At 43.8% G+C, this 72,089-nt stretch overlaps 2 protein-coding genes across 2 annotated transcripts; both read left to right on the forward strand.

Annotated features, from left to right (window-relative positions):
* Positions 1–27,315: 27,315 nt before the first annotated feature.
* APCS (amyloid P component, serum) lies at positions 27,316–28,348 on the forward strand. The gene is made up of 2 exons (XM_027612247.2): positions 27,316–27,484; positions 27,585–28,348. Exons 1-2 carry the CDS (start codon positions 27,421–27,423, stop codon positions 28,193–28,195), a joined length of 675 nt encoding a protein of 224 aa, XP_027468048.1. The 5' UTR covers positions 27,316–27,420; the 3' UTR covers positions 28,196–28,348.
* A 13,665-nt stretch (positions 28,349–42,013) lies between these two features.
* On the forward strand, positions 42,014–43,107 carry LOC113932658 (putative olfactory receptor 10J6). Its single transcript, XM_035722021.1, is given in 3 exon segments — positions 42,014–42,381; positions 42,383–42,803; positions 42,805–43,107. Coding segments are annotated over 3 exon segments (1,092 nt in total).
* The last annotated feature ends 28,982 nt before the right edge of the window (positions 43,108–72,089 follow it).

Raw genomic sequence — 72,089 nt, forward strand, 5'->3', positions numbered from 1 at the left:
AATAAATGTAGAATAAAATATTTTTCTGGCTTTTTAACATAACTTTCTTCAATATAATAGTAACCATGCATTGGGTGACCACAGCTTATGGATGGGAGAAATGAATGGCAGCAATGTTACAAGGGACTTGAGGAAGGAACCGAGAATACAGTTATAAAAGTACCTGCACCATCCATGAAGTAGTAAGGCATTATTTGAAAGTGGATTTAAGGGCCCAGGTGGCTCAGTCGGTTAAGCATCTGATTTTGGCTTGGGTCATGATCTCCTGGGGTTGGTCCCGGGATTGAGCCCCACATTGGGCTCCCTGCTCAGCAGGGAATCTGCTTCTCCCTCTTCCCCTGTCCCTCCCCCTGCTCATGCTTTGTCTCTCAAATAAAAATCTTAAAAAGGAAGTGGACTTAGATTATTTGTAAAGAGATATTACACACTGTAGTATAACCACTAAAAAAAAAAAAAAAACACGAAAAGAAAAAGAAAACCTTTTTATAAGTACAACTAATATGCTAAGAGAACAGAAATGTCATCATATAAAATGCTCAATCAAAACCAGTAGGGGATGGTTACCAGAGAGAGGGTGTAGAGAGATGGGTGAACTAAGTGAAGGAGATTAAGAGTACACTTATGATGAACACCAGGTATTGTATGGAAGTGCTGAATCACCAAATTGTATACCTGAAACTAATACCACACTGTATGCTAACTGGAATTTAAATAAAAACTTCAAACAAAAAAATTTGAGAAAGAGGAAAATTTAAAAAGAATGCAATGAACAAAAAATAGCTACCAGTATGGTAGACGTTAATCCAGCTAGATCAATAACCACTTTAAACATGAATGGTCTGTATACACCAATTAAAGAGACACTCAGAGTGAATGAAAAAAATAAGATCAACCATAAGTTGTCTACCAGAAACCAACTATACATAGTATAGTAAAGGGATGGAGAAAGATATACCAGGTTAACGATAATCAAAAGAAAGGTAGAATAGCTTCATTAACTTGAGATATGCAGACTCCAAAGCAAGGAAAATTAAGTAGGATGAAGAGAGGCATTACATAATGATAAAGGGGCAGATTCTCCAAGAAGATATAACAACCCTTAATGTGTATATGCCTAAACAACAGAGCACCAAAATAAGTGAGGCAAAACCTGTTACAACTGAAGGGGTAAAAAGACAAATAGAGTATTAAGCCCCCTCCATTTGTAACCCATAGATCCAGCAGGCAGAAAATCAGTAAGGACATAGTTGAACTGAATAGCACCATCAATCAATGAGATCTAACGGACATTTATAGACTACTTCATCCAAGAGCAGAATATAGTCTTTTCAAACTCACATGGAACATCCACCAAGAAAGAATACATGTTGGGCCATAAAAAACAAAATTAGAACACATAGTTGGCCATAAAAAGCAAAATTTAAAATACAAATCATACATAGTATGCTCTCAGACCACAACAGAATTAAACTAGAAATCAGTAAGATAGCTGAAAAATCCACAAATATGCACTTCTAAAAAAAAAAAAAAGTCAAAGAACTCTCAAAGAGAATTTTTTAAATGATGAAAATTCAACTTACCAAATTTGTAGGACAGAGTAAAAGCAGTACTTCAAGGGAAATTTGTAGCATTGAATGCATAGATTAGAAAAGATGATCCAGAATCTGTAATCCAAGCTTCCACCTTAGGAAACTAGAGTAAGAAGAGCAATATAAACCTATAGCAAATAGAATAAAATTTACAGCAGAGATCAATAAAATTGCCAACAGTGAAATAGAGAAAGTCCGTGAAACCCAAAACTGATTCTTTGAAAAGATCAATTAAATTGATAAAATTCTATCCAGGCTAACAAAAAAGTCAAAAATTACTGATAGAAATCAAAGAGGTAATGTCACTACTGATTTCATGAACACAAAGAGGATAAAAAAAATCATAAACAACTCTGTACCACCAATAGTCACTTCGAAGAAATAGACAAATTCCTTGAAAAACACCATCTTCCAAAACTGACACAAGAAGAAATAGATCTAAATAGGCCTATACCTTTTTTGGTTCCAGTTCAAGATGGCAGGGTAGAAGGACTCTGAACTCACAATCCACAGAATACACCAAGTTGTACCTATTAACAAAACAACTCCTCCGGAAGATCTGCGGGCTGACTGAACAGCTACTGAACTGAAGACAGAAGGATAAGAGAAGAACAAGAGAGGAAGACATGGTAACAAGGTGAACCTCCACCCCCACACTGCGAACGGTAGTGGGAAGGACAGTACTGAGGGCCCAGGGGAAAAGCCATGGTTTAAAAGAACAGCTAGCAAATAAAAGAGACAATTCTAGAACTCTGCCAAGCAGCAAAGGAGCTGCGGGAATGCTCTCCAGGTCTGAGGGACTGGAGAACAACATGGCTTATGTTCCCACTACACCTTGGAAACCCAGACCAGAGCAGGGTCTGGACACCTAATGGGTGGGTCCAGTTTGCACTTCAGTGGCCCCAGGATCCACAGGCCCACACCAGGCCTAGATGCACTAGAACACAGGGGGGAAAGCCACTGTTTAAAAGGGGTGAGGAACTATAGGAACATGCTGTTCCCCCTACCACCTCAAAAACCCAGACTGGAACAGAATCTGGCCACCATAACCAGCGGGTCAGACTTTCACAATGAGCTTGTGACCTCAGCATGCCCAGGGTCCACAAGTCCACACCAGCCACTCTGTGGTGCTGGAGGCATGAAAATAAGCCAGTTTTGTTGGTTTTTACTTTTTACGGTTTTATTTTTTTTTAAGATTTGTCTCGTTTTTATTTTCTTTTCCTTTTATTTATTCTCTCTGTAAAAAGTCGAAGTTTAAAAGAGTAGCGTATACAGCTACAGCTCCAGCCACCAAGCGCACAGTCTGCAGAGGGGTCACCATGCACAAGACCACTCCCTTCAACTTAAGAAGTAGCCATTTTCCCTAATCCATGGAAACAAACACAGAAAGTCACAATGGGAGACAGAGAAATAGGCTTCAAAGAATAAGAAAAAAAACCTCAGTGAAAGAATTAAATGAAACAGATATTATACCTGATAAAGAATTTAAAGTGATGATTATAAAGATACTCACTGGGCTAGAGAGAAGAGTGGGAGAACTCCGTGAGACCTTCAATAAAGAGAAAATATTAAAAAGAACCAATCAGAGCTGAAGAATAAGATAACAAAAAACACACTACAGGGAACCAACAGTAGCTGAGAGAATGCAAAAGGACATATCAGTGATCTGGAAGACAGGGTAACAGAAAACACAAGCTGAACAGCAAAAAGAAAAGAATTTTTAAAACTGATCAATTAAGAGATCTCCCGGACAACATCAAGCAAACAAACATTTGCACTATAGGGGTCCCAGCAGAAGAGAAAGGTGTAGAAAATTTATTTGAAGAAATAACTGAAAACTTCCCTAACCTAAGGAGCTAAATACACATCCAAATCCAAGAAACACAGAGTTCTAAACAAGATAAACCCAAGGAGGTCCACACCATGGCACAGAGTTAAAATGTGAAAGGTTAAAGAGAATCCTAAAATTGGCAAAAGAAACAAAAAGTTACCCTCAAGGAAGAACCTAGAAGACCATCAGCTGATTTTTAGCAGAAACTTCGCAGACCAGAAGAGAGTGGCATGATACATTCAAAGTGCTGAAAGGAAAAAAAACCTACAGCCAAGAATACTCAGCCCAGCAACATTATTCAGATTTGAAGGAGAGACAGAGTTTCCCAAAGACGTTTATCACCACTAAACCGGCCTTAAAAGAAACATTAAAGGGACTTCTTTAAGCGGAAAGAAATGGCTGTTAGACATAAGAATAATACAAATAAAAATGTACAATATGACAATGTATACATAAAATGTGGAGAAGGGAAAAGGGGAAAGATTTTTTTTGTTTTTTCTTTAGAATGTGTTTGAAATTAAATGACAAATCTGATTAATATGGACTTCTATTTAGGATGTTAAATATGAACCTCATGATAACCACAAACCCAAAACCTAAGATACACAAAAAATAGAGAGAACTCCAAACAAAACATTATAGATACTTATCCCAAAGAAAGACAACAAAAGGAGGAATTACTAAAACAACCAGAAAACAAATTTTTGAAGTGGCAATAAGTACATACCTATCACTTTAAATGTAAATAGCCAAAATGCCCCAAAAGACAGAGTGGCAGAATGGATTAAAAAACAAGACCCATCTATATGCTGCCTACAAGAGACTCCTCTCAGACCCCAAGAATATGTACATAGACTGAAAGTGAAGGGAAAGAAAAACATTCACCATGCAAATGGAAGTAGAAAAAAGCTAGGGTAGCAATGCTTTTATCAAACAAAATGGACTTTAAAACAGACTGTAACAAGAGACAAAGAAAGGCATTACATAATGATAAAGGAATCAATCCAACAAGAGGATACTACAATTGTACATATCTACACACCCAACACTGGAGCAACTAAATACGTAAAGCAAAGACAGATATTGATGGTAATGCAGTAATAGTAGGGCACTTTAACACTCCACTTACATCAATGGATTGATCATCCAGGCAGAAAATCACTAAGGAAACAATGTCCTTAAATGACATATTGACCAGATAGACCTAAAAGAGGACATTCCACCCAAAAACAGAATACACATTCTTTACGTGTGCATGGAACATTCTCCAGAATAGATCACATATTAGACCATAGAATAAGCCTCAGTGAATTTAAGACTGAAACCATACTGTGCATCTATTCTGACTACAACAGTATGAAGCTAGATATAAATCACAAGAAAAAAATGGAAAAAACAACACATGGAGACTAAACAGGATACTAACCAATAGGTCAATGAAGCAATCGAAGAATAAAAATACAATGACAAATGAAAATGAAAACAGTCCAAAATCGCTGTTATGCAACGAAAGCAGTTCTAAGAGGTATATAGCAATGTAGATAGGTATATAGACCTATCTCAAGAAACAAACTCAAACAAGAACCTAACCTTACAGCTGAAAGGAACTAGAAAAAGAACACCCAAAATGAGAAGGAAATGGAGACCCCCCAAAAAAGGAGAGAAAAAAGGACCAATGAAGCCAAGAGCTGCCTCTTTGAAAAGAAAAACAACAAACTCCAAGCCAGACTCATCAAGAAAAAGAATGACCCAAATAAATCAGAAATGAGAGAAGTAACACCCGATACCACAGAAATACAAAGGATTTAATACTATTTCAATAACTGAAAAATTATATGCCAACAAACTGGACAACCTTTGGATACCATGGCACATAGTTAAAACGTGAAAGGTTAAAGAGAATCCTAAAATTGGCAAAAGAAACAAAAAGGTTCTTTTTGTTAAATAAACTCCTAGAAACATACAATCTTCCAAAACTGAACTAGGAAGAAATAGAAAATCTTAATAGACCAATTACAAGTAATTAAACTGAATCAGTAATCAAACTACCAAAAAATAGAAGTTCAGAACCAATGGATTCACAAATGAATTTTACCAGACCTTTGAAGGATACTTATTTTCCTCCAACTATTCAAAAAGAAATAGAAAAGGAAGGTTCCAAATACATTCCAAGAGGCCTCAACAAAATATTAGCAAACCACATGTAACAATACATTAAAAAAATCCTTCACCACAATCAGGTGGGATTTATACCTGTGATGCAAGGATGGTTCAATATTTGCAAATCACTGTCATACACCCTATCAATAAAAGATAAAAATCATCAACAGATGCAGAAAAGGCATTTGACGAGATTCAACAACCATTCATAATTAAAAAAAAAAAAAAAAAACACCTCTTAGCAAAATGGGGTTAGAGGAGGCATACCTCAACATAAAGGCTGTATATGAAAAACCCACAGCTATCATCATCCTCAGTGGTGAAAAACAGCTTTCCCTCTAAGGTCAGGATCAAGACAAGGATGTCTACCCTCACCACTTTCATTCAACCTAGTACTAGAAGTTCTAGCCACAGCAATCAGACAATAATAAGAGGCACCCATATTGCTAAAAAAAAGTTAAACTGTCCCTATTTGCAGATGATACAATACTACACATAGAAAGCCCTAATGATTTCCACCAAAAAAAAATTACAAGAATAAACGAATTCAGTAAAGTGGCAAGATACAAAATTAACATGCAGAATACTATTTCTATAACCTAACAACAAAGTTAGAAAGAAATTAAACATTTACGCTTGCACCAAAAAGAGTAAAATACCTAGGAATAAATTTAAACAAAGAGGTAAAAGACCTGTATCCTGAGAGCTATAAAAAACTGATTAAAGAAATTGAACATAACACAATTGGAAGATAGTCCATGCTCAGGGATTGGAAGAATATTGTCAAAATGTCCCTATTACCCAAAGCAATCTAGAAATTCAATGTAATCCCTATCAAAACACCAACAGCATTTTTTGCAAAACTAAAATTTGTATGGAGCCACCGAACACCCCAAATAGCCAAAGCACTCTTGAAAAACAAAGCTGGAGGTATCACCATTTCAGATTTCAAGATATACTACAAAGCTGTGGTGCAGGAACCAGCATGGTATTGACACAAAAATAGACATGTAGATCAATAGAACAGGATAGAGACCCCAGAAATAAACATGCATTTATAAGGTCAATTAATCTAGGACAAAGGAAGCAAGAATATACAGTGGAGAAAAAACTTTTTTAAAAAGATGCTGGGAAATTGCACTACTGGGAATTTACCCCAAAGATACAAATGTAGTGATCTGAAGGGGCATGTGCACCTCAGTGTTTATAGTAGCAATGTCCACAATAGCCAAACTATGGAAAGAGCCTAGATGTCCATCAACAGATGAATGGATAAAGATGTGGTGTGTGTGTGTGTACACACACACACACACACACAAATGGAATGTTATGCAGCCATCAAAAAATGAAATCTTGCCATTTGCAATGACATGGATGGAATTAGAGGGTATTATGCTGAGTGAAATAAGTCAGTCAGAGAAAGACAAGTATCATATGATCTCACTGATATGAGGAATTTGAGAAACAAGACAGAGGATCATAGGGGAAGGGAGGGGAAAATGAAACAAGATGAAACCAGAGAGGGAGAGAAACCATAAGAGACTCTTAATCTCAGGAAACAAACCGAAGGTTGCTGGAGTGGAGGGGGTGGGAGGGATGGGGTGGCTGGGTGATGAACAATGGGGAGGGTATGTGCTATGGTGAGCGCTGTGAATTGTATAAGACTGATGAATCACAGACCTGTACCCCGAAACAAATAATACCTTTTATGTTAATAAAAAATAAATAAAATAAACAAAAAGATGCTGGGATAACTGGACAGTTACACATAAAAGAATAAAACTCAACTATTTCTAACAACATATAGAAAAATAAATTCAAGATGGATTAAAGATGTACATGTGAGAGTGGAAACCACAAAAAAATCCTAGACGAGAACACGGGGAGTAATTTCTCTGACATCAGGCATAACATTTTTCTAGATATGTCTCCTAAGGCAAGGGAAACAAAAGCAAAAATAAACTACTGGAACTACATCAAAATAAAAAGGGTTTTGACAGCAAAGGAAAACAAAAGACAACCTACTGAACAGAAGAACAGATTTGCAAATGATATACACCCAATAAGGGGTTAATATCTGAAATATATGAAGAACCGACAACACCAAAAAATCTGATTAAAAAAAATGTGCAGAGGACCTGAATGGTTTTCCAAAGACCTACGGATGGCCAACAGACACATTAAAAGATGTTCAACATCACTCATCTGGGAAATGCAAACCAAACCACAATGAGCTATCACCTCATGCCTGTTAGAATGGCTACTGTCAAGATAAGAGACAGCAAGTATTGGGGAGGATGTGGAGGAAAGGGAACTCCCATGCACTGTTAGTAGGAATGTGAACTGGGGCAGCCACTGGGGAAAACAGTACAGAGGTTCCTCAAAAAATTAAAAATAGAAATACTATATGTTTCCCTATTGGGTATGTACCCAGGGAAAACAAAAACAGTAACTCCTAAGTGTCGATTAACACAGATGGATAAGGAAAATGTGGCATATGTTCCATTCCACCTATTCCATAAATATGGAATATGACACAGCCATAAAAAGGATGAGATCATGCCATCTGAGACAACATGGATGGACTTGGAGGGTATTATGCTAAGTGAAATAAGTCACACTAAGATGAATGCCATATGATTCCACTCATAAATGGAATCTAAAAAATGAACAAAAAGCAGACTCAAAATTATAAGTACAGAGAACTGACAGTTGCTAGAGGGAGGGGGCGCAGGGTTGGGCAAAATGGGTGAAGAGGAGAGGGAGACATGGGCCACCAGTTACGGAATAAATCACAGGAATAAGTAGTACAGCAGAAGGAATACAGTCAATGATGCTTTAACAGCCATGTAATGGGACAGATGGGAGCTATTCTTGTGAACATAGCACACTGTATGAACTTGTCACATCACTTAGTTGTACCCCTGAAACTAACACTGTCAACTATACTCAAAAAAAGTGCACAATGTGAGGATTTGAAAAGTTAAAAGGAGGCCTACCTAAACCTTTTAAATTAATAACTAACAGCCTTCCAGGAAACAAAGCACAGGCCTGGAAGGTTTCACTAGTGAGTTATACAGAACATTTAAGGAAGAAATAATACTGATTATCTAACAAGCTCTTCCGGAGAACAGAAAAAGGAACACTCCCTAACTCCTTCTTTGGGGATGGCATTATCCTAATACCAAAATCATATCAAGATATTACAAGAAGGGGCACCTGGGTGGCTCAGTCGGTTAAGCCTCTGCCTTCATCTCAAGTCATGATCCCAGGGTCCTGGGATCGAGCCCCACATCAGGCTCTCTACTCAGCGGGGAGCCTGCTTTTCCCTCTCTACCTACTGCTCTGCCTACTTGCACTCTGTCAAATAAATAAAACTTAAAAAAAAAAGATTACAAGAAAGGAAAACTTCAGAACACTATCAAACATGGATTCAAAAATCCTCAAAATATTAGCAAAACAAATCAACAATGCATTAAAAGAATTACACACCAGGAAACTAGGTAAGCTAAGTTTACTTCATATGGTGGGAACTACGTTTAATGAAACTTCCCTAAACATTAATCCTAATAAATTCTTGAAAGTACAGAAAACTCAGTATTGCTCTAAAGATCATAGGACCTTACGGCAGAAACTGCTGTCTGGACGCCCACCAATGATTGGTTCCCCCTTTCCTGAGTGTGGCATGGTTGCTGGGAAGCAGGTGTCCAGCTCACAGCTCCATTTCCCAGCTTCCTTGCTTCTACGTGTGCCCACGAGGATTCGTGTCAATGGAAAGGGACAGGTACCACTTCTAAGCTGTCGGAGTTAAGCAGCAGGTGAGGTTTTGTCATTGCCTTTCTTCCATGTCACCTGAAGGCAGACAACAAAGCACAGAACTTCAAAACCCAGTGGATGATGGAGCAATACCATGGAGGGTCCTCAAACTGAGACTTGGAGGACAGGCTCTTGCCAAGCAAGATGGTGCACTTGTATTTTACACGGGCCAAAACCCAATTTCCACTATAGTATGCCGTGAGATTCTGTAGCTAAGCCTGTTATGGGACGGTGTGATCCTTAATACTGGTGCATCCTATTCAAGTTTTTAGATCTTCTTTGATTCTTGAAAAGCAAAACTCAAAAGATGGCTAGAACAGAGGGTCTTCCTTGCACAACGGAGGTGATCAAGACGTGGGCTAAACAAATATATTTCCTGGAGTTCAGAAACCTATTGCTTCTTTAGCAACTTTTTAGATTTAAAGATACATTCAATGGGCACCTACAGAACCACATGACAAACATAGGGGACTGCTCTGAGAAAAAATGGTGTAAACATTGGAAAACATTGCTCTTCTTCCCCCCCCTTCATCACACCGCCCCATCTCTCACTGCTCTTCTGCTGTTCCCATGAGACTCTGTCATTGGGAAAGTCATGGTGGTAGGATCCCAAGGAAACTTCTAAAATTGCCTGAAATATCTAGCTTGCAGAATTCTAAGAGTAAAACATCTCAATTTAAATGCCATTGCCTCAGAGAGATTGCATCTTACCACCCATTGGCTACTTGGTTGGCCAAAACACTAACCTGAAACCACCCTCCCAGTCTCTCACCCAGATTTTTACAGAGAAAATGGAATGTAAAAAGCAAAAAGGGGGGAGGAGTCCTGGCATGTTCAAGAAATAAGCAGCACTTTAGCAAAGACTGCAGGAGATACTTTGTTGAGGAAGGAGGCCCGTGAGTTGTGACACAGCCTCCTAGTTTGTGTCCTTGATTGGTCTTCACCAGCCAGTTCTGATGTGCACCTCTCCCTTCCCTCCTCTAAAACCCATCAAAAATATTCCTACACCAACAAGAATAAAATCCAAAGTGCTGGGAGGTGCAGGTAGAAGATGCATGGTGTTGAAGGGTACAACCTTGTCATGAGTAGTAAATAAGCCACAGAGATCAAATGCACAGCGTATTGAATATAAACTATACTGTACTGTAATTATGTCATGTAATATTGCTACATCGGCAGTCACAGCACAGTATATAAGCCTATCAGTAACACACCCCACACCTTACATTTACATGGCCTTCTAGGTCAAATGTAGTCACTAAATTTTTTTAATCCCAAGTGCTTCCCACAGTTTAAAATATTCTGTAATTTCTACATCATCTGCATGTTCCTGAACACAGTAACCAACTTCCTATACCCTCCAACTGTCTACAATACCTTCTTCTCCTGGTCAAAAAGCAGACTTTTATTCATCTTTCCTGACCCAATTCAAATGCTGCCTCCTGTACAAAGCTCACCTCCAGTGAGGGTTAAGTCCCTTCACTCACTGTCCTTGCAGTACCCTGTAACACACCCTTCACTGCCCCTCTTAGACTATCACATAAGGGAGAGCAATTAGATGGTCCTTCCCAAGGACTGGTGGTGACTTACGTCTGCATCCCTTGTGCCAAAACCAGTGTCTGACACTTAAAGTGAATAATCTGTATTTAGTGAAATTATAAAAATAAGTAAAACTCAAAGTGTAAGCACATAGACTCAGGGAATGCCAACCTAAGCAGCTCAACAAAACCATGCACATGACTGTGTACCTATTCAACTGGTCAAAATTATCCAAGAATCATTTTAAGCCCTTTGGTCAATCTTCAGAGACTTACCACCAACCGAAGCATTTATTGAACAGAATCTATGGAAACTTGACTGGAACAAACTTGGTAAAAACAGTGAGAGACTGGTGTTTGTGTCTTCACCGTCTCAACCCGGCCAGCAAAAGAGCTGCAGCAGGTTCATGTGGCAGCTGGAGAACACGACAGAGTCCATCCCTTCAAGAGACCTTTCTGGAGGAGGGCAGCGCCCACTTCCCCATCCCCAATGCTCACTCGGTGGGAACTTCTGGTGGGTCAGCCAGTGAAGAGCCAGCCAGGCCCACCCCCACCCCATTCCACAGAAGTTCTGCCAGGAAGGAAGCACAAATTCAGACCTAGCAGTGCCTCGGCACGGACCTATGCTGATGCAAAGGGGACCACTAAAAATCCAGCCTTAAAAAAAAAAAAAAAAAAAAAAGGAAGAAATCGGAGCAGATACACTAGAGGTTTCACACTCCAGGGAAGGGACAGGGGTGATTTTACAGTATTAGTCCAGCCAAGTCACTAAACAAATAAGCCAACAAGTAAGAACAAGAAGTTCTGAAAGGAGGGGTCAGTACTTCGAGTTGCTACAATGGGTTTTCTAAAATATTTCAACAGAAAGTTGTGAGGCATGTAAAAAAAATGTGGGACACAAACAAAAAAGAAATGCAGAGACTACTATTAAGGTTGCCAGATGTTGGACTTAGCAGACTTCACAGCAGCTGTTAATATGCTACAAGAACCAAAGAAACCATGTTTCAAGAATTACAGTGTGTAACCCTGGCTCCACAGATTAAAAATGGCAACAAGCTGTGGTTTCTAGGAATTGAACAGTTCAATGACCGAATGACCGTTACTGCAGGGGTTCAATGAGAGATCCAAGGCAACAAAACAGGATGTAAACTACAGTACAGCGCAGCAGAAATTATGCAATCTTCATTTCTATTCATTTTGGTATTCTTTCAAGGGCCTCAGAGAAATGTGACACACCATTAAGTGGACCAACATACGCATAACGATATCAGAGGAAGACACCTGAATATTTCCCAAATTTGAGGAAAAAAAACAATCTGCAGTCAAGAAGCTCAGAAGACTCCCAGATAAACACAAGGATATTCATGCTTAGATACATCACTGCCCAAATGTCAAAGCCTTGAAGGCAGCAAGAGAAAAGGGACTCACAGACGAGAGAATCCCAATGAGACTAACTAGCTCCCTAAAGGTAATTAGATAGTGACCTATAAAAGACAGTATGATTGCATATTCTCTTCTTCTCTATATTAATAGAGGAATTGCATAGAACCAAGTGAAGACTTCCGCTTCCAGGAAGATGAAGTACAAGTACCTTCTGTAGTCTCCACGTACGGTGAAAAAGCCTGCATGTTGTATATGAAACAGACTGAAAGGCAGAGGGAAGATGAAAGACCAGCCAGAGACTGCAGGACCTGAGGAATGGCACAGGCATGAGTCCGTTCAGTGTTCTTTCTGCCTCCTATATCCCAGATTGGACACTGGAAAAGTCGGTGGGTGCAGACAAGAAGTCCCCATGAGAAGTTTGTTCCCTCTAGACAGGAGACCAGGAAAGGGGGATCCTAACAAGACAGAACACTCTGGAATAGCAACTACTCTATTCCTACAAAATACCACAGGAAAAAAACTGCCCCCCCAGATGCACCCCTGCTGGCCAAGGCCAAGCGGAGAGCATGGGTTTCCACTCTCGCCAGTAATGAGACACCCAACACCCACTGGAATGGTGTCAAAGACAACATTCCTGCTTCTGCATTCCAGCATGTCTGCTAGGCAGTAATAACTCCCCTGCCAGTGGCCTCAGGGGCGACCAGGTATGGAGCTAGCTCTTCTATCTCATGCAAGGTTGATAAGGTGCTTTCACCCCTCCCTACAGGGGTGGTATCCAAGGAGGCCGAACAGAAGGTCTGCATTCCCATCTCACTCAGCGCAAGAACAAGGCCACCCCCTACGGGATCAGTGGAGGTCCCCCCCCCCCGGAAGGCAGTAAAGAGGTGTCCCTACCTCTCCCCACAAGGTGATAGCAGTTCAGGTCTACTCTGGAGACTGAGATCTCACTCACCTCCAGCTCTAACAAGAACCCCATCACCCCCACAGTCAACAGTGGCTGCACAGAGTACCTGGACTCCCACCCCCACTCGGCAGAGAACAGGTACAGACTCCCTTCCTTCAGAGCAGTCTCAGAGGAGACCCACTGAAACATGTTTTCAGTAAGATCCAGAGTCTTTCAATGTAATATTCAAAATACCCAAGTTTCAGTCAAAAATTCATCATACAAAGTCACAGGAAGACTTGAAGCCGAATGGAAAAAAAAAAATCAAAAGATGCTAACCCAATGTGACTAACACATTAGAATTATCAGACAAATTTTAAACAAATCTCAGCAACAAATTCTCAGGGAAAGGGGGGGGGGGGAAGACCCAAACAAATTTAGAATAAATACCTGAAAGAAACTCAAAGGATAAGCTCAACAGAAGAATGGAAAGAGCAGTAGAGGAAGAATCAATGAATTTGAACACAAAGTCTCTGATCTGAACTGAGAGAAAAGCAACTGAAGAACAATGGGTAGAGTCTGAGGAACAAGACTATAGTGAAGATCTACTCTTCGTGTCAGAGTGCCAGGGAAGGAGAGAACAGGACTAAAGATTACTGCAAGACACAGGAACAAAGTTTCCCAAGTTTGTCAGAAGACATAAACCTATGGACTCAATAATCTGAGCAAACCCCAAACAGAATAAACCAGAAAATGTCTGCACTGAGACCCATCACAGACTTTTTGAAAACAAAGGGAAAAGAAAAATATTTGAAAGCAGCCAGAGCGAAATAGCGAAAATGACTGGAGTGACAGTGGGGTTCTCAGCAGACACTGTGGAGGACAGGAGGGAAGGGCACGGGATTTTCCAGGTGCTGAAAGAAAGGAGCTGTCAAGCCAGACTTCTGTGTCTAGTGAAAGGAGTCTTCAGGAAGGAAAGAGACCTCAAGACATATTCAGAGAAAGGAGAACTAAGAATTTGCCGCCAGCAGACCTGCCCTAAAAGAATGCCTTAAAGAAGTCTTCTAGGGGCACCTGGGTGGTTCAGTCGGTTAAGTATCTGTCTTGGGCTCAGGTCATGATCCCAGGGTCCTGGATTGAGCCCTGCATCGGGCTCCCCGCTCAGCTGAGAGTCTGCTTCTTCCAGTCTCTCTGACCTTCCTCCCTGCTTGTGTTCTCTGTCTCAATTTTTTTAAAAAGTCCTCTAAATTGAAAGGAAATAAAAGAGTCTTTATAACATTAGCAAGGAAAGAAGACCACAGTTGGCAATATATATATTATGCATGTAATAGACTTCCCTTCTCAAGTTTTCCAAATTATGTTAGACAGTTGAAGCAAAAAATATAATCCTAATAGGATTCTTCCTGTATGCAGAGGAGAAATTTAAGGCATATATTATGAATGGGAAGATAGTGAGATCTCCCCCACAGATACATGAATCTCTACACGTGATAAGACGGCAGAACCACACACACCCAGTACCTGTATCAAGTTCCTGATTTTGATACCACACTATAATTACAGAAGATGTCACCATCAGGGAAAACTGGATAAAAGGTACACAAGACTTCCTGCACCATCTGCAACACGTGCCTGTCTTTACCAGGACACAAAATCAAAGACCTCTCTCTCTCTCTCTCAGCAAAAAGAACCACCCTCAGACCAATCTCTTGTGAACACAGATGCAAAAACCCACAAAATACTAGCACACAGATCCCAGCCAACATAAAAAGGATTATACAGTACACCCAAGTGGGAATTAGCCCAAGAATAAAAGGGTGATTTAACCAAAAATCAATTATTGTGGTATATTCACACAACAGATTATTCAGCCATTAAAAGGAATGGAAGTACTTCTTTGGTGTTGGTTGTGATCTCTCCTCTTTCATTCATGATTTTATTTGGGTCATTTCTCTTTTCTTTTTGATAAGCCTGGCCAGGGGTCTATCAATCTTATTAATTCTTTCAAAGAACCAGCTCCTAGCTTTGTTGATCTGTTCTACCGTTCTTTTCTATTTCATTGATTTTTTTTTAAAGATTTATTTATTTGAGAGAGTGAGAATGAGAGAGTACATGAGAGGGGAGAGGGTCAGAGGGAGAAGCAGGCTCCTTGCCGAGCAGGGAGCCTGATGCGGGACTCGATCCCGGGACTCCGGGATCATGACCTGAGCCGAAGGCAGTCGCTTAACAAACTGAGCCACCCAGGCGCCCTATTTCATTGATTTCTGCTCTGATCTTTATTATTTCTCTTGTGCCAGGCTTCGGCTTTATTTGCTGTTCTTTCTCCAGCTCCTTTAGGTGTAGGGGTAGGTTGTGCATTTGAGACCTTTCTTGTTTCTTGAGAAAGGCTTGTATTGCTATATACTTTCCTCTTAGGACTGCCTTTGCTGCATCCCAAAGATTTTGAACAGTTGTGTTTTCATTTTCATTGGTTTCCATGAATTTTTAAATTCTTCTTTCATTTCCTGGTTGACCCATTCATTCTTTAGTAGGATGCTCTTTAGCCTCCATGTATTTGAGTTCTTTCCGACTTCCCTCTTGTGATTGAGTTCTAGTTTCAAAGCACTGTGGTCTGAAAATATGCAGGGAATGATCCCAATCTTTTGGTACCAGTTGAGACCTGATTTGTGACCTAGGATGTGATCTATTCTGGAGAATGTTCCATGGGCACTAGAGAAGAATGTGTATTCCATTGCTTTGGGATGGAATGTTCCGAATATGTCTGTGAAGTCCATTGGGTCCAGTGTGTCATTTAAAGTCTTTATTTCCTTGTTGGTCTTTTGCTTAGATGATCTGTCCATTTCAGTCAGGGGGTGTTAAAGTCCCCCACTATTATTGTTTTGTTGTCAATGTGTTTCTTCACCTTATATAATTGGCTGCTCCCATGTTTGGGGCATAGATATTTACAATTGTTAGATCTTCTTGTTGGATAGACCCTTTAAGTAGGATATAGTGTCCTTCCTCATCTCTTATTACAGTCTTTGGTTTAAAATCTAATTTGTCTGATATAAGGATTGTCACCCCAGCTTTCTTTTGGTATCCATTAGCATGGTAAATGGTTTTCCATCCCTTCACTTTCAATCTGGAGGTGTCTTTGGGTCTAACATGAGTCTCTTGCAGACAGCATATCGATAGGTCTTGTTTTTTTTATCCAATCTAATAGCCTGTGTCTTTTGATTGGGGCATTGAGCCAATTTACATTCAGGGCAACTATTGAAAGATATGAATTTAGTGCCATTGTATTGCCTGTAAGGTGACTGTTACTGTATATTGTCTGTGTTCCTTTCTGGTTTATGTTACTTTTAGGCTCTCTCTTTGCTCAGAGGAACCCTTTCAATATTTCTTGTAGGGCTGGTTTCATGTTTGCAAATTCCTTTAGTTTTTGTTTATCCTGGAAGCTTTTTATCTTTCCTATTTTCAATGACAGCCTAGCTGGATATAGTATTCTTGGCTGCATATTTTTCTCATTTAGTGCTCTGAATATATCATGCCAGTCCTTTCTGGTCTGCCAGGTCTCTGTGGATAGCTCTGTTGCCAATATGATGTTTCTACCATTGTATTACAGATCTCTTGTCCCGAGCTGCTTTCAGGAGTTTCTCTTTGTCTCTGAGACTCGTAAGTTTTACTATTAGATGTCGAGGTGTTGACCTATTTTTATTGATTTTGAGGGGGGGGTTCTCTGTGCCTCCTGGATGTTGATGCCTGTTTCCTTCCCCACATTAGGGAAGTTCTCTGCTATAATTTGCTCCAATATACCTTCTGACCCTCTCTTTCTTCTTCTTCTGGGATCCCAATTATTCTAATGTTGTTTCATCTTATGTTATCACTTAGCTTTTGAATTCTGCCCTCATGATCCAGTAGTTGTTTATCTCTTTTTCTCAGCTTCTTTATTTTCCATCATTTGGTCTTCTATATCACTAATTCTCTCTTCTGCCTCATTTATCCTAGCAGTTAGAGCCTCCATTTTTTATTATAGCAGCAATGTCCACAATAGCCAAACTATGGAAAGAGCCAAGATGTCCATCGACAGATGAATGGATAAAGAAGATGTGGGGTGGGTGGGTGGGTGTGTGTGTGGGTGGGTGGGTGTGTATCTATATAGATAGATACATACACAACGGAATATTATGCAGCCATCAAAAGGAACGAAATCTTGCCATTTGCAACAACGTGGATGGAACTGGAGGGTATTATGCCGAGCGAAATAAGTCAATAGGAGAAAGACATGTATCATATCATCTCACTGATAGGAGGAATTCTTAATCTCAGGAAACAAACTGAGGGTTGCTGGAGTGATGGGGGATGGGAGGGATGGGGTGGCTGGGTGATAGACATTGGGGAGGGTATGTGCTATGGCGAGCGCTGTGAATTGTGTAGGACTGTTGAATCGCAGACCTGTACCTCTGAAACAAATACTACGTTATATGTTAAAAAAAAAAAAAAAAAGATAGTAGGAAGGGAAAAATGAAGGGGGGGATTTGGAGGGGGAGACCAACCATGAGAGACTATGGACTCTGAGAAACAAACTGAGGGTTCTAGAGGGGAGGGGGTGGGGGGATGGGTTAGCCTGGTGATGGGTATTAAAGAGGGCACGTTCTGCATGGAGCACTGGGTGTTATACGCAAACAATGAATCGTGGAACACTACATCAAAACCTAATGATGTAATGTATGGTGATTAACATAATAAAATAAAATTTTTAAAAATTAAAGAAAAAAGGAATAGAAGATATCTGTTTATCTACCTATACCATAGATACCTGCTACAGCACCGCATGAGCTTTGAAAATGCTAAGTGAGAGAAGCCTCACAAAAGACCACCCACTGGATGATTCTGCTGCAATGTAAAAACATCCAGAAGGAAAAATCCAGAGGCACATGTCCACGGAAGACTGGTTGCCTGGGGCTGGGGTTGCAGGGAATGAGGAAGGACTGCTACTATGCACAGGCTTTGTTTTCAGGGCAGGGATGGCAGTACAATACTGAAGTACTTAGACCATGAATGTTATGAGAAGTTATATCTCAAAGTTCTTTAAAAAAAAAAAAAAATCACAAAAATATTCCACAATCTGCTGATAATGTAATACAGAGGCAACACCTCTCATGCATCTCAAATTCCTAAGCTCAGGACACCGTCCACATTTGAGGAAGTGTGTATCCCTTGTTTAACAAAGGCAAAGAGGTGATCTTCGAGAAATCTCTATGTTTGAGTGGAGGTAAGTTTGGGCCCAAAAGGATATGCTCAGTTAATTGAAAATGTGTACATATTGTTCCCCACCCTGCAAGGACAGAAAATGGGGCGGGGAGAGTCTGGATGGGGGGCTTATAGTCCTATGGGTCCGAGCCCTGTCCTGCCACATCCTGTACGAGTGGAGGGGAGCCCCTCAGTCTGTTCTCAGGAGAGTGGGCTCGAGAGTCGGACCGCCTGAGTTTCAGTCCCAGGACTCCCTCCCTGCTGTGGGATCCAGGGTAAGTTACACAAGCGCTCTGTGCCTGAAATGCTGAGTGGGTCGCTGTGAGGATTAACACACTGTGGCTAAGTTAGCTCTACCACCAGTGACAACAGAAGTGGGGGCAACAGCGGCGCTTCACTGGGACACACAGCACCCACGGAAGTATTACAGCTCAAATTGGACAAAACGAGCACGTGTTTAGTGAAGTACTATATAATTTTTAGGAACTAAATGCTGGATTTCCAACTCTAGTGTTGGTCACATTCTCGACCTTCAAATACTAGTTCTTTTCCCCTAACCGGATGCACACACAGGCAGTAACCAACTGAGTGGGCATCTGGTACCTTTTAGATCTGGTGTTCTAAAAATGGGTCTGTGTGCCAGACTCATCCTCTGGCCTTTCACTGATACTTCTCTCTTTGGCCACCTTCTCCTCTTTTCCTCCAAAGTCTCCATACCCTTCACCAAGACCGTATTGAACTTGTCGCCAGGCTTGCTGGGGAGGAGAACATTAGGGGCGGGGGAGAGGTTTAAACTACAGAAGGACCTGATGGGGGAAAAAAGGAGCCCCTGGAAGTCTGTTGTTCCAGCAGGTTCTTTCTCTTCACCCTAGGATAGAGAGACTGTAAGAGGCCAGAGGGCAGGTGACCAGATGCTTCTATCAGCTACAGAACCCCAGAAAGCACTCTCCCAGGCCTTGCTCTCTGGAAGTGCTCACCATCTCATCCACGCAGACACTGCAGGAGGGGCAGAACCCGTGTCAGGCACCAGCAGTGCAGATGAGTGCGGGTCTACCTTCTAGCAGCCAGGCCTCTCCAAGTCAGAGCTGGCCACACTTTCTTACCCTGCCCAATTTAGTTCACCTCTTCAAATACCCTCTCCTCTTTCATTCTGGCTTCATCCTTTCTCGGGAACCCCTCCCCAAGTAGAACACCTCCCCAAGGTGCTCATTCCTTGGGACCAAAGTGCCCTGACTGCCCCTCCCACCACCACCACTCTCCATGTGCACCTGTCCAGCACCTGCTTATTTTTTTTTCCACATTATTCTCTCGAGATCCTGAGCTCCTTAAGGATACAGACTCTACCTGGCTTAGAACAGTGATGGTACATTATAAATACTCAGAACATAGATTTTGAAAGCATGACAATTTTCTATTAGAAGATAGACTTTAAAAAAAAAAAGGAAATACACCATGGTTAGTACTAAAATATGAAAAGCACTTGCAGAGAAGTGTAGAAGCTGAGATAAAGGAGCAACTAAAGTTGCCCAGGTGAGGACAAGAAGACAGGAGCAGCCGTCCATGGGGGAGGACCTCGATGAGGGAGGCAGCCCCTGCAACAGATCCTCTCTCACTCTGTTCTCGCCCCTCCTCTCTGCCACATAGGCCTGGTCCTTTCTCAAACTTCCTGTGATTTTCTTTGGACTTAAGCCTTTGTATTGTTCCAGGGTAATTTTGATCAATATACATATATATGCATGTGCTGCCTATCCATGCATACAGCATGGCAGTAGAAAACAGACTTCTTACTGTTTTTGTCAAAATAGTTTTACAAAATCCTAGTCTAGATCAACAGATTTTTGTCTCTGGCAGATTTTTATCTTTTTTATCTTTGAAACTTTGATTTAAAAATGCACACGTGCCCACACTCACAAAATTATGCACCCAACTTCAGAGAGTCTGCAAACCCACTGAAACCCACTCAAGAACCTCTTTGAGATCCGTGAGCCTCACTTCAGAACTGCCCAATGGTCCAGCAGGTGCTGACCCTCCCAGACACACTGGCATCACCTCCTGACTCACACACTCTCCTATGTGAGACAAGAGATTCCAGGAGAAGGCACCCAATATTCCTGGCCCCTTGACCTTCAGTGGTCTGCTGAAGGGAGAGAGCATCATAGGTGACTAGGATGTGCCCCTCCATCCTAGTTTTGTGGTTAAAAGCATGACAAGAGTATACGATAGAAAATGGAAAGAATGACTTCGGCACTGAAACAACGAGTCACGTATTTCTGAAATATAGGAGTGTGTAAAGTAGGTGCTACTATACCAAGGCTTTCCCGATGTATTTGCTAGCTTGAATGGGAGATACATAAGAATTTCTTCATTAAACATAACTATCCAACCAAGCAAAGACAGGGTAAGAGATAAACAGAGTAGAGCTCTTCTGAAGAACGGTGACAGGAAAAGACATGGGAGAAAAATACTCCTTCAGCCCCCACCCACCCACCTGGGAAAACTGCGGATCACACTTTAAGAGCAAGCAAAGCCATTTGCCCAGAATTAGCCACCACTGTGGAATTAATTCTCAAAGGTTTTTGAGAAACAAGATACATTTCCCCAAAGAGGAGTCCTACGTGAAGGCACCATTCCTCCCAAAGAGACAACCATCTGTTCTCCCTGTGCTCAGTTCCCGGGGCTGCAACAATATTATAGTTTAAAAAGACCTTTGTTGGGGGCGCCTGGGTGGTTCAGTTAAGCATCTGCCTTCGGCTCAGGTCATGATCCTGGGGTCCTGGGATCAAGCCCCACAAGCCCCGAATCGGATTCCCTGCTCAGCAGGGAGCCTGCTTCTCCCTCTCCCTCTGCCTGCAGCTCCCCCTGCTTGTGCTGTCAGATAAAGTCTTTTTAAAGACCTTTGTTTTCTGGGGCACCTAGGTGGCTCAGTCGTTAAGCGTCTGCCTTCAGCTCGGGGGTCGTGATCCCGGGGTCCTGGGATCCAGCCCCGCATTGGGCTCCCTGCTCCACGGGAAGCCTGCTTCTCCTTCTCCCACTCCCCCCTGCTGTGTTCCCTCTCTCATTGTGTCTCTGTCAAAAAATAAATAAAATCTTTAAAAAAAAAAAAAAGACCTTTGTTTTCTCCTACAAAAGTAAAGGGTACTCTGTTGTGTACACCCTAAGTAGCCAATGGGGATGAATTCATGGAAAGAAGGGTCTCTTTGCTGTCCTTATCACTAGGTCTGCTCCATCCTCCATCAAAAGCCAAGCACCAAATGGCCAAGGGACGTGGGAGCCAGGATGTCAATGCAAATGCTTGTGCATGAGAATAGGCCATCGAAGGGTCCTGGAAGGCTGCCCGTCCTGCAGTAACACATGTCCTCAGCTGAAATCATAGCTCCTAACTTCTTTCTGGAGCATAAGAGCAGGATTCGTGCTTGAAGCTGGTCACAGCCTAGCTTTCTATTTTGTCTACTGGTAAGATGTGAGTTATTTGTAAGCAGGAAAATCAACTGGCCGGGACTAAAGGTCTCCTGATGAAATGAGTCAATCTGATAAGAAATGCTTCTGTCCACAGCTCTGTATGTGGTACCCTTGACCTCCATGAACTTGTTTACAGTCTGAGGTTCATAGCAGAGTGATGATGGTGTTGGTCTCAGAGAGATGGTGCATGTTCTTTGAATTCATCAGCTTGGGCTTGAGGTAGGCAAGAGGCACACCATACTAGACCATGACCCCATGAAGTAACAGGCACAGGTGACAAGGCCTACAAAGGTGGCCATCCTAAATGCAGTGGAGGTGATGAGCGCGTTGGTGCAGGAAATGTAAACCAAGCCCATACATACCTTAACATATGTGTGGGGAATAAAAAGTTGTTTGCTTCATGGATAGTGGTGTCCCTGCAGAAGCTTTCCATGGTAGGAAGGATGGCACTAAAGAAATGGGCCACCATAGGGTCACTGAAGTACAAACGGGACGTGGATGGCATCTGGACCAGGGCTGTGACTGAGTCAACATCGAAGGCTGCACACAATAGCTGGGCATGCACCTCCCTGTTCATCGAGACTGGATGTCCCTGGGTCCCATGTCGAGCTGAGGGAGTGGCCTGGGCTCAAGAGAGACCATGCTAGCCAGCTGGGCTGACTGGGGAGAAGATGCTCTGCACCCCACCCTACAAGTACAGACCAGGCTTAGACCCTGGGTCTCCTCCAGCTCATAGAGCCTCAGATTGGAGGCAGACGGGCTGCGCACCTCTGACCCCCATCAGCATCAAGAGAATAAAGCAAACTGCCATTTTTTTGGGGGGGACTGTACCTAGGGATTTGCAAATGACCACCTAACAGCTTGTGTGGGGTCAAGAAGACAAGGAACAAGATGACTGGCTGGTTCTAAGACCGGACCAGAGGGCACCGTGGAATGATGACCAGTGTCTATGGTCTCAGAACTGGCCAGCACACTCAGGAAGCAGCACATCGCTAATGCAGGGGGAGCCAACATGGCATTTCCTGCAGAAGAGAGACAGGCAGTCACAAAGCGAAAGACACCGCACAAGATGAGCCATCAGCTTCCCTGAGGCTTTTTCCCTGTATTCTGTAGTTTTAGGGGTAGGAATCAAATAAGTCAAAATGAGAAAATTCCTGTTCTGCCGTGGACTCTAGGTCATGGGCAGAAACCGCATAGGGGAAGACAAGATGACAACAGTAAAACACGGCAGCTCCCGCCAAGGGCTCCTCCAGCCACACAAGTGAGGAGGAGCCTGCCCCTGCTTCATCAACGCACCCCCTCCTCCACCACAGACGGACACACTCCGGTCCAGAAAGGGGGGCTTCTCTTTCAACACACTCCACACCATTACTCCACATCCCTACCACTATTTTCTCTTCCTTTTGCATCTCCTCCCCCAGATACTATTCTCCCAAAGGGATGGAGGGGCAAGGACATGGTAAGTAATTACTAGGACATTCTAGAGAGGACTTTCCATTGAACTCTGAATTCAGAAGTGAGATCTCATGGAGATAGCATGGTCCAGATACAGGACTGAACCCAAAAGATGGCAAAGTTGTCAAGGACTTCCTTTTATAAATGAACCCCAAAACTAATAACAGAAGTGAGATCAAGGACAGATTCCTATGTGTCCACGGGACCTAGAAGAGGCCCACTCGGGACTCTGCCAGAACTGGGAAGGGGACTAGGAGCCTGCCAGCAGGCTGGAGTCTGGTCTTTAGAGTCTGAAATAAGTATTTGGTAGAAAGGCCAGTCACAATGTCAGGTGGACACTGGTTTTTGTGTCATTGGGTGAAATGTTACAGGGTGAGGGGCACAGACACAACAGCCTCTGTCAAGAACAGAATCTAAACTTCATATGGAACAAACATACTGGATCCAGAGTCCCTCCAGAAATCCTGCTTCTTCCCTTCTGTTATTTGTCAGAATTACTGAACATCAGGAAGCTGACTTCCTGTTTCTCCCTCCATCATCCCCTGCAACCTGGCTCCTGCCATCCTCACTTTAAGGAAATTGATCTTCCCAAAGGTCACCGATGAAGTTTTCATTGCTAAAGCCAGCATCCTTTTTACTGAGATCTCACTGATGCACTTTATGCCACTGGACATTGCCTGCTGGTTTCTCCTGGAAATGCGCTAACTTGGTTTCCATGACACTGTACACATTACCCTTTCCCTCTGACAAACATCGCCGTCTCCCTCTTTCCTTGCCTCCAACCCCATGAATGCAAATACTCCCTCAAGTCAGTGCTTGGCCCCCTGACATTTTGTCTTCTCTTTTCCACTGAAGGAGAGAATCCATTTGTTTCCATTTTTTATATGCTGATTCCTCCACAACTTGTATTTTAATCCCAAGTGGCACACATTACAAATTCTCCACTGGCCTTTTCTTGGTGTAAATCATACTACCATTTCAAATTCAGCATTTGAGTAACCTTTGACTAAGCATTGACTTCCCTCCACCTCCTCCAAAGGAGCTTCCTCCCCTCAGCACCGCACCACTAGCACCATATTTTTCCAAAACATATGCAATCATAAATTTAGAGAAAAATCTGATTCCGTATTCCATATACTGTTAAAAATCTCATCTCTGGGGTGCCTGGCTGGCTCGCTCAGTGGAGTGTATGACTAGATCTTGTGGTTGTGACTTTGAGCCCCACGTTGGGTGTAGAGATTCCTTAAAAATGAAATCTTAAGACCCTGCCATCAAAGATGTTGTGCCTTTGATTTTACACAACCAAATATGAGGGCAATGCTCAGTTACTCTTGACATCTCTGTGGTCTTTCCATTGCTTACAAATAAGTGTTTTTAGGTTTCCTCACAGCTAACAGAACACCTGGCAAATAACCCTTTATTAGTACAAAAATGCTGGTCTAGCTCATGTTCTCCTTCTGGCTCTCCCTGTCCGGTCTTTCCTGAAGATTACTGCGACTTTGTGTGTTCTGTAAACACTCAAGGCCTTGGAAGGGGTCAAATATTCTTTAGTCCCTCAGGTAATGTTCTGTCCTCACACCTCTGACTTTCTCCAGCTCTGAGGTTCATGCTACACCCTTTTCTGGCACTGCCCTCTTCCCCCCATACTTCCTGAAGGCAAACTTTATTGCCTGCCAACTGATGGAACCGGGACAGGTCTACTAAAGGCACACTGGTGGCCCTGCTCCTACTCCACGCCCTCAACCCTTCAAGAACCACCGAGACAGGAACCACCACCTTTCCCTTGAACTTCCACTGGCAGGGAGGCACCCAGGAGCCTCTCAGCCACCACAGGTATCATTCACTTGGAGAACTCCACCCGGTTCTGAAGACTCCAGATTCATTTTCCTCTGACATCAGCGCCTTCCTTTCTGCAACAGGAAGGATCCGGTTTCCAAATTGAGGACTCCTAAAGCTCAGGCTGTTCTCTGCCAAGAGCTACAAAACATATTCCAGAGAAGGAAACTAAAAAGGAGAAGCCCCCCACCACCTTTTCCCATTTACTATGAGATGTACTTCCCAGCTGGTCTTGCCACTCAATGTCTAAACACAGTTTTCAAGTCCAGCTGTAACCCTGGAATGTGTCCCTAACAGCAGCATCAACTCGTACCTCTGACCTCCAGGACGGCCTCCCCTCCAGACACAACCTCATCTTCCATTAAGAGAAGATTAACAGAATAATTTATGAATGGAAACCAGAAGCAGCTGGTGAGCCCTATATTCTCTTAACTTTCATAGCACCCGTTAATTACCATCTGGGAAAGGAAAGCGCACAGAACCTGGGTTTCTGGGGGAGGCTATCCCCCCACTCCTACTTCTGGCATGACCTCCTCCTATCACTCTCCTGGATTCTGCTTTTTATTGCTGTTTTATGTAAAAAGGGCTCACCCTGTTTGAATCCTTTGATTCCACAAATATACCCTGGGCTCTTCTCATATGTAAGAATTAAATAAAATGGGTCACCTTAAAATGAAGACGCCCTAATGCTCAGCTTCAATCAAGAAAGGATAAGAGATAAATACACTAGTTATCTGTAATAGGAGACAGACAACGGTAATGTCCATAAAAGAATTCAAAGTAATACCCCAGACAGCGTGCTGTGCACTTTGTGGACTTTATAGTAGCTCATTTAGCCTCACAAAAACACAGAGCTGGATAGTTGTTTCTTGGGTTTTTTCAGAAAAGGAAACCAAGGTTCATAGAGGTTTAGTGATTCATAATAGTCAACCGTTACTGTATTCTACTCAAGTCTTTGATCTTAACCTTACGGAGAGTTAAAGGTGAAAATCAGGTCTAGTTGAGCCATCAGCACAGTCTTTTGAGATTGTGAAGAACTGTAGGAAACAAATGTATAAGACAGAATGGAGACGACAACTAAGTAATGAAATCAGGAGAGCCAAGCGTGTATGAGGAACAGCAAGGAGAGAAGCAACCAGAGTAAAGGGCAGGATTTGGTCGCAAGGTTGCAGCAGAGTGTCAATGGCACTGGCTCCCAAGCTGAAGGACCTTTATCTAATTCAGATGGCAGAGGGGCAGAGGGAGAAGCAGACTCCCTCTGAGCAGGGATCCTGACGTGGGGCTCGATCCCAGGATCCTGGGATCATGACCTGAGTCAAAGGCAGATGCTTAACCTACTGAGCCACCCAGGCGCCCCTGCATTTTCAGTAATAGAGAGAACAGAAACAGAGGTCACTGTGGTTGTGCCAGGGTAGGTCATCAATGAATCCCCAGCACCCAGGGTCATGCTTGGAAATTAATGAATGTAAGTCACGTATGAATCAGGCAACACCAAAAGTTAACATTAAATATACTCTCAGTGCTCGGAACTCGAAGAAAACAGAGTGCTAGGTGAACATATCTGCAGACAATGGATAGGTTACCAGGCAAATAAGTCCTAATGGGAAAATCCAGCATAAGGAAACCCCACAATACTCAGAAGAGCTGTGTAATATAGCGGCAAATATAAGCTTCAGGGAGACAGAAAGCGCACCCTCTAATTCTCTTGTCCCTTACCAATGGCATAGACCTACTTGCTCAATACTGTATTAATAATCAAAGGTGAAGAGCCTGTTCAGGATCTGCAGAAAGCAGAATCCCAGGATGTCCTATACACAGAAGTCTATACTCCACAGAACCACGGAGAGGGGGAGGCCATACACACACAACCCACAGAAGCCCCCACATCAAGAGGGTGAGGCCCCCACCTCCACGGGCCAACCAGACCCCTCCCCACCAGCTCCACCCCCACTCTCCCAGCCCAGAACTAGGTCACAGGGATGACATCCTAGCAGTCCCTTGTAGCTAATAAATAACCCCCAGTGTTTTCCCAGCCAGGCACCGCCTTCCTTCCATCAGCAGCTCTGACCCTTGGCACATCCCTGGTGCTCTCCATCCCCCATCCTTCCCCACAGCTGCATATAAACCCTGGGGAGCCTGAGGTCTAAGAGCGTGAGTCTCGGAAGCTGGGGGACAAGCACAGTACTCTGTACCCTCACCCCAGTCGCTCCGCTGCTAGCACAGCCCCAGGCTAAGAGCATGGACAAGCTCCTGCTTTGGGTCTTCGCCCTTGCCACTCTCCCGGGAGCCTCTGCTCAGACAGGTAGGGTGGTCAGGGAGCACGAGATGAGAAAAGGGGTTGGGGTTGGGTAAGTTATTTTTCTCCCTGCATGAGTGAGAGATCTTATTTCTCTACCCCACAGACCTCAGCGGGAAGGTGCTTGTATTCCCTCAAGAATCTTCTACTGACCACGTGACCTTGACTCCAAAGCTGGAGAAGCCTCTGAAGAGCTTTACCTTGTGCTTCCGAGCCTACAGTGACCTGACCCGTGCCCACAGCCTCTTCTCCTACAATGCCCAGGGCAAGGACAATGAGATCCTGGTCTACAAGGAAAGAGCTGGGCAGTACTCGCTGCACGTTGGAGGAACCAAAGTCACCTCCAAAGTTGCCGAGGAGTTCCCCAGCCCCACGCACATCTGTGTCACCTGGGAGTCTTCTACCGGCATTGCCGAGTTTTGGATCAACGGGAAGCCACTGGTGAAGAAGGGCCTGAGGAAGGGCTACTCGGTGGCAACCAAGCCCAAGATCATCCTGGGGCAGGAGCAGGATTCCTATGGAGGGGGGTTTCAGAAGAACCAGTCCTTTGTGGGGGAGATTGGGGACTTGTACATGTGGGACTCCGTGCTGTCTGCACAACAGATCATGTCTGTGCAGCAAGGCTCCTACCTTCTTGATCCCAACGTCCTGGACTGGAGTGCTCTGGACTATGAGATCCAAGGCTATGTCGTCATCAAGCCCTTGGTCTGGAACTGAGGTCTTGAATCAACAAGATCCCTCGAAAATGAAATGACCAACGTGTACGGAATCTGCTCAAGACAATGCCACGTGAGATCCCATATCCAGAGGGCTTTCTTCTTTGAATTTCCTGTCTACACGTTGCCAAGTAAAAAAGTATGTTGTATCATGCCGCCTGCATTTGTTTAGTACTTGTTATGGTCTCAAGCACTTTCGCTTTGATTCACTTATTTGAAAAATCAGTGTTTGTTTTTTATCATCCAGAGCAATCAGGTTGCAAAGTGGGAGGGGAGGGGACCCCGTAACTAGGAAGAAAGACCACAAAGCCAGAGCACTCCCTGAGTAGGGCAGTGGCAATACTGACAAGCTACTAATCATTTATACTAATTCCAAATGTGTGTAAAATTTCAAAAGGAATCCTATTTGGTTTTCCAACTAAAAATCAAAGAGGTCTAAGGTTACAGCAGAGAAACTACTATAATGAGAAAAGTAAAAATAATGTAGAAACCGACACCAAGCAATGAGGAAAACCAGCAGCAGGAGTGGAAACTAAAAATGTGGAGAAGTCTGGAGTCCTCATGCAAGATGGCAAATGTGCCTTTTTTTCTAAAAATTCCCAGTGGTATCATACGATGCTTGATTTTCAGGATCCTGCCCCGAAGTCATCAGGAATACTGCTCATGACTCCCAGTTCAAAATCCTATGGAACCCCGTCTCACAGAGAATGTAATTTAAACCGTTAATGTGACATGGTCCTCCATAACCTGATCCCCACTTACCCCCTTCAGGTAGAGCTCTTTGCACCCAGTATCCTCATTGTAGTACTACAAAATAGTTGTCCGATTTTATCAGTACTTTCATCACAAAAGCCACAAGCCACAGCTCCTCACCCATCCCCAACAGAAAGAGGGTGCCTTCTTAGAGAAGGACCCCCAAAGAGAATTTGGCAGCATATGGAAAATAAGGCAGGCTTTGCCCAGATAATGGGGCATGAAGCCAAGGGAAATCAGAAAGACCACATCCAGGAGAGCTTCAAAATAACAGAAGGGATTACTTCAAACTCCTGCATTCATTCACCTGGGATCGACCAAGAGGCAGACACCAGCTACCAGGAAGTAGGCTAGAACCCTGGAACTCCATTAACAGAGCAACAGGGTCAGGCAGGGAGTAGCGGGTAGAACCCGAGATTTGCCAGGGTGCTTAAATGGATTCTCAGGGACTTCCTAAGCACATTTCCATCTCTCTGGTGAGGTGCAAACCATTCAGAACAGCAAGTTGGCTAGCCAGGGACTTCAGCAATGTAGAAAATTCGTTTCCATTCACCAGCTCATGACTCCAGGTGGCTTGCTTTATAGTTTAACATCAACAACCTTTCGTGTACTGTGAGCACCGTACTTGTACTATGTGCGCTAGGAGAGACCAGCTCTTCCCGTGGAGGACAGGTTTTCCCCAGGAGCACATAGACATGTTCGCCCGGACACTATGCTGGGGCTCAACAGTTCACTGCTTTAGCTGAACAGCCCCCTCGGTCAAGGGACCTAAAACAAGTTTTAAGAAACGCAGCCAATGTATACTCAAATGGCATCATTTTTTTTTTTATTGAACACCTACTCTGTGCCAGACACTATACCAGATGAAAATACAGAATTGAGTGGATCATGGTACTGGTCTTGGAGTTTATGTTCTACCCGGCCTGCGTTAGAACCCACACCCCACCATCTTTAGGCTTTCCTCCATCTCAGGGTATATTCTACTCCCTGTCTCAACTCCGTTAGATGGGTTATTTACCCTCAGTGATCATTTGCCACTTCTTCCATGTGTCTTAGAATCTAATATCTGTCTGGTTTCTTGCCTTTAGGGACCCTCTACCTCCTGAGACAACTCTTATAGACAGAACACAGTATAACTATATGCCAGTCCTTCCTTCTAGGGGACCCACACTTCATCCAAAAAGAAACACTCCTGCGTCCCTTGTCCCCATAAACTCTAGGGGTCCAGGCTGAATGTAATGCAGAGGACACTTTTCTGCTTCTACAATGGGTTTAGCTTTCCACCCAGCAATCACCCTGTCGAGGTACCAGCAGCAGGACCCGTGACTCTCTCAAAGCAATAGCACTAGAGCCACAAGTCTCCCCAGAGCAGTTCCTCCCTATCCCCCCATTCATCCCCTCTGAACCCCTTGTTCTGGCCAAAGGATGAGAGAGTCCTTGAACTTGTCCACCATTTCCTCCGAAAATTGCTATAAGTGGATCCATGTCATGTTTTTTATTAACTAACACCTATCACATCGATGGCTCCTTCCAAACTAAAGAAAGAGAGTTCCATTTTAACCTCATTTAAAATAGAGACAGGATTTCTAGCTCCTTGCTTTAGGCATTTTTCTCAGGTATAACGGTTGTCACAAGGAAAATAGCAGAACTCACAGAAAAACACTTCAGTCCTTGAGACTCCAGAAGGGAAATGGAAGGACCTGCAAGGCCTGCAAGGCAGGGTGACCCAGAAACTTGACTGGAGAGTGATTCCATGTCAAAAACCATGGTAGAAGATGGCGGAGGAGTAGGAGACCTAGATTTCGTCTGGTCTCAGGAATTCAGCTGAATAGGGATCAAACCATTCTGAACACCTACAAACTCAACAGGAGATCGAAGAGGAGAGTAGCAACAACTCTCTGAACAGAGAAGCGACCACTTACTGGAAGGTAGGACGTGCGGAGAAGTGAATCCGAGGCGATATTCGGGAGGACAGACGGCGGGGGAGGGGGCCTCCGTCGGCCGCTTCTGGCAAGTGCTAGAGCCGCGGAGCACAAAATCGGACCTTTTAGAAGCCAGCTCCGCTGAGGGACGTCGCTCCAGTGGCTAAGCAGGGGGTGGAACCCTCGCGGGACAGTGTGGTCTCAGGACCCTCGGGGTCACAGAAAGACCGGGGGTGCCTGAGTGAGGCAGAGCTCCCGGGTATCGGAGCGGGGAAGCCGGCTGCAGAGACGGAGCCGAGGCGCGGGCTCTCAGTTCGGGGTGGCCATAAACTGTGATCCGCGGCCCAGTCGGGCCACTGCTCCTCCAGCAGGGACCCAACAGGCGGCAGAGCCGGGGACACTCCCCTTCCTTCCCGAGGCGGAGCGGCGCGGGAACGCACTGCAGGGATCTGCTGGGTTTGGAGACTCCGAGCGGGGTCGGGTGCCAGAGATAGCAACGCTCGGTCACAGGCCGGGTGAGCACGGAGTGCGGCCGGAGACCGGGGACAAGGGAGTGACTGCTTTCCTCTGGGGGCGCACTGAGGAGCGGGACCCCAAGTTCTCAGCTCCTCCGGGTGGAGATTGGGAGGCCACCATTTTTGCCCTGGTCCTCCAAGGCTGTACGGAGAGCTTGCAGGGAACAAAAGCTCCTGAGATCAAACCCGAGCAGCTTGCTTAGCCCGGACCGACAAGGGCGGGGTAATTCCGCCTCCGGCAAAGACATTTGGAAACCACAGCAACAGGCTCCTCCCCCAGAAGATCAGCACGAACAGCCAGCAAGCCAAGACCAAGTTCACCGATCAAGGAGAACAGGAGAACTCCAGTACTAGGGGAATACTGCACATAGAATTCATGGCTTTTTTTTACCATGATTCATTAGTTCATCAAAGTTAATTTTTGTTAACTTTTTTTTTCTTTTTCCCTTTTTCAACCAACATCTTATCAATCTTTTTAAAAAAAAACAAAAACATTTTTTATTTTTCATTTTTAGAGTCATATTTCATCCCTTCATAGTAGTTACCCTTATTTTTGGCATATATATATAAGTTGTTCTCTCTTTAAAATTTTGAGATACAGTTTCTTCTAACAGATAAAAATATACCCTAAATCGCTAGTGTATGGTTCTGTTCTAGACTCCTGCCTGATCACATTATCTCCCTTTTTTTTTCTTTTTTAAATCTTCTTTCTTTTTTCAAACAACTTCTTATCTTATCAAGTCCTTTTATAAAATCTTTTATAATTTTCATCTTTACAGTCATCTTCTATCCCTTCATTGTATCAACCCTTATTTTGTACATATATGTCTTTCTTCCTTTAAAATTTTAGGAGGTACTTTTTTCTAACAGACCAAAATACGTCCAAAATCTAGTGTGTGACACTGATCTATGCATTAGCCTGATCATATTTGATCACATTCTGCTTTTTTTGTATTGTTCTGTTTTTGTTTTTATCTTTTTTTTCTTTTCTTTTTTTTTCCTCTTTCTTTTTTCTTTCTTTCCCTGTCTTTTCCCCTGGTTTCAGGTCTTTTCTGATTTGTATACAGTATATTTGCTGGGGACGTTGTAGCATTTTGTTCTCTCATTCATCTATTCTCCTCTGGACAAAATGACAAGACGAAAAAAATCACCTCAGCAAAAAGAACAAGAGGTAGTACCGTCAGCCAGGGACCTACTCAATACGGACATTAGTACGATGTCGGACCTAGAGTTCAGAATCATGACTTTAAAGATACTAGCTGGGCTTGAAAAAAGTGTGGAAGTTATTAGAGAAACCCTTTCTGGAGAATTAAAAGAACTAAAATCTAACCAAGTCGAAATCAAAAAGGCTATTGATGAGGTGCAATCAAAAATGGGGGCACTAACTGCTAGGATAAATGAGGCAGAAGAGAGAATCAGTGATATAGAAAACCAAATGATGGAGAGTAAAGAAGCTGAGAAAAAGAGGGAGAAACAACTACAGGATCACGAGGGCAGAATTCGAGAGATAAGTGATTCGATAAGACGAAACAACAGTAGAATAATTGGGATCCCAGAAGAAGAAGAAAGAGAGAGAGGGGCAGAAGGTATATTGGAGCAAATAATAGCAGAGAACTTCCCTAATGTGAGGAAGGAAACAGGCATCAAAATCCAGGAGGCACAGAGAACCCCTCTCAAAATCAATAAAAATAGGTCAACACCCCGACATCTAATAGTAAAACTTACGAGTCTCAGAGACAAAGAGAAAATCCTGAAAGCAGCTCGGGAGAAGAGATATGTAACCTACAATGGTAAAAATATTAGATTGGCAACAGACCTATCCACAGAGACCTGGCAGGCCAGAAAGGACTGGCAAGATATCTTCAGAGCACTAAACGAGAAAAATATGCAGCCAAGAATACTATATCCAGCTAGGCTGTCATTGAAAATAGAAGGAGAGATAAAAAGCTTCCAGGACAAACAAAAACTAAAGGAATTTGCAAACACGAAACCAGCCCTCCAAGAAATATTGAAAGGGGTCCTCTAAGCAAAGAGGGAGCCTAAAAGCAGCAAAGATCAGAAAGGAACACAGACAACATACAGTAACAGTCACCTTACAGGCAATACAATGGCACTAAATTCATACCTTTCAATAGTTACCCTGAATGTAAATGGGCTCAATGCCCCAATCAAAAGACACAGGCTATCAGACTGGATTAAAAAACAAGACCCATCCATATGCTGTTTGCAGGAGACTCATTTTAGACCCAAAGACACCCCCAGATTGAAAGTGAGGGGGTGGAAAACCATTTACCATGCCAATGGACACCAAAAGAAAGCTGGGGTGGCAATCCTTATATCAGACAAACTAGATTTTAAAACAAAGACTGTAATAAGAGATGAGGAAGGACACTATATCCTACTTAAAGGGTCTATCCAACAAGAAGATCTAACAATTGTAAATATCTATGCCCCGAACATGGGAGCAGCCAATTATATAAGGCAATTAATAACAAAAGCAAAGAAACACATTGACAACAATACAATAATAGTGGGGGACTTTAACACCCCCCTGACTGAAATGGACAGATCATCTAAGCAAAAGATCAACAAGGAAATAAAGACTTTAAATGACACACTGGACCAAATGGACTTCACAGACATATTCAGAACATTCCATTCCAAAGCAACGGAATACACATTCTCTAGTGCCCATGGAACATTCTCCAGAATTGATCACATCCTAGGTCACAAATCAGGTCTCAACCGGCACCAAAAGATTGGGATCATTCCCTGCATATTTTCAGACCACAATGCCTTGAAACTAGAACTCAATCACAAGAGGAAAGTCGGAAGGAACTCAAATACATGGAGGCTAAAGAGCATCCTACTAAAGAATGAATGGGTCAACCAGGAAATTAAAGAAGAATTAAAAAAATTCATGGAAACCAATGAAAATGAAAACACAACTGTCCAAAATCTTTGGGATACAGCAAAGGCAGTCCTGAGAGGAAAGTATATAGCAATACAAGCCGTTCTCAAGAAACAAGAAAGGTCTCAAATACACAATCTAACCCTACACCTAAAGGAGCTGGAGAAAGAACAGCAAATAAAGCCTAAACCCAGCAGGAGAAGAGAAATAATAAAGATCAGAGCAGAAATCAATGAAATAGAAACCAAAAGAACAGTAGAACAGATCAACGAAACTAGGAGCTGGTTCTTTGAAAGAATTAACAAGATTGATAAACCCCGGCCAGACTGATCAAAAAGAAAAGAGAAATGACCCAAATCAACAAAATCATGAATGAAAGAGGAGAGATCACAACCAACACCAAAGAAATACAAACAATTATAAGAACATCTTATGAGCAACTCTATGCCAGCAAATTAGATAACCTGGAAGAAATGGGTGCATTTCTAGAGAAGTATCAACTACCAAAACTGAACCAGGAAGAAATAGAAAACCTGAACAGACCTATAACCACTAAGGAAATTGAAGCAGTCATCAAAAATCTCCCAAGAAACAAAAGCCCAGGGCCAGATGGCTTCCCAGGGGAATTCTATCAGACATTTAAAGAAGAATTAATACCTATTCTCCTGAAACTGTTCCAAAAAATAGAAATGGAAGGAAAACTTCCAAATTCATTTTATGAGGCCAGCATTACCTTGATCCCAAAACCAAAGATCCCATCAAAAAGGAGAATTACAGACCAATATCCTTGATGAACATGGATGCAAAAATTCTCACCAAAATACTAGCCAATAGGATCCAACAGTACTTTAAAAGGATTATTCACCACGACCAAGTGGGATTTATCCCTGGGCTGCAAGGCTGGTTCAACATCCGCAAATCAATCAACGTGATACAATACATTAACAAAAGAAAGAACAAGAATCATATGATCCTCTCAATAGATGCAGAAAAAGCATTTGACAAAGTACAGCATCCTTTCTTGATCAAAACTCTTCAGAGTATAGGGATAGAGGGTACATACCTCAATATCATAAAAGCCATCTACGAAAAACCTACAGCCAATATCATTCTCAATGGGGAAAAGCTGAGAGCTTTTCCCCTAAGGTCAGGAACGCGGCAGGGATGTCCACTCTCACCACTGCTATTCAACCTAGTATTAGAAGTCCTAGCCACAGCAATCAGACAACAAAAAGAAATCAAAGGCATCCAAATCGGCAAAGAGGAAGTCAAACTCTCACTCTTTGCAGATGATATGATACTTTATGTGGAAAACCCAAAAGACTCCACCCCAAAACTGCTAGAACTCATACAGGAATTCAGTAAAGTAGCAGGCTATAAAATCAATGCACAGAAATCAGTGGCATTCCTATACACCAACAACAAGACAGAAGAGAGACAAATCAAGGAGTTGATCCCATTCACAATTGCACCCAAAACCATAAGATACCTAGGAATAAATTTAACCAAAGAGGCAAAGGATCTGTACTCAGAAAACTATAAAATACTCAGGAAAGAAATTGAAGAAGACACAAAGAAATGGAAAAACGTTCCATGCTCATGGATTGGAAGAACCAACATTGTGAAGATGTCAATGCTACCTAGAGCAATCTACACATTCAATGCAATCCCCATCAAAATACCATCCCCTTTTTTCAAAGAAATGGAACAAATAATCCTAAAATTTGTATGGAACCAGAAGAGACCCCGAATAGCCAGAGGAATCTTGAAAAAGAAAAGCAAAGCTGGCGGCATCACAATTCCGGACTTCCAGCTCTATTACAAAGCTGTCATCATCAAGACAGTATGGTACTGGCACAAAAACAGACACATAGATCAATGGAACAGAATCGAGAGCCCAGAAATGGACCCTCAACTCTATGGTCAACTCATCTTTGACAAAGCAGGAAAGAATGTCCAGTGGAAAAAAGACAGTCTCTTCAACAAATGGTGTTGGGAAAATTGGACAGCCACATGCAGAAGAATGCAACTGGACCATTTCCTTACACCACACACAAAAATAGACTCCAAATGGTTGAAAGACCTAAACGTGAGACAGGAGTCTATCCAAATCCTAAAGGAGAACACAGGTAGCAACCTCTTCGACCTCAGCCACAGCAACTTCTTCCTAGAAACATCACCAAAGGCACGGGCAGCCAGGGCAAAAATGAACTATTGGGATTTCATCAAGATAAAAAGCTTTTGCACAGCAAAAGAAACAGTCCACAAAACCAAAAGACAACTGACAGAATGGGAGAAAATATTTGCAAATGACATATCAGATAAAGGGCTAGTATCCAAAATCTATAAAGAACTTATCAAACTCAACACCCAAAGAACAAATAATCCAATCAAGAAATGGGCAGAAGACATGAACAGACATTTTTCCAAAGAAGACATCCAAATGGCCAACAGACACATGAAAAAGTGTTCAACATCGCTCGGCATCAGGGAAATCCAAATCAAAACCTCAATGAGATACCACCTCACACCCGTCAGAATGGCTAAAATTAACAAGTCAGGGAACGACAGATGTTGGCGGGGATGTGGAGAAAGGGGAACCCTCCTACACTGTTGGTGGGAATGCAAGCTGGTGCAACCCCTCTGGAAAACAGTATGGAGGTTCCTCAAACAGTTGAAAATAGAGCTACCATTCGATCCAGCAATTGCACTACTAGGTATTTACCGCAAAGATACAAATGTAGGGCCCCGAAGGGGTACGTGCACCCCAATGTTTATAGCAGCAATGTCCACGATAGCCAAACTGTGGAAAGAGCCAAGATGTCCATCGACAGATGAATGGATAAAGAAGATGTGGTATATATACACAATGGCATATTAATCAGCCATCAAAAGGAATGAGATCTTGCCATTTGCAACGACGTGGATGGAACTGGAGGGTGTTATGCTGAGTGAAATAAGTCAATCAGAGAAAGACATGTATCATATGACCTCACTGATATGAGGAATTCTTAATCTCAGGAACAAACTGAGGGTTGCTGGAGTGGTCGGGGGTGGGAGGGAGGGGGTGGCTGGGTGATAGACATTGGGGAAGATATGTGCTACGGTGAGCGCTGTGAATTGTGTAAGACTGTTGAATCACAGATCTGAAACAAATAACGCAACATATGTTAAGAAAAAAGAAAAAGAAGAAGATAGCAGGAGAGGAAGAATGAAGGGGAGTAAGTCAGAGGGGGAGACGAACCAGGAGAGATGATGGACTCTGAAAAACAAACTGAGGTTTCTAGAGGGGAGGAGGGTAGGGGGATGGGTTAGCCTGGTGATGGGTATTAAAGAGGGCACATTCTGCATGGAGCACTGGGTGTTATGAACAAACAATGAATCATGGAACACTACACCAAAACAAATTATGTAATATATGGTGATTAACATAACAATAAAAAATTAAAAAAAAATAAAAGCTCTTGCAGATCATCCTAAAGGGAAAAAAAAAAAAAAAAACCATGGTAGTGGCCACTTTCCCCACACTGACCACGAAGGCCGGGAGATCAGTGGGAAGCAGCAGGGCACAGGTGTGCAAGGAGTGCTGAACCCTGCAGACAGCGCTCATGAGAAAAGCAATTTTTGAATCTTTATCTTGTACAAGGATGAATCTAGTTCTTATTTGTGAAGCTACAGAAAAAACCAGGTCAGAGCACTTAGCCTCATGGCTCCAGGACTGGCTTTTACCAGAGAAGTCTATAAAGGATTTTTCCTTGATAAGAGGGCTTGCAGTTTTGTTTTATAGGGGGAAACTCCGGAGGGGTCAGAGGTTAAAGCAATCAGGTCTCCTTGAGTTTGGGATATGCCTTAATGCAGACTTGAGTTGGGGTGAGGATGAAAAAATTTCTCTAGAGCTGATCTAGAACCTACTAAGGCTGAACTCTGAAAGACACCAAGACTGTTACTTCCTTTAGCGCAAAAAAAAAAAAAAAAAAAAAAAACCCTGCAATTTGTTTACTTGGCATTGCGGCGATCTTCTGCAAATAAATCATGATTGCCTGGTATGCTCTGAAACCATGAAAGAACACAAGCAGATCCAACAAACTCAAGGTGGGTGGACTCTCAGGTAGGAGAAGACTTCCCTCCCAAAGAAAAGTCACCAGTCTTACTTAATTCAAATAGTTCCATGTAATCCTGTTTCTTAACTCCTCCCTTGCTGGCTCCCTAGATCTATTTGGTTTAAAATGAAAGGAAAAGTAAAGGACCAGGGCAAAAATTCAGGGGGTGGGGGGGAGAGACAAGAACCCCCCCCACACACACACACCCCCCATGGTCTTTTTAACTCACAATTCCTTCATACACAAAATGTCATTACAAGGGCTCAGCCTACCTGGCATTTTTTAGGTTTTTTAAAAAACAGGTTCTGTTTCTAGGCACATATTTTGGCTATAAAGATTTAGGCATTTATAAATACCTATGGCTTTTGTCATAATTTCTTCCCTTTGCAAATGGTGTTTCCCTTACACCCTCAGTGTGTTTTCCCCTCTATTTGTCTTTTTCTTCTAGTAGAAATATTGGCTTCATGGCTAAAATTTTGATGCATGAGCACATTTCCGTATTTTTCTTCCCCCACAGGGTTTCTATCCTTCTGGAATGTATAAATCATCTTGAAATCTCTCTGTGCTATACCCTGCTTTCAAGATTATCTACTGGTGTGTCCCTCACACAGAAACACCCTTAGGGTGCGGCCACCGGAGGGCTCAGGTTTGGGTGGGGGGAAGGGCTGTTTCTACGTGCCCAGCTGCTGTCACTTCTGGCCGGGTAGGCTCAGAAGGTCAACCCCCTGCCCATGTCAAAATCCTCCTTAAGTTCACGGACCCACGTTCTAACCGGTGAGCATTCATCCCAGGCAATCTGCAGTGGCTGACTGAGGAGGATGAAGAGTGTGATTTACTTCCATATCCCCAACTTCCCATCTTGTCCTCTGGGGCCACCCTCACCTCCAGAGATAGCAACAGCCCTGCATTTGTCATCTGAGCCATACGGTCCTCTCAGGAATGCTTCTGCACCTCAAAGAAAGGTGGAGAAGGGAGCTAAGTAGGTGATTGCCCTTAATCTGCACACAATGCTCAAACATCACTGGAAACATAACAAGATGCACTGAAATAGAACTTGTAAAGTGGAATGTGTTTGGAAAGAATGCTAGGAAAAGTCAGGGTGAGCAGATGACCCCTACTGTTGGAAACATAGCTGGCCAGTGGGGAGGACGGGACGTGTGGAGGCCAAATCCCACTGAGCACAGCCCCCCCCCCCCCACCACCACCACCGAGCAACGGCAGCAGAAGCGGTAGCTCCTCCTCGTGGCAGTGCTTCACCCCTCCCCCACAGCCCGCACACCTTTCCCCTGAGCAGATACTAACGCGGAAAGAACACTGCTTTGAACACTTCATTGTTCCGCGCTCTCACAGGTCTTCATCTGCATGGGAACACGTGCATTCATTTCCAAGTTTTAGGAAGGTCTTAGGATAGCCTTTCATGGTCTGTTCAGTTCAATCCAGTTGTGCACTATAGGCAATAAAGTTACTTTTCCCCAGGAGTCAGCCATCCTGTCTCTACCTTTATAATCTCCTCGAAGAAGGTAAATTCGTATTTACCTGAGGCATACTTTACAATGAATCTGGCCAGTTTAGGGTGGAAGCAACACTACTTTTCAGACCACAGTTTAAGGATACCAGGGATTTTTTCTTTCTCCTCCTGACAATTCAGTTGAGTACCTTCTCTTCCCTACAACAAAACACATACTGCTTCCCTGACTCAGTATCTCCTTCACCACTTACCGTCACTCATTGCAACAGGCTCATCAAGAAACCGAAAAGGCAGATGCGATCTGTGGTTCTCATCCATGGGTTACCGAAGTTCTTTGTTCACCCCCTGTAACCAGGCTTTCCAGCCTCAGATGCTACTGAAACTGACCAGTCATCAGTCACCTCCTTGCTCAATCGAATGTCTCTTCCCAGTTCCCCTCCTTGACTTCTCCTAACTCTTTATGAGCCATACTTTTATGCTCTGCAGCAGCATGCTGGCTAGTTCAGTTCAATCCTCACTGTAAGTACATGTAAAAAGTCAGTCAAGTTTCCTGTAACCTCACTCCCTCCGTTCCCACATAACAGTGAACACATCAGAACGTCAGGTAGATCTTTGACTTTTTCTTGCATATGTAATGTATGTGCATTCACACATATGCACACACACATTTTAATCTCATTACTGTTCCTTATATGGTCTTGCCTAGTGTATTCCACACATCCATCCATGGTGACACAGCAGCACCTTTCAACAGCCCCTTCACCAAGGGAGGAAGGGTTGAGGTCTGCTGCCCAACCTAGTTGCCTCTAGTCACATGTCACTTTTTGGCCCTGAAACGCAGCCAGGGAGACTGAGGAATCGAATGTTTACTTTTATCTTCAAATTACCGCTCTACCTCATCCTTTCTACAAAGCTGCCTAGAGTCGCACGGTCACTCTGGAATCTTTACCTTTCCAGTTGGTTGGTCTTTTTAAATTACTTTGTGGCCCACCCATTTCTACCTTAAACATTTGCCTCCTTGTTTTCCGGGCTGGAGTACTTTCCAGAAAAATCTGCAACATCTTCTAGATTGTGTTTCCCAGATTCCCAGTGTAGGTTTCCTTGATGTCCACACCTCTGCAGCCTGCTGTCACCTTGTTCTTTAAAATGGCTCAAACCACTGTCCAATAGATGGTGGCTCTCTCCCAGAGTCCCTCGCCAAACTGCTAGGAAAGATGGTGTGTGCTCGAAAGCGGAGAGGTAGGACCAGAGAGGCCCTAGGATTTCTTCCCATCATCGTCTTGCCTCCTGCTGGCTCCCTGTGGGCACGGTACCATCACCCAGTGCTCTCTACTCCCGATACCATGAACACAAGACCACACATTGGGAGGGACTTTACATAACACAGAATATTTGACTTTGAGTTGTTAAACTTCCTTATTCTTAAAATTCCCTCTGCCAAAAAAAAAAAAAAAAAAAAGGTTATTTCTTTTATCCTGTTACTGGTCCTTTTCTCCCGTCACTTGCCCCTCAACCCTCAAGTTCCTCTTAGCATGTTTACAACAAAGCAATTTGCTGACAGTTTGATGAAACATCTCGGTGGAGCCCAGGGTACCTCATCCACACACCCATTAAAACGTTCCTGAAGATCCTGTCCCTGAGATTAATTCTACCAACGATACACTGTTCCATGGTTTTCCTAAGGGACAGCTACCCGCAAGCGAATATCTCCGTAAAAGCCCGACTCCCTGCCCCCCATTTCCTTGTTCTGGCTGCTCACACTTTCCCTGGAGGAGACAAGCAAAGCTGGGGCAGCACGGGCTCAGGCCCCTGTGGGCTGTTCTTAAAGGCAAAAGCCTCCCATCCACGCCCTACAAAAATAGCATTCGTGAGGAGACTTTGAAAAGGTACATGTGGTGGTCTCATCTGATGGGGACTCCCGGGCCAGAGGCTTAAGGGAGGATCAAGCAGAGAGCAAGAACTGAGAAAGGGGAGAGGGGATAAGCTAGCCATTAAACCTACGCGAGCACCCTGATTACGGAGAACCACAGACCGCGTGCAAGTGTGCGTGTTCTCCGGATCGCTTTCTCCACCCCTGCGTGAGCCCACGTCGGGAGGCAGACTGCTCCATGCTGACTCCCTGTATCGTTCTCAGACACGGCAATTGAAGAATGCAGAGAAAGAGCCTCACAGAGGTGAGGGAGTTTGTTTTCCTGGGCTTCCCCAGGTTTCGTGACTATCAGATTGCCCTGTTTGTGGTTCTTCTCGCCCTGTACACATTAACCCTGGCGGGCAATGCTATCATCACGAACATCATCTGCATTGACCCTCACCTGCACACACCCATGTGCTTCTTCCTGAGCATGCTGGCTAGTTCAGAGACCGCGTACACGCTCGTCACCATTCCACGGATGCTGTCTGGTCTCCTGGCCCAGAATCAGCCCATCTCCACAGCAGGCTCAACCGCCCAAATGTTCTTTGTTGCCTTAGCCAGCAGCAACTGCTTTCTGCTCACCGCAATGGGCTATGACTGCTACGTGGTACACAGTCCTCATGAGCAAGAGGGTGTGTGTCCAGCTGATGTGTGGCACCTCTGGCATTGGCCTGGCCGTGGCAGTCGTCCAGGTGACATCCATATTTACCTTACCCTTCTGTCACAGAGTGGTTGGACATTTCTTCCATGACATCCTCCCCATCCTAAAACTCTCCTGTATTGACACCGCTATCAATGAGATCATCAACTTTGTTGTCCGTTCATGTGTGATCCCAGTCTTCATCTCCTACGTCCTCATCGTCTCCACCATCCTCAAGATCAGCTCTGCCCAGGGCCGGAAGAAGGCCTTCACCACCTGCGCCTCCCGCCTCACGGTGGTCACCGTCCACTATGGCTTTGCCCCCATTGCCTACCTCAAGCCCAAGTCCGAGGATTCTGCAGAACAAGACCACCTTCTCTCAGTGAGTGATGTACACCATCAACCCTCCCTTGCTGAACCCTGTTGTCTACAGTCTGAGGAACGAGGAGGTCAAGGATGCCCCACGCAGAGCTGTGGGGAAAAAACATTTAATACACTGGCCCCGTCTGTACGAGACGTCTATCCCTGAGCAACATGTGTCTTCACTGCCTCCAACCTTACCAGCGTGTCCTGAGCAGTCCCTTCTGCGATGGGATGTGCCCATCTTGCTTCAGCACCCCTACCATCAAGTCTTAATCTTTGTTTCCATATATTCCAAAGTGTTGTGCAGGCATTTTCATCTGGGTATCTGAAAGGTCAGGGAGGATGGCATGATTTTTAAGGAAATATATCTGCATTTCTAGAGTAGGGGAGGGAACTTCTCAAAAGCACATTAAATGCAGTAGTTTTAGGTTTGAAAATAAAAATGTAACTTTCATAATATAACCTGCAGAAAATTAAACTAGACCAAACCTTCCCAGCAAGGTAAGAATAGTCAATCGCAAAATTATATCAGAACCTTTGGGAAAGATGAGATGTGTATTAAAAAAAAAAAAAAAAAAAGTTCAGAAATTTGGAAGATACTGGTCTAGTCCTTGAAAGTTTAGCTTGTATTATTTGATTTATACTAAAGCCTTTGCTTCCATTCAGTATGGGTCCCCAGAGTGCTGGTCACAGCTGTACGCTACACAACCCTTGGGTCCAATCTGACCGTGCTCATCAGAATCTCTCTGGCTGTTGGTTCTCTCCATGGAGCCAGCTTCTCGTTCATCATTATGAAGAAAAATAAGTTGGTCAAAAAGCTGTGCTCTGTTTGGAGTGAGAACCATGAAAGTATTCTTCATTTGCACACCCCATGGCACTTCTTGGGTAATACCAAAAAAATAGGAAAAAAAAAAAAACAAAACACGACAACCAACACCAGCATTCAGGAATAGTTGCTCAATCCACCCCCAACCCCAAGAAAAAAGGTGGGGGGGGGCCCTAAAAAGAAGAAAAAAAAAAAAAGGTCTCCATTCCTACTAGGTCTCCTAAAGAAATTGTCTTTCCCCCAGAGCTTCTGGGAGTTACTCTGGTTTCCTGCCTGCACATACCTCTTACTACCTCAGGTGATGGTAAGGAGGGTCGGACACTTCAGTCTCATGCCTTTTTCTCCTCAGTAATGTGCCCATTCCTTCCTTTTCCTTCACCTGAGAAAGGAATGGTGACATTCAAGGAGCTCATCCAGTGTAAGGTCTGGCTGTACAGATATCTGAGATTCTAGGTGGGAAAACCCTAGTTCTCTCAAGGTCTGGTCATCTCTTTGTAGTTTGTCCTGTGTCTGAGATTTTGGCATCCAGGAGGCAAGCCTTCCCTCAAAGCTTTTGAGAGGTCCAAAGCCAGGTCCAAAAGTCCTAGATCTGCTAGAAGATCTTACCTGACGGTGCTCTCGCGTTCAGCACCCCATGAATCCCTCTCCCACATCCAAAGATGACATCCCCACGGGGGGAAGGGGGCATGCCTTCCTCCAGAAGGGACGGGACTCTCCGACTGCATGACAGGACCCCTCCCCCTGCCAACAAGACCACCCATAATGCCAATCCGTCCTCCTCCATACCTACGGGACCAACCACTTCTCCTGTCCTCAGACCTGTCCTTCTGTGTATAGAAGGGAGGCGGTGGGACAGGGAGAGCTGTTCTGAGCAGGAAACAGGGTGGGGACCAAACCTGCTCTAACCCGGCCCAGCAGCAGCAGCAGCTCCCCCAGCCCCTGCTCCCTTTCCACTTCTCCACACAGCCACTCTTCCTCAGTCCAAGGAGCAAAGCAGAAGTTTTCCCCAGGATTCTCTCTCCATCCAGATGCCCCCAACAGCAGACACACCACAAGCCACCTGTGCACTCAGACGTTAATCAGAGCTGGGCCCAAGAAGAGCTTCCAGAGTCGTCCTAAACCCTAACGGAGAAACCCCTCCTCCAGACCTGCTGCCTCCAGTCATTCAACCAGGTGTCCGGGTTTTTAACTTGAGGAGTTCCTAACTTTTTAGAGAAGCTGCTGCATCATAGGGTGGAAAGGAGAAAGACCTGAAGTCAGAAGCCTGGATTCAGGTCCTTGCTCTGTACCCAACAGCACCCTTTGTGAATAGAATGTTTAATTCTACCTCGCTGGCCATGAAAATTTTTGATTTTGTTAGTTAACGTACAGTGTAATATTAGCTTCAGGTGTACAACATAGTGATTCTACACTTCCATACATCACCCAGTGCTCATCACAAATGCACTCCGTCCGCATCTCCTGTTTCCCCCCTCCCCACCGGTAACCAACACTCTATAGGTAAGAGTATTTCTTGGTTGGCCTCTCCCAGGGAAAGAGGTTTTGTTTAATCCCCTTACCTATTTATTCTGTGCAGGCTTATCCAACCCAGGCAACTGTTCTTTCTTACGTGTCCCTACAGTTCTGTGTGTGAAATTCTGTTAATGTAGCATTTTTCTCATTGTGCCCTTGTCTGACCGTGGCGGAGTTTCTCTCGCTGGGTCATGAACAAGTACATTGGGACCAGGAAGGATTCTTCTCGTGTTAGAAACCATCCCGCAACAGCGCTCTGCAGAATGAGTGCTCGAGAAATCCTCAGTACTTGAGCACCCACTACACGCACAGTGCTCTACCCGGACTTCCTGGCATGTTTTCAGCAGGTGGACACCCGCTCAGCTGTTCTGTGACCTCTGCAGTTGGCGCTCACCTGAAAGACGGTAATAAGCTGGCCCATCGTGGCAGGGTCACATGGGTCCATATTCCCCTCCTTCCCCAGATTTCCTGCGAGCCAACTTCCCAGTGCTTCAGGACCCCTAATTTAGTCACTGCACTAACTAATCCCTTAGCATCACAGAACCAGAAGCGGTTGACTTTTTCATTAAAAAAATCCCTACCCATACCAGGATAGGATCTTTAAAAACTTAAGTTTTGAACCAAGTGATGGGCCATATAAAATTAAAGATTAGGACACTTAGCACAATGTCCTAAGTGAGAAAAAAAGTCAGATAAATACTGTATGATCTCACCTACATGTGGGATCTAAAAAAACAAACTCAGATCAGACTTGTGGTTGGCAGGGGTGGGGAGGCAGGGGTCGGGGAACTGCGTGAAGAGGGTCAAAAGGTACAAACCTTCAGTGAGAAGAGAAATACGTTCTGGAGAGGTACAACAGGATGACTTTAAGTAACAATACTACACTGTATTATTTGAAAGTTGCTAAGAGACTAGATCTTAAAAGTTTTCATCACAAGGAAAAGAATTTGTAACTACGTGTGACGACGGATGTTAACTCATTGTGGTGATCATTTCATGATATACACATATATCAGAGTATGCTCTATACCTTGAACTTACATGTTGTATGTCAATCCTATCAACAGAACTGGGCAAAAATAATCATGACATATCCTAATACTTTTGGCAAATCCATCATAGGCCAAAAAAAAAAAAAAAACCTCCCCCTAGAATTTTAGATTTTTAATCACACCGGAACAAAAGCTCAGGCCCCTTTGTTACTGGGACGAGAGTCCGCAGATTTCTCACCACCTAATCTCCCAGCCCCTATTTCTCCTGCCTTAAAAGGTATCAACTGGGAAGAAAGCTAACTCAGAAACACCAGCCATCAGCAACCCGAGGCTTGGTTGTGGGAAGCAACTAGCTCGGGAAACTAAGAGCAGAGGGCAGTAAGGGCTAAGGGTGTGTGCCCTCCGGGTCTATCTTTTTAGAGACTCATCTCTGAGGGGAATGAGAATTCCAGAACAGTAAGGCAATGTGTCTGAAGCAGAAGGCAGTTACCGTTTGTGGAGGATTTACCATACAGCTGCTGCTGTGCTAAGTGGTGGTCCTCATTATTTCATTGAAGACTGTACTCCAAATCTTCATACCACTTTGCATCTCCTAACAGTCTTCAAAGACCTTCTTTGATCCTTACGATAACCTTATGAAGTATGTTTTATGTCCATGTTTTAGGTGAGTGGTAGGAACATTCCCTGGCTTCGAGTCACGCAGCTGGGTCATGGACAGAGCTAGAACAGATACCAAGGTCAGCTAGCTAAGGTCAGACTATGTCCTTTTCACTCTACCACCACTCTTGCTTATCTTGACTCTTTTTCAAAGATCTTATATTCTCCTTTCTGAAAGAGGTTCTATTCTTTAAGTCCCTCTGGTCTCATCCTGGACATCACTTCCACCAGGAAGTCTCCCCAAAACAGCTTCGGGAGATGTTCCCCCGTGACCCCCCAACACCACCCTATGCAGTCTCTTCATTGGCCACGTATTGAAACAACCCATCTCCTAGCCTGCCTCCCCCCACCACACAGCAACTTCTGGACAGAAGAACTGCTTCAGGATCCTCACTGCCTAGCACGGTTCTTGGCACAAATATCTCAACTCTATCAGATCCAAAATTGGAATGTATAATGAACACATCTGAAATAGTGTCTATTGGCTAAACGTACTGACCATGGGCATCCACTGCTCTCCTGCACTATGAAATGTCCAGGTTCTCAGGATGGCCATTTTCGCCTCTGTTCTATTCTCCCTGGTTCAGAAATGTTTCCCTCTTTTGTGATCTGTTTGGGATGTGAGGTGTCACATTTCTGAGCCGTCAGTGCGCTGGACAATGGCAGCAATCCTTTCTCATGCACAGTTTCCAAACTGGGGTGGATCAGAAAGAGCAGGTGGGACCGCAGAGTTACCTGCAAAGAGCATCTTTGAGAGCTCACATAGCATAGGGGTGGAGAACAAGGATCTGGGGTCAGACCGGGTTCTAATTTTACCTCTGCCACTTGCTGGATGTTCTAACCTCTTTGCGTCTCTTCCCAGGTTTGTAAAATGGAGGATGGATTGTATCTAGAGGAAGAGCTCATTATTCCCCCGTTTCCAGCTGGATTTTAGCAAGGTTAAGTCAACTTTATCAAAGATCTCCTACATGCCAGATACTGTGCAATAGTAGTGATTAAGGCACCAGGCCCCTCACCTTCATAATGTTAAGAGAAAAGCAGGGTGTCCAAAAATTAAGTAGCTACAAGAAGTAGGAGCTATCTTAGGATGGAAGAAATATGGGATATTAGGAACATAGTGGGGGGTTCTAACCAAATGCAGGGGTCTCAGAAGAGCTACTGGGGGAGTTTAAGCCTGGTAAGGGTCACCTGGATGAAAGGTCAGGGAAGAGTCCGGAAAAGGAAGACCAGAGGTACATTCCAGGCAAAGAAAGCTGCATTTGCAAAGATATGGAAGAGAAAATTTGAGAAATGCTAAGTTTTATAGAGCTAGGGTGTATGTTCACAGGGCATGACTGGCGATCGAAGTCAATAGTAAAGGCAGTCACAGGACCTTATGAGCAGAACTAAGGAGGATGCGCCCTAGAGACAATGGAGGACACTTAGAGGTCTTTAAAGCAAGGATGGGAGTTATCTGTAATGCAGGAAGTTCACTGCTGGCAGAAGGAGAAACAGATTAAAGGCCAAGACTGGCAGAACATGGACGAAAAGCCACCATGGGGCTACGACAGAGGGGACAGTAGCCTGAGCCGGCGGGGAAGCAGTGTCGAAGGAGAAAAATGGGCAGACCTGTGATCATGGGAAGTGGGACTGACACTCCCTGGTTCTAGGTTAAATTTGGGGGTGATGGAGTCAGAAAGGACACAGGGAGTCCTGACTTAGGCAGCTGGGCAGACTGTGGTACCCTCAACCAATACGGGAGCCCTGGAAGAGGAGCAAGTTGGGGCGGGGTGGGAAGCAGATAGAGTTCAATTTTAGGTCTTTAAGGTTGAGGTGTCTGTGGGGTATTCAAGTGGAAAAACCCAGGAAGCAGCTGGATCCATGGATCTGGGGCTCAGGAGTGTGTGGAGTCAGATCTAGCTGGAGGATCCTAAGCATATCGATGAGAACTCTCACAGGGAAAGAATGGGCTCACCCAGGGAGGACACCCAGCTAGGGTTGAAAGCCAAGGAGCAGAGGAGTTGGGTGACCGGTTTGGGGGTGGGAGGGTGGTAGTGACAGTAAGAGGAGCCATTAGGAAAGCAACCAATGGGGAGGAGAGGGATTCTCTGCTCCAGGCGACAGAGAAGCTCTAAGGTCCCTCACGGGAGGAGAGGGAGCAGGGGGTAGTCAGGAGCCTCAGATTTCACTGAAGTCAGCCCTGGGATCCAGCAGCTGTTGTGCAGAAGGGGAAAACATTCCCTCCTTCCTCTGACCGTCTCCCTCCTTCCTTCACGCCACACAGGAGTCCGGAGGATGACTGGGGCCTCTACCCACCGCACAGACCACTAGCTCAGTGCAGAGATGGGAGTCCTCGCTCCCCAACCCACTGCCATTCTCACAGAGCATGCTCCCTCCAAAGTTGGGGGTGAACCTGAAAGGGAGGGAAGAACAGTGGGGGCTCCAGGTGAAGCTGCATCCCAGGAAGGAAGACTCGGGCAGGCAGCTGATGTCATTCTTTCTACGCTTCTGCGGCCACTGTCACAGCCCGGTACTGCCATCCTGGGTGTCTCAGCACAGAAACAAGCAGAGCTTCTAAACTATCCCACCCCCGTGGAGACACAGAGTATGAAGAGTACAAAAGAAGGGGTAATGCTCCCCTAATCCTCAAGGTGACACAGGAAGCCTCCCCCCAGCCTGGGCGCAGCTGCCTTTGGAGGAGTCTTAGCAGAAGGCCGCCAACCCTTCAAGGAACAGGTGTACAAGAGTGTCTTGCTATCCCAGACTTAAAACCCTATCTGAAGGGAAAACACATTTTAAAGAGTCACCAATATTTGGGGCTCATCCAAGGACTGCAGATGCAGCCTTACTCCCCCCACCAATCAGAACCACAGCCTTGTCTTCTCCTCCAGTCCTCTCCCCAAGTCTAACAAAGAACCACACCAGGGGCTGTGGGGATTCCCCCCATCCTTTCATTCTGAGTCACAGAACCCCACACGTAAACGCCTCATGAAGGGCTTCCTGACCTCTCCCTCCCTCGTTGGAGGCAAGCCAATTATTTTCCCATGGAAACCAAGGATCCCTTCACCCAGTCACTGCAAAGTGAGCCTGCCTGCTACAGCCCTTCTGGTTCACCCTGTTCTCTAGTCCCTGCACGACCGATGGTGTCCTCCGCCTGGGCTGGGTGGGGCTAGTCAAACACTGTCAGTCTCCTCTGTCTAACGCCAGGTGTCCTGGGTTTGGCCACTTCATGCCATCTCTAGTGGGGGATCCCACTTTCACCAACAGGGTAAATAGGTGATCAGACACAGGGCATATGGCAGGACAAAAAAAAACATAGAAGTTTCTTATGATCAAATGGACCCCACTGAGTGGGCTAGGCTGGGGGTAACTTGTAGGTCCCCCCTTGAGGGCAGCCTGCCAAGGGGCTCCCATAGCAGGAGTGTCCCTGTCTTCTGGAAGAGGGTCTCAGAGGGAGGCGACTCTGCATCCCCATGTTTAGGTGGTTTTATAGGGCCTTCCAAACAACTCATGCATATATTAGAGCTGACATTTAGAGGTCTACTACACCCCAAAATCCATCAGTAGCAGCTCAAGAAGTCATAAGAACATTCACGGGGAGACTCCCAACAAGGCTGTCAGTCGAGTTAACAGCCACTGGTCTTTCTCCCCTTCCCCACCTCAATGCCTTGAAGAGCGAAGCCTTGAAGCAGTGGAGAAATTCCACAGCCAGACTGGCAACTCCCACAACCATAATTTCCAAGGCTGCCGGAGGGGAGGAAAAAGATCGTGAAACACACCCTACCATTCTAGCGCTCTGTCCCCAACACAAACAGCTGGAGGAAGAAGCCAATCAGAAGAACCAACTAGAGACCCTATTGATCCTTGGATCTTCCAAACCACAAGTCTGCCCATGGACAGGGCCGGCAGAGTTAGGAGAGGGCATCTCAACTGTTTGTAATTGAAAGAGGAGGAAGAAATATTATAGACTCTGTCCAAAATAGCATGAAAAGACAGGAAATAGGAATTCTACAGAACCTGGTTGGAAATAGAAGTTGGAGGGGGGAAAAAAAAAACTGTTTATCCCCATCCCCCTGTGTTAAAAGTGATCAACAAGCTGATTACACATAAATAGGACTTTGTAGAATTGTTTAGCTCTCAATGGAATCCACCTAGTAACAGGATTTTGTTCAACCTTCAGAAGTGAGAACTTTGGACATATTTTCAAAATTGTATTATTCAGGTATGCCGGGGACTGTACCTGCCATTTTACAGGAGCCTCAACAAGCCTTTGTTGAATGAGAACAAATGTGTGGATGAGGTTGGCCTTGGCCGCAAAGAACAGGGGCAAGCTCTGAATGAGGCCAGGCTCTCAACTAGCTGCAGACAAAGCTTTGCCCCCAGAGGGGAGAATTCCTTGCTCTCACTCAGGCAAGAAGAGACATCCCCGACTAGGTCCGTAAGGAAAAGGAGGCAGAGAAGAGATACTAAATTTCTGACTCTTTAGAGGTGCTCCTGCTCAGGCACCTATGTGATCAGGAGTACGAACCACTGAAACCAGGCTTTCCATTCCCTTCATAGCACCTCTCCCCCACCCCCAACCTAATACTATCTCCCTCAAGACACCCTGAAACACCTGAGAACATTCTCTCCAACCCCTTTATCTCCAAGAAACATTTGCAAGCTCAGAGCCAAGAGCCAATGGGTGAAGAACGAAGCCTCCACTGAGGTACGGGCCAGATGTCATCACAGGACCTGCCCCACCCCAAATCAAAGTCTGTTTCCCCCAGCCCCTCCCAGGGCACACGACTTCCTGCCCTCAGGCTGCTCCCTCATGGGCTCTCTAAAGACTTAACAAGTGTGTAGTTTGAGAGCCTCCCATAGGGTTAACATTTGGGACAGGAAACAAACTTGACTTCTCAGTTTAATCTGTAGGCATCACAGGACAGTCCTCACACAGCTGAAGCAGTAAGTTTTCAACAGACCTCAGGCCAGGGACAGTAGGCACTTCAGCTCATTCCAAATGCCCTAGTGACAAGCCTTCATCTGGAGACCTGTGCTGTCACTGGTTGATGGGCAGGTTTACCCCCCACCCCTTGATCCTGGATCTAGAATCCTACCCTCCCAAGCCTTCTTCCCACAGGGAAGAGAAAAAGTATGGAGAAGGAAAAAACAAGATGAACAAATACAACAGTATGAAATTTGACTGTATACACACATTTGAATATTCGTCCTTTATTTTCTGTAATAGGACTGACCTATAAAGAATGAAAATATTTCTTTAATGACTTGGGCTCTATTCTAATAGGCTATCAGAGTTCTTCCCAATGGAATAAAAAGAGCTGGAAGTGGGGTAGGAGGGAAAAGAATGGGAAAACGTGGAGCGGTCCAAACACTGGGATCCAGAATAAAAGGGACTCAAAGTAGAACCACTTTGCAGGAAGAGATGGCCATGCTGGTCTAGAGAAGGGGCACAGAGGGGGCGGGGCACTGCTGGAGCACCAAGCCGCCCCCAGACACCCTACGAGTCACCTGCCTCGCCACCACAAGAATGAAAAGTGCACATGGTCCACACACAGAGTTCGTGTCAAGTGATCTTCCAGTCTTCATTCACCTAGAAACTTCGATCCACCTGCATCTGCTGACTGGGGACAAGAGCCATGGTTTTTAACTGTGGCAGAGTATTCTGTAGTCATTCAGTCTGTCCCCTGGTAATAGACATCTAGTTTGGCATTAATCTTTATTACTAACAGTGCTGTAGTGAATAAACAATGTGCTAGCCCCGTACTTGTGCCAGGAAAAAGCAACATGGATAAATCTAAACATACAGCTTGGTAGAAAGCTATTTAATAATTCCATAAACCTGAAAATTAGGTAGAGAGCACCAACAAAAAGTCTAAGAGTACACGCAAAAAGATCTACATTAAAGACATTAGCATGACTGTGGGAAGGTATAAGATTTAAATTATCTCCACTATAACAGGAAGTTAATAGATTTCTTAAATTTGATAAATCAAGAAATAGTATAGAGATAGAAAAGTAAATACCGGAAGACGTTGCTAAATGAATTGCTTCTGGGAATTAGGACTTAGGAGGAAGGCAGGAAACTTCCTCATTATAAGCTTTTTAGTACTGCTTGATTTTTAAACTATGGGCATGTAGTACCTTAAGAATAAAATTTGCAAATTAAAGTCAAAACCAGAAAAATAGCCTTAAGGGTAAAGATATGGAAGATGATGTATTAAGATTTTGAATTTCAAGATGAAGGGAACTTTTTAAAGGTTTAAATGTATATAAAATTATATTTCCCTCTAGGAAAATTACATTACCACAGTAGCAAATGAGACTGCTCTTTTCCCCATATCCTCACTAATATTAGCAATTAACTTCTAAAAACATCCTCACGGTAGGTTTTTGAAGCAAGTCAGGGAGTGCTTGCTTCTTCAAAATGCATATTTAGACATTACCCTCAAACACATATGACCAGCTCAGCCATATAATCAAGTACTGGTATAAAATGAAAATGCAGGGTCCCTTGTTCAAAAGCTACCAGAATTCCAAGGCAACACCCTTTAAACCAAGCTCAGGGAGCTTCCACACCCAGGCCCGTGTAACTGCCCAGGGCACACGCCCGTGAAACCAGCCCTGCACATATGTTTATGTTCTGTTACTGAATTCTGAACATGAAGAACCTGGGAATGCTCACTTGTAAGAACCTCAGGTGTCCTTGATAAGAAGCTATACTCAGGAAACTGCCCATGACCCACCCATAAGGACCAGGTTAGCAGTGAGAGGGCACCTGCCGAAGACGAAACCAAGTTTAGCTGACTTGAGGGGGAGGGGGGTTAAGTTAGCTGTAGAGCACTTTTTTATCTTAATTCATTCCGGACATGAGATGAAGGAACCAGATTATATCCTAAGAGACAAGAACATGCGTCATTCCACAGGCAGGCGGCCTTGACCAAAGTTTAGTACACAAGCTTCCGTGTAAAGAGGGATACTAGTTGGCAAGGGCAAGACGGGGCCCTAGTTTAAATGCCTGGAACAGACAAATCAGGTCACTGGAACAGAAAGGAGGGGATCAGAGACAAGGAATTTGTTAGTAAACGGATCAACCATCATTTCCGGAGATTTTTGGACACAAAGCCCTGCTCCAAGGGGCGCACAATCCAGTGGGTCCCTCAAACAAGTGCCACGGATATTAGGAAGTGTCCCAGTAGAGTCCCGTCTAGGATATCAGAGGAATGGAGTAAAAGCCTACCTATCAGGAAGACAGGGTGGGGAGAGAAGGCGGGGTCTCCTAAAGGAAGAAGATAGAGGGAGGGAGTGGGGGGGGGCGTACAATACAGCGTGAAAGAGGGTGCTGTATTAGGGGAGCAAAGGGAAAGCTCAGTACGGTGGATGGTGTTTCAGGTGGGGTAAGAAGGACAAAAACCCTGTCACCAAATCACAGGCTCCATGAAAAACCTTACCAAATTAGGGGTCTCATACAGGCAGCAAGCCTGGTGGAAGTTGAATGAGGAGGAAGACAGGCAAACAAATCCTGCTTAGCTTCTCGCCTAGAGGTCTCCGGTTTCCTGGGAACACATCCCTCAGGCCAACACTCTAGATGGAAAACAGTAAGACTTGAACCGTGCAATGAATCTGAACGAGGGAGGGCTGAGCACTAACCCGGAGACGGACATCCCCCCACGAGCATGCCCCCCCACCCCCACCCCTCAGGGCAGGCCAAGCTGGGCCATACCCTCAACCCCAGGCTGTATCAGAAGCTGGAGGTCCGGTACCTGGAACAGCACAGACGTCCCTCACCACACAAAACACACTCTTGCCTATACTTCCCCTGAAAACTCGGCGCTGTGCAGGCGAGCTGGGGGGCTTTGCTTTCCAATTGCGCATTTTGTGTATGTCCGATTATCATAAATTACTTAAGAGATTTCTTAATCCATTACTGGCACCCTAGAATTTACTTGTTTCCAAAGACCTCGGGAGAAATAGCCACAGGTTAGTTCTCCCGCAGTCATTTACACAAAAATCTTATTTACAGAGGATTATCTTAGATCACCTATTCGAATTTGTTTCTTTACAATACAAGATGCCCTCCAGGCACTGAGCTTGTGTATAAATATCTCCGATCGTCAGCTCCCCGCCTCCCCCCACCCTGTTCTGTAAACATGCTCATCATGCACACACCACTTGCTGTCCTAATTCTGACAAATATTTCCATGGTCTTTCATTCCTATTGAGCTTTCTGCCTTGTGGTATTTTAAGTTTGTACCGCCACACTGTTTTTGATTTCTGAGACTCTCACATGTAGAAAGTTCCCTGATGGCACCCTTGCACAGAATTACCTCTAGACCTCAGAGAAAGAAGAGTCCAACGTTCAGAGTGTGGCTCCCGACAATGGCACAGGTTAGGACGACGACAGGACTGGGTTAACTGAGGCCATAAGCCTGAGAACCCTAAACACACAAAGTCTCCTCCCAGCTCTCCCCACCCCAGACTACAGGGAAGATGGTGAGAGCGGCTTTTTAACCCTCCCCCACGACATGTGAGACTTTGACAGGATTGGCTATTTTTCTTCTGAAGGCTGGGCCCCATTTTGGAGGGTGCACCATGATGGAAGTTCTCATGGATTAGACACACGTGCACATAACACCCTGCCACAGGAAACAAAGGGACACACGGAAGGCAGCAAAGGGTGAAGCTGAAACCAGTTCCAACGGTTGAGAGAAGCACCCTGGTCACCCCACGTGGCCCATGTCCCACCCTCTTCGAGAGCCTTAGCGAGACCCAGAGGGAAGGAGCCTCCCGCACCTGCACACCTGGCAGAGAGGGAGCTTGGACAATACGAAGCAGCCTCGCAGGCAGAGCTGAGCTAGGAGACGCATGAAGAAGAGAGAGTGACAGGAGAGGAGTGTCCCCAGAAGGTCACCACTTCAAAGGATCTTTCAGATCCAGCAATCCGATCCTCATTTTATTCTCCATAGAAGGAAACTGGCCCAGAAAGGTCGGAGTCCAGAAGCTTGCTCTTAGTATCAGGCTCCATCCTGGCTCCCTGATGCTCAGACCAATCTGTCCTCTGGCTGACCAGGCTCCTTAGCAGCGGGTGAAAGAACTGAAAGCAGCCAGGGAGGCCCCAGCAGGGATGGAGAGTCCAGGGTAAAGACCGTATATCTGAATCAGAATAGATACCATGCAAAGGAACAATCCCAAGCAAGGATGATGCATGATAAGAATGAGTAAAAAGGAACTACACATTTTCCAAACTCAGGGAACTTCTGTCGCAGCTGCATAAACATGGTGTAAATTTCTGGGTCAAGATGTTGAACAGAGAATCAGTGACCCATCTCTTTGGGGTTTTTCCTTATGGAAACTCGGTAACAAATCTTGCTATAGTTCAGCGTTAAGATAAAGTAACTCCAACAAACATTTCTTGGTCATTGACTAGAAATTAAATAATGGGTTAGCTGCTGGGGATCTGCGGTCAAGACACTAAGCCTGTCCTCAGGGTGTCTGTAGCTTAGCATTATGTTTTTAAAAGTATTTTCACAGATAAAAAGCACTGTACAAGTCATAATAAACTACTGCAGTTATGACTAGGAAAAGTGAAATGATACTCTCAAGAAAATGTTAGGAAAAAAAGCTTCTCTTGGGGGACAGGAGAGTCATTGGTAGAAACAGATGGAGAATTTGTTTTCTGAAATACTAAGCTGCAAGAGATAAGGAGGTCCACAGCTGCTAATACAGAATAGACACTCAGCAAGTATTCTTAGGTGAATGAATAAAATTATCAAAGTGTTAAGGGAAATACCTTTGATGAATCAGTATAGAAAACAAGCATAAGTTGAATGAAGTTGAAGTTGCAATGAAAATATTTATGTAATACTTTTTACTTATCAGGATTGTCCTAAATGAATTAACCCATTTAAACCTAACAAATGTTTGCCTTGTTCTCACCTCACACATGAGGAACCTGAAACAGGGAGAGGATAAGACGGTGCCACCATCACTCAGCAGTCAGGACTTGAAGGCTGGCACTTGGTCTCCAAAGTTCAACAAACTACCTACCATGCAATGCTATGCTTTCCTGTTCTTATAACAGAAACGACAGATGTCTAAGATCAGATGACTTTATAACGAGAATGAAGAAAAATGGTCAGGAGCCCATGCAGACTCATGACTGTGAGGTGGGAATAGGGCCAGAAACTGGAAAAGCTACAAGGGGAGATGGCAGAGGGGTAGAGACCAGAATGGTTTACCAGTCAGACTAACTAGGAAAGCAGAGTCCACTTAGGGCAGATCTAAGGAATGAAGTCAATGCAGGAATTCCAACAGGATACAATGCAACAAACCAGGGATTAATAACATCAGAAATCTGGTATACCCCTACACTGGAATGACTAAGAAAGCAGTGTCTTGGCTTGGATTCACTGCCTCCCACAGAAACTCAGAGCCTGAGACTAGAGCTTATGGGCAAATACAGCAGATTCAAACAATGAAACGTTTAGGGGCACAGACACCCACCCCATGCAGTCAAAAATCCATGTATAACTTCCAGCTTGCTAAAAATTTAATTACTAATAGCCTACTGTTGACCAAAAGCCTTACCAATAACAGTTGATTAACACATACTTTGTATGTTCTATGTGTTATATACTGTGCTTCCAATAAAGCTAGCTAAAGAGAATGTTCACGAGAAAGCTCCATTTACAGTATTTTTAAAAATCCATGTATAAATGGACCCATGCATTTGAAACCCACATTGTTCAAGTGTTAACTATAATTTAGGACGCGATTCCAAGAAGCTAGAGGTGTTAGAATAAGGGGAAGGGGGGCAGCATAAGGTGCATTGTTGAGGTCAAAGCTGTGGGCAATGAAAGCCCAATCCCACCCCAGGATCTTCTGAGGAGCATGTAAGGACACGCAGATTTTTCCACCTATGGATTGACTGGGAGAAGTATTTGTTCATCAGTTGCCATCTCTCATTTACCCAGCTAGGGTCATCTTACTACATTTCCTAGCTGTACACGCTTGCTTGCAAGCAAGCTTTTTGAAATCTCTACAAGTGTGATAGAAACCCCCGGGAGGGAAGGTGAAAGATGTAGTAGTGCTTGAGGGGGGTTGAAGCTGTCCAGAGCTGTCCAGCTCAGCTGTGCTGAAATCAGGTGGGGCTCAAAGGATGGCAGTTAGGGCACTAGTGGGGCCTAATACTGCAAGAGCTCTCAGAACCCAGGGGTTGGCACCAACCAGTAAAAGATGGAATTAGAGTGGGGACCCATGGAGGAGATGCAGCTGCTGCTGGAGAAGTTACTCACAACTGGGGTTGGGGTTGGGGTTGGGGTTGGGGTTGGGGCAGGGGGAGAGGAAGGAGACAACTGTCCTTACTTCTCTCCCTTCCTTCTGCCTTCCAACCTCCTGTTGGCCAAGGCCACTGACATAGTCCAGCAACCCCCCTAGCAAATAGGTTCTCCCCCTCTGCAAGGGCTGCCTTCTCACTCCAACAGTATCTTTTGATATAAAGACATTATGTTAATGTAGTCTGATTGATCAGGCTTTCCCTTAATGGTTAGTGCTTTGGGTATCCTGCCTAAGGAACCCTTCACTTCCCAAGGTCATAAAGATGTTCTTACATGATCTTTTAGAAGCTTTAATCATTTTATCTTACATGTTTACACTTATAATCTGCCTCAATTTTATCTTGGAGTAAGGTGTGAGGCCAGGATCAGGTTTTATTTTTTTTAAAAAAAGATTTTATTTATTTGAGAGAGAGAATGAGAGAGAGAGCACGAGAGGGGGGAGGGTCAGAGGGAGAAGCAGACTCCCTGCCGAGCAGGGAGCCCGATGCGGGACTTGATCCCGGGACTCCAGGATCATGACCTGAGCTGAAGGTAGTCGCCTAAACAACTGAGCCACCCAGGCGCCCATTTTTTCCATTTGGATATTCAGTTAATCTAGGATTATTAGGGGAAAATAAATCTTTTCCACTGTTTTTCAAATGCCATATAGTCATAAATCAAGTGTCCAAGTGTGAGTCTGTTTCTGACCTACCATTTCATCGGTCTGTGGGCCAATACCACAAGGTCTTAACCACTTTCACAATCAAGTCTTTGAAATCAAGTAACCCTCCAACTTTCTTCTTTAAAATGTTCTTACCTATTCCTGGTTTTTTGCATTTCCATGTAAATTTTAGAGTTTTCATTTGACACAAAATAAACTATGGGAAATTTTATTGGTATTTCACTGGACCTGTTAATTTGGGAAGAGGTGATAAAAGCTTTATATCCAAAATATGTAAAGAACTCCTTTAAGAAAATGCCAAAGAGGGATGCCTAAGTAGCTCAGGTGGTTGGGCAGCTGCCTATGGCTCAGGTCAGATCCCAGGCTCCTAGGATGGAGCCCCGCATCAGGTTCCCTGCTCAGTGGGGAGCCTGCTTTTCCTTCTCCCTCTTCCCATCCCCCCTCAGGCTCTCTCAAACTTTAAAAAAAACCTTTAAAAAAAAAAAAAAAGTCAAAGACTCCAAAAGAAAAATGGGCAGGATGCTTGAGTGGACACTTCACAAAAACAGACTATCCAAATTGCAAATAAAAAGTGAAAATGTTTCAATCTTATTAGTGATCAGGGAAATCAGACTGAAAACCACAACATCTTTTGGGCTGCTTATAACAAAATACCACAGACTGGGTGGCTTCTAGGATTTCTCATAGTTCTAGAGACTGGACGTCCAAGACTGAGGTACCAGCATGGTCAGGCAAGGGTCCCCTTCCAGATCACAGGCTCACATGGTAGAAGAGGCTGAGGAGCTCTCTGGGGTCTCTTTTATAAGAACAGCAACCCCACTCATGAGGACTCTGCCCCCATGACCTAAGCACCTCCCCAAGGCCCCACTTCCCTACCATCACCTTAGAGGTTAAGTTCTTAACACGTGAATTTTGGGGGTACACAGAAATTCAATCTACGGCACACAATATCACTAGACACTTGCCAAATAGTTAAGTTTAAAAAGCAGATGATGCCCAGTGTTGGTAAGGCAGAACACCTAGAATACTCATGCACTGCCAATAAAATGGTAAGATGGTAGATAACCACCAACACTAAATATATGCCCTAGGACCTAGCAATTTTATTTTTGGCATATGCCCAAAATACATACATGTTTTCACCAAAAGATATGTTCAAGAAAACAACACTCATAATAGCCAAGCAGCAGAAACTTTCCACGTGCCCATTAGTGGTACCAGGAGTAAATGGTGCTCCACTTACACATTTAAATGCTGCAACAAGAATGAATACACTACTAGTATATGGAACAATGAGGAGGAATCCCACAAACAAAGGTTGAGGAAAAGGAGCCAGACACAATGCAAACTGCTTGATTCCATTTCATATAAAGTTCAGAAACACGCATAACCAACCTCTGGTGTTAGAAGTCGGGACGGTGATGACTTTCAGAGAGAAGAGTGTAGTCACTAGGAGGAAGCACAGGGAATGCTCCTGGGGTCCTAAGGAATATTTGCTCTTGCTCTAAGTGGCAATTACACAAGTGTGTTTAGGATAACGCATGTAGGGGCACCCGGGTGGCTCAGTCATTAAGCGTCTGCCTTCCACTCAGGTCATGGTCCCAGGGTCCTGGGATCGAGCCCCGCATTGGGCTCCCTGCTCAGCAGGAAGCCTGCTTCTCCCTCTCCCACTCCTACTTGTGTTCCCTCTCTGGCTGTGTCTCTCTCTGTCAAAAAAATAAATAAATAAAATCTTTAAAAAAAAAAAAAGATAATGCCTGTACTTATCAGCTGTGTGTATATAATATGTACATAATGCTTCCATCTTAAGACCTTAATGTACGTGAAGTACTAGATACAGTGATGGACACATGTTAGGGACTTGATACCAGCCATAATGAATAAAATGATGAAAGCTGGACAATAGGCATTTGTAATATTTCAGAGCATCTTATTAATACCCTGGAGCCAAGGCTGGAGTAGAGAAAATGTGTAGTGGGAGGCATCCAGGGTAAAGTCTGTTCTAGAAAGCATGCCATTTGGAACAGCATGGGAAGAACCCATTCCCATGGCCTGTGTCCCCGAGGCTACAGTGGCCCTTCTGTCACTTCCTTGTCGGACGTAAAGGGGAAATCGTGCCTTGGATGGTTAATACCAAGACCTCTGGGACACACATACCCTTAACAAGTAGACCTCTTCTTTTTTTCTCCCACTTCACATCAATTAACATTCACCACCCTATGCATAATTAAGACCCGTTTAATTACAAACGTTAAAAGGAGTCCTGCTCCCATGAACGGGCCTTTTTTTTTTTTTTTTTTTTGACAAATAGGATTGCCACACACTCTATCTAACCTGCTGTGCATTAAGTTTTGCCCCTCTTAGCTCTACCTAATTTCAGAATTCCTGAAATCACACCCTTGCCTGATCCGACCTGTCTCTGGGCAGCCAGCCTGCAGAACTCAGGGAGAACTTCCTGTTCCAGAGCTCTTCCCTTGCTGCTGGGCCACCATCCATAGATGGCATCCCCTTCCAGCTTCTTCTTCTTGGGCAAGGAACCCAGGTTCGCCTCCCTGATTACACTTCCTCCCTGATGTGGGGAGCCTTTACAGGCCAGCTGGTACACCTACTTCACTTCACCACACACATTCCTTCCTTGGAGGCACACTTGAGCCCCAACTCTCACTGGTCTGTCCCTTTCGGCCCTAAATGAAAGTCTCCTGCCAAACAGCAGGCTCCACACTCCCCAGGTAGTACCTCCCCAGTTTAATATCCTCACCCCCCCCCATTCCAAACAGCAAAGTTCTCCCTCATTCAGTGCTGCATCTCTAGCTCACCCCGCAGAAAGAGGGTGCTATCCCAGCGCCCTGGTTCACCAGACCAGAGGTAAAACAGCCAAGTCAACACTGAAGGGCGAGAGCAAGCCTGAGTCTACATCACGTAGGTCAAGACTAGTTACACCCAAAGCAAGAATGAGGAGCACAGGTGCAGAGGGGAAGAGTCCCTAGGATTTAGCAAAGTATTTATCACATGAATTAGGGCTTTCATGGGAAGTAAAGAACTGAAAGCCCAGGGCACGTGTGTCCTAGCAGGCAACATCAGACTACAGTTGTGGGGTGTGGACTCTACACCCCACCGAACAGGACAATCACAACGCACCACCAGTGGAGGAGAATGAAGACTAAGCTACTGGGCAGAGTGGCAGAACATGATACCCTTTATGTCCTGAAATCTGGTCTCCTCTCCGGCCATTGCCCTGAAATTGCAGTCACAAAATCTGGCTAAACACAAACCCAACAGCCATACAGAGCGTAGCAATTAGCTCTCCTACAGCAATAAAAGAGCGCCTCCTCCCCACACGCTTGCCAACACACAGCGTTTCCAAGCTTTTTCATCTTTGTTCATCAGACTGATGAAAATTAGCATCTCAGTGAAGTTTTAATTTGCATTTTTCTAATTAAAAAGGAGGGCACTCATCTTTTCATGAGCTCAGGAGCTGCTTGTAGGTCCTTTCCTTGGAGCTACCGATCCGTGCCTATGCTGGGTTTTCTAGAGGGTTATCGGTCTGTTCCCAAACAATCCGTAAGGGCTACTTAGTGTCCTATCACAAAGGACTGAGTTCAGTACTACGTCCTTCTATGTAATTTGTCTTTTGACTTTGCTTTTGTCAAAGAAACTTTAAGAGTTGAATTTTTATAACTGCCGTATTTGTGGCAAGCTTAGCTAGGCCTTCTCCTAACCAGAATTTTTAAAGACTCCCTTGATCTTTCTAGTCATTTATGGCTTTTTGCACTGAAAACTTTAATCCATTTGATCTAGTATGTTAGGTATGCACAATATGGATTTCTTCCGGGATGACTCAATACCATGGGCTGAATATGTACAGATACTCTTCCTTTCGTAATTTTGAAAGACCTTTATGAGAGCTTACACCCCCATATGCATCTGGGTCCATATTTAGACCTTCTAATCAATGGCCTATTTATGTGCTAGTATTAAACTACTTTAACTTGTATAATTTTGTGTTCAGGAGTAGAAGTTTTCCTAGCTATTCTTGTTTTAATCATTCTACATGAACTTCAGGATCAGCTTGCCTTATGAGAAAAAAGTCCTGTTGGGGACTTAAATGGACACTAAATTCACAGCTTAACTTGTAGAACCCTATCTAAGAGAACATTACATCCTTCCCCACTTGCTCATGTCTCCCTCCGTCCTTCAGGAGATGGTTTACTTCAACTAGATCTTGCATATTTCTTTAGATTCTTACAAGCTTACCCACTGTTGCTATGCTAGATTCTCTGCCATCATATCCTACCTGGTTATGGTCTCTACATATGAAAGCTATTGTGCTCTTTACAGGTTTTATTATAGGCAGCCATGTTTCTTAGCTCTCTTATTTCAATAATTCTTTGGGATTTTCCAAAGGAACAAGTTCATATTCTCTCACACATGATTTGGCTAGAATCATGTTCAACAGTTCATGATGATAGACATTCTCTAGGCATTCCTTTTCTACTAATATCTTAATATAAATCAAGTTTGTGCTTTCTGAACCACGTGTAAATGCCTGGAATAAACCCCACATGGTCTTCTTAGATTAGGATTTTAAAATGCTACTAATTTGTTAGCTAATTTACGGTGTCTGCACCAGGTTTTGTAGATGAAATTGATCTACAGGTTTGGTTATGTGCAGGCTATTATACTTATCAGTTCTATGATTAGATCATAAAAGAATTTTGGAAGTTTTCCTTCTTTTATATGCTCTAGCACTACACTGCCCAACCTATTAAGTAGCCAACAGCAACATGTGGCTACTTAATTAAAATTGAATAGAATTAAAGTCCAGTCCCAAGAACCAGCTGCACTCGGTGCCGTGGCCGCACCGGGCAGCGCCGTCAGACCATTGCCATCACAGAAAGTGCTCATGGATGGCAGGGCTCCAGAAAAACTGAACAGGCAATCAAATCATTTGTTCTCTCGTGATAGGCTTTCAAGGAGTAAATCCTGAAGAAAGGTTTTGGGGAACGGGTGTTCAGATTTTCTACTTTTTCTCGAATTAGTTGTGATAACTTATAGATCCCTAGAAAGCTATGTAGTTCAATGAGGTATGGAAAAGTTTGAGGAAATAATTTAAGATTAAGAGAATTCTACCTATCACCTCTTCTGAGGACAAGACACCTGCTAGTCTGGGAAGATTAGGGGATGGTCAACAAGAGTCCCCTATTATTCAATCAAACACTACCCCGAAGGTATCTCCCAGATGTGACTGATGTCTACAATCCGTGTGCTTTAAGGAAGACTTCCCTGCATAACCTGAGGGAGCAGATTCAATCAGCTGAAAGGCCTCCAGAGTGGAAGAGAGGCTTCCTGGAAGAAATTATGCTCTCACTGCAGTTTGGGCTCATCCAGTGTCCCAGCCCGCCCTTCCCAGGGATCCAGCCCCTGGACCCTAGACCTCCTCAGGCAGGCCTCACAGTCATGGAAGCCGCTAGGTCTCTCCACTAGAATCCTGGCTGGTTTTTCTGTCCTCCCTGCCCCCCGTCCCCCCGCAAAGGGACTGCTTCCATTTAATTTTAGTTTTATCATTTTCCTGTCTCCCAAATCATTCCTACATTTTTAAACTCCTCCACTTTGGCTCCCATAGAATTTTTTTTAACTGGAGATTAATATATCTATTCTTATTCATTATAAATGGAGATTTATACTTCCCTGAGCTGCCTTGGTATTCCACAAATCATACTGGAGTTCTAAAACTGATATTTTCTAGGAATTCTGCAATTTAGGCTTGGATTTTGTTCTGAGTTGTCTAATGTAGTTGGAGTAGCTTTTAAGAGAATCAATTTTGGGGGGAGGGATCCTATTTCCTTAGTTTTTTCCATTATCTTTTAATGACCCATTAGAAAATGTTCACTTTTTTTGGAATGTGCTTGTGGATTAATGTATGGTCAGATTTGACGATCCCATGGGAACTTGAATGAAAAATGCATTCGGTTTTGAGGCTACAAAGTATGGTATATGTAAGTTTTACTTTTGATCTTGAAGGCCTGTATGTGCTTCCCTTTTGTCCACTTGATCAGTAACTAAAATATTTGAAGTCCAGTAGTATCTGTTTTCTAGGATTTCTCATCTATGAATGACCATTATGATCCACATCCTGAGTATCAGGAAGGGCGCTTTTGTTCTTGTTCAATGCTTTTGGCTTTGAATTCAACCATATTGGATACACTGTTTGAATTTGCCTAATATAACTGTCCTTGCTTGCATTTTCAAGCTTTCTAAGTTGAGTCACTTTTAGAATGGAGTCTTGTCTTGTGATTTAATCCGACACTTCTCTTTTGAAAGACTTTGACCTATTTATATTTGACATAATTTGCGTTTTTACTCTGCATTATAGATCAATCGGTGCTGCTGAAGAAAGCATTCTATATTGAAGTCCGTGGGTTTTCTTCTACATGTAATCGGGTTTGGTTTTGGATGTATTTCTTAGCATCTCAAATGCTGGCATTTTTTGTTCTAGTGGTTCCTTTTATAACTGTTCCTTTATATAGTACCCTTAACTATTAGATAATCTAAGTTATGAGAAACGATATACTATCCTGTTCATCCTTTGAATTTCCCTATCTTCCACTACCTGATTTGAGCTTATTGCATTTATTTTCTTGAATATACTTATACTGATCTTATTGGATATTTTTTATTACATCTTTTAGTCTCCACCTCCAAAAAAAATGAAATCGGCATAACCAGACTACCTCCCACATTCCCTGTCCTCCCTAGTGTAGCTTATGTATCTTTAGTCTTATCACTTTTCTATTGTTAGATCACATAACATGTACAATCTCCCGGTCCCTTGTCAGTTAAATTCTAAGTGTACAGTTAAGTTATTCTTGCCCTCTCTTTGCTATATATTTTGTCATCTTAGTTGGTTCAAGTTCACCCACCAGATTTTTGAAGGACTCGAGAAAACATGTTTTTTTAACCTGTAATGACTCAAAAGCACAAGACAAAAATATTGTTGCCTTTGTAATAGTTTGTATGGAGGCAATTTTTTGGATCAGATTTTAAGCTTGGAAGACACTACTCTGCTCTTATTGTATGTGGCTCCAGAGAATAACTGGATTGTTGGCCTCATTTGTCATAAGCAATTTATCTTCACATGTATTCCAAGATCTAGGACTTTTTCTTCGGAGATCCCACTTACATGGATTTTGGATCTCCTTTTGAATTCCATACAAAACAATTAGGGAGAGCAAGAATGATACTTTTTCCATTAATTTTCCTTATTTCTATATTTGGTACCCCTTTCTAAGTCTTCACCGGTCCTTAACTCTATCCTCTCTGCTCTCCTTTAAATTTTACTGTTACCAATGGGAGGATGGTACTGGTTTCCTTTTACTTCATTCCTGTTCCTCAGGCTTATGTTTTATCTCTTCCTTGAGCTCTTGTACCTTCTGTGTTGTATTCATAGAAGCAATTTCACTGTATTTTAAAATTGGGAATGTTCATTTCCTCCGTTCACGTACTTTGCTGGGATCGGTCCTTTATATTCCACTTGGTTTAACCTAGGCCTTTATTTTCTTGTTGTATTGTGGTACAGACCCGGTGAGGGATCCTCTTCTACCTACTCATCTTCGGGACATCCTCCTGAACCTGGACCGCATTCCAGGCTACCTGGACTCCTTTACAGTCCTTGGTTTTGGGGTCAGAGCATTTATCCACTGCTCTCACCAAATCGAGACACACTGCTGCAGAGTCCTCAGTGAGCCCTCCGCCTCATGGACCACCAAGACCAGCTGTCTCCACGCCGGACTCGCTACAGAGTTTCTCATTCATCCCCACTTTCTCCAGGTCTGGAAACAAACTGGGCTCAGTAAAACAAAAGTTTTAGAACAACAGCTCGTCCTACCAGTCTGTAGGCTCTATTTACCTTTATTGAAAGGGAAGAATTTTACCTCGATGTGCACGCTTTACTTTATGAGGTATCCTCTGCTGACAAGTTCCCCCCTGCTTCCCTCTGTGTATGCCCTGCTTGATTTGCTCGGCTTTTAGAAACCATTCCACTTACTTTGTGATCTGATGTTTTTAATATTTCCTAACTTTCCAAACATATAATTTATATTTTGATTCTCCTTTCCTTCTCTGCTTTTACAGCATTTCCAAGAGAAAAGTCAACATTCCACTACCAACTTCAAACTGAAAAGCTTTTTAATAATTTCAAATGCACTGGCTCAGCACCCAGTGAATTTCGGGGGGAAACACACACACACACACACTTCCAAGACACCAAAGTGTCCTAGGAAGAAAATCTTTTTTAGTGTTAATATCTGTTTGGGAGCTATAAGATCATATGGATTGTGTAAATTCAGGCAGATTACTAGTGTGCAGACCCAGGGTGTCTTTTTAGGGGTGCAGTCTTCCCCCCATGGAGTATCTCCTTGTTATTTCCTTGTTTTGATAATAAGTCTGCCGAGGGTCCTAGCTTTATACATAAACCTCCAATCCTAATTTTTCACTTCCCAAAGTATTTTCCTACATAGAAGTTAAAACCCTACCTAAGCTTTCACTGCCTTAAAGGTCAAGAACCAACCAAGGATTTCTGATCCTACATAGTACAATTAAATCAAAGGCAGCCAGATTAACCAACCAAAGAACCTCCCATAGAGCAGCTCAAGAGTAATGATCTCCCCTAACCATGCACAGTTGGTAAGTGCTTCAGCATTCACCCCAAGGATGAAACCCTGAAATCTGCCCTCCAACTAAGTGAAGGATCAGCACAGAGAAGGCTTCTAGCTCAGGTCTTTGGATTAAGTAGGACGGTATAACTGTGGATCTCCACTATTAAAACGTTGCCTAAAGTACACAACCAGCTATACCCAGGAATGAAAGATTTTCTACACCAGTGTAAAGATGTCCTTATTTTGGTCAGTAGTGTGCATCCTCATGTGTCTTCTCCCTGCCCACATAGCCACACCCTCCTCCCCCTGACCATAGTTAAGACCACCCATCTGGGGGGAGCACCTTAGTGAAAGGCACTTTAGAGGGAATTCAAGGCAGAAAATCCTGCCAGCCCCATAGATGGTAAGGAAAAGTAGTTTGGCATAGAGTATTCCAGGTTTGAAACTATCAGATACAAGACTTGAGTGTGCAAACACGTAGAACATTTACTGCTCAGGTACTTTAAAAAAAAAAAAAAAACCAACAACCTTATTCTAGATTGTTCAGCAAAACAAAGGGATTCAAGAACTATATTTCCAGTTTCTAATAATGGCAGGGAAAATTCAGAAGACTAAAATGCTAGATGAAAATCTTTTTATCTAAAGGAAAATGGAAGCAGTAGCAAGATAAATACAAAGCCAAACTGAAAGTAAAATGAAAAACCAAGGAGATATGGGAGCATGGAATCTGCTTTGGCCCCAAGGGTGTTTGGCAATTCTAGCTAATTTGAATTTTTTTTAGTGGTCTCCAGGGGCAAGAGAAACAGAATCAACACCAAGGGTCTGCACAGGATGGAGGATGGAACAGAAGCCTCTCTCCACAATGAAGACCCTAATGGCTTACACCCCTAGGGTAAGACTGAGCCAGAAGTAAACCAACACTCACAGTCTTGCCCTGCAGGTTTGTTTCACTAGAACCCAGGGACTCTTAAACCCTGAACTTGGATTAAGAGGACCCTAAAATCAGCAGTCTAATCCCCCGCGGCACCCGGCAAACACACAAATCTTCTCTGGAGGAAGAGATTAATTCTACATATGAGCTCATTCCTAGGAATTTTATTTATGGTGAGAACACAGTCCAATAAGGTACATGGAGAAATAGACTCCGTAAGAACCAAAAAGAAATCAGAAAGTTACCTCCACAGCCTCATATTGACACAGATTATACGATTACTATGCTTGCTGATAAGATAAAACTTGAAAATAAATGCTCTGAGAACAGGAAATTGAAATTCACAAGTTATCTTGAAATTTCAAATATTTGAAAGAGAACCGGATAGAAATTCTAGAACTGAAATTAAAATATAATGGATGTCTAAGAAACGGACAAATCTATAAACCAAAGTAGCCAGAATGCAGCAGAGTGATTAAAAACAGAAAACATGAGAAATACAGTGAGGCTATGTAACCTATATTTAATCAGATATGGAGAGAGGCAATATAGTACAGACAATATATGGAAAGCCAATGGCTAAGGACTTAGGATTTTTTTTTTTTTAAAGTAATCTCTATACCGAACATGAGGCTCAAACTTACAACTGAGATCAGGAGTCACATGCTCTACCAACTGAACCGGCCAGACACCCCCAAGAACTTTCTAGAACCAGAAAGACACCAAGATGAAATCCCTCTAGAAGAAACCCACACCTAGATATGCTGTTGTGTAACTATAGAAAACATGACAAAGGGGGGGAAAAAATCTTAGGAGCAGACCCCTTGCCCACACAAAAATGAGAACAAAAACCACCTTTCCAATACTTTTAAAGGAAGCGTTTAAAAGAGCAATGGAATTGAGGGATGGTTTAATAGCAACTGCCAACCTAAAGTTTGTTTTGTTTTATTTGAGAGAAAGAGCATATGCATGCACACAAGCAGGAGGAGGGGCAGAGGGAGAAGCAGACTCCCAGTTGAGCAGGGAACCTGACCTGAAGCTGAATGCCAGGACCCTGAGATCACAGACCTGAGCCGAAGGCAGATGTTTAACCAACTGAGTCACCCAGGCGCCCCTGCCAACCTAAAGTTCTACACTCAATGAAAACTCTCAAAAATGAGGGTGAAAGTTGGTAATGAGGAAAATGAGGTGCCACCATCCATCTGCCTCACTCCAATGATGCCAAGTTGTGAGCACTGATGTGGAACAACTTGAGGGCTCGGAAACCTTTTACCAGTACCAGTACAAACCACGACCACCCTGTGGGGTCATTTACCAGCAAGTTTGAAGATACACATTCATTACAACCCAGCAGTCCCACGCAGGTATTTGCCACCAGAAACTTTGCCTGTTGTATGAGAAATCTTGTCTCTCTCCTTACTTCTAGGCACAAAGTCTCAAAAATCCTTGAATTTCCTGAGTATTAAGAGTACCTGTTATGCTAATGAGTGGACTCCTAGCGGGGCCCTAGGTAGCTTCTAGATGGTCACCAGAAAGACAGTAGAGAGTTGGAATTTTCAGCCTCTTGACCTTTAGGGTAGAGGTGGGCTGGAGATGGAGTTGGATGATTTAATCATACCTGTGTAGTGAAGCCCCAAGAAAAACCCTGTAGATGGAGGCACCGTGGAGCTTTCTGGTTAGTGAACACACTGATGGACTGGAAGGGTGACAGACCCCGATCTCACAAGGCTTGGAAGTTCTGCATGCTCCACCCCCATACATGTCTCCAGGCTGTTTCCGATCTGTATTCTTTATACTACAACTGATAAGTATGGTGTTTTTCGGGAGGTTCTGAGAGTCCTTCTAGCAAGTGATCAAATCAGAGGGTTGGTCAGAAATGCAAGTAGCCCCACGACTTACAACTGGCATTTGGAGTGGGGCCGGTTTTGTGAAGGACTGAGCCCCTTGCGGGATCAGAGGCTAACTCCAGGCGGTCAGCATCAGAGCTATACTGCCGACTGATTTAGTCACCATAGAAACAAAACATTTGACAGCTATAGCTGGCTGAGCAAAAGGGAGAGTCATCCCGAAGATGAGTAGCAGGCACCGGAAGTGAGGGGGGGTTCTTAGGAAGGACTTGCCTTTTACTGTGGGGTCCACACTAGAGCTCCATATTGTCAAGATTAAGTTTAGCTGTAGGACATCTAGTTGGATTCAGAGAACTGGCATCAGAACCTGACCGTGTACTAGGAAATAGGGGTAAGTGTTCACAGCATGGTTTAGAGGGTCCCCAACCCAGAAGTGACTCATCTACCAACAGTCTAACTGATAAGCTGTGGAATGTGTAGGAGTTAAAGCTATCTACCACACATGAAAAGGATGAATATTGAAGACAGGATGTTGAACAGAATAGGCCAGGTACAGAATACATGTTTTTCATAAAACTTCAAAAACAGGCAAACTAAATTAACTATTGGTTGTGATGTGCACAGAGATAATAAGACTACAGGAAAGCAAATAATTACCCTACAAATCAGGAGTATTTTTTTCTTCCTTACAGGGAAGGAATAGTAGTGTGATAGAGGACACAGTATTTCTAGCACCCCCAAAAATCTGCCTATTTGTTGACCTGGGTAATGGTTTTCACTTGATTAAACCATAATTCAGGTTTTATGCACCTTTCTGAATGTATGCTATATTTCATAATTTAAGAGCTTTAGAAAGTAGAATAGTGATTATAAAAGAAAGCCAGGAAACCCCTAGGCAGGTTTATATAGTGTAGCAGTGAACTATTAATTCAACAAAGGATTCCACTGAGAAGTAGAAATTTAAGATAAATGCAGAACTTACAGTAGTCAAAAAATGAAGCAGAAGTAAAGGGAGGTTTTAAAACTTGCTTAGATGCACAAGGGGACAAAAATAGGTAGTTTCTTGGCAGGCATAAAATGTATGTTCAGAGGATTTAAGATCCCTTGCAGCACATAACCACTCGGAGTACACGTGGGCATGGGACTGGGCAGACTCAGGGTTCTTCCAAAATCCTTATAGTGTTTACTTTTTCTCCTCCATGAAGTTCTCAGAAGTCAGTCTATAAGACCTCATTTTTTTTTTTTTTTGCATAATCTAGGAAAGACCAAACTCTAGGACAAACAAGCAGACAGACCCTAAGCAGTACATGGGAACGTCAGGACACGGAGAGCCACAGCTCCTGAGACCCTGGCAGGAAGTGAAGTCCCCCAAAGGGACAACGACCATGTTTTTACAGTAGGAATGCCCCCCAAAAGCCAATGGGTCCTCCCCTGTCTGCTCTAATCGTCAAAAGCAAAGCTGCCTTCCAGATAAAGTGGAAGATATTAGTATCGCCACTAAAATCTCAAATATGTAAGTATGTTGATTCCCATTAATTTCTACTCAAATTGCTGGTAAGACTACTAAGTCTGACGGCTTTGAGAGAATGCTGGTAGAACTCTCCAAAGTAACTAGAAATGGATTAAAGACAAATGCAAGATCTGAAACAATGAAACTCCTGGAAGTAAAGGGGAAAAGCTCTTTGACATTGGTCTTGGTGAGGATTTCTTTGGATAAGACAACAAAGACACAGTCAACAAAAGCAAAAACTAGGACTACATCAAACTAAACCTTCTGCACAAAGGAAACCATTGATAAAATCAAAGACAACACCTGGAATGGGAGAAAATAGGTACATGCCACATATTTGATAAAGGGTTAACATCTAAAATATAACTTAATAGCAAAAAATAATCAATTAAAAAAGCAGCAAAGG

Source organism: Zalophus californianus, chromosome 10, assembly GCF_009762305.2.
Source record: "Zalophus californianus isolate mZalCal1 chromosome 10, mZalCal1.pri.v2, whole genome shotgun sequence".
NCBI lineage: Eukaryota > Metazoa > Chordata > Mammalia > Carnivora > Otariidae > Zalophus > Zalophus californianus.

What these genes read in the sequence shown, in the direction of transcription:
- APCS (XM_027612247.2), top strand. Translation starts at nt 27,421, where the DNA reads ATGGACAAGCTCCTGCTTTGGGTCTTCGCCCTTGCCACTCTCCCGGGA. An exon ending in GGGAGCCTCTGCTCAGACAG is followed by an intron (nt 27,485 to 27,584) that starts GTAGGGTGGTCA and finishes TCTACCCCACAG; the next exon opens with ACCTCAGCGGGAAGGTGCTT.